Consider the following 72,089-nt stretch of genomic DNA (forward strand, 5'->3'; position numbering starts at 1 on the left):
GGCCCACATGACTTAATTTTTAACTGCGTCACACATACCTAGGCCTTGCCTCAACACTCATACATGCAAATTTTGGATTATGAATCGTGTTCTGTGTAAGCTGTGGGTACGTACCTCTGAGTTGGTTGACTCTGTGCTCGCTGTTGTCCTTCATAGGCACCGTCCGCTGGGACATGTGAGGAGATGGCGGCATCCTCCGGTGTACAGACCGCTGGTGGTCCTGTCGACAATGGAGGAAAGACATGTGATCATCACCTACAGGCTTGACCGTGCCACAATCCAGGAACTGTGTGCCCAGCTGGAGCCAGACCTGATGTCAGCTATCCGCCATCCCACAGGAATCCCCCCTCTAGTGCAGGTGCTGCCAGTACTCCATTTCCTTGCAAGTGGGTCATTTCAAACAACAGTGGCCATAGCATCAGGGATGTCCCAGCCTATGTTTTCCAACGTGTTGTCCAGAGTGTTGTCTGCCCTGCTGAAACACATGCAGAGCTACATCGTTTTCCCTCAGGTGGAGGATTTGCCTACAGTGAAAGGTGATTTCTATGCCCTGGGACATATCCCCAACTTCATAGGTGCCATTGATGGGACACATGTGGCTTTGGTACCCCCCCCCGCTGGAGTGAACAGGTGTACAGAAACCGGAAGAGTTATCATTTGATGAATGTGCAGATGGTGTGTTTGGCAGACAGTACATCTCCCATGTGAATGCCAAATTCCGTGGCTCAGTGCATGATGCTTACATCCTGCAGAATAGCAGCATCCCTTATGTGATTGGTCAACTCCAGAGGCACCGTGTGTGGCTATTAGGTGAGCACCTGGAAGCAAGTCAGTAGGAATGGTTGTCTGGGGATATCCCTACAGGTTAGTGTGTGTCTAACAGTTGTCCCTCGCCATTTGCAGGTGACTCTGGTTAACCCAACCTGTCATGGCTACTGACCCCAGTGAGGAATCCCAGGACAAGGGCAGAGGAACGCTTCAATGAGGCCCATTGGCGAACTAGGAGGATTATGGAGCGGACCTTCGGCCTCCTGAAGGCCAGGTTCAGGTGCCTCCATATGACAGGTAGATCCCTATTCTACTCACCAAAGAAGGTGTGCCAGATCATCGTGGCCTGCTGTATGCTTCACAACTTAGCTTTGCGACGACAGGTGCCTTTTCTGCAGGAGGATGGTCCAGATGGAGGTGTTGTGGCAGCTGTGGAGCCTGTGGACAGTGAAGGCGAGGAAGCAGAAGAAGAGGACATCGACAACAGGAAATCGGTGATCCATCAATACTTCCAGTGAGACACAGGTAAGAATACAAACCTGCCTACTACATGTACTTTAACACTACTACCTCTCTCCTGTCTGTCATTTTCACCCAGTGTATGGTCACTGAGTTGTCACTTTCCCTTACGATTTCACAGATGTGGGTCCCACTGTGTGACATCTGCTTTGTTTCCTCATGGACTAGAGCTGTGTGACATAGGTATGTTGACATTACAATTGAAAGAGCATTTTGACACTGTAATTGCTAATACACTATTTCGAAATCACAGACAGACTCCAGATTGTTTTGTGCTGTAAAGGTGTTTATTTAAGTGCTCAATATTGGAGGGGGTAGTAAAATGGTGAGGGGTGATGGTGGAGGAATGTCCATGGAAGAGTCCAGTCTATTAGTCTCACAGGTGCATTGCCCAAATGGGCATAGGAAGTGGAGCTGGGGCAGTTTGAGGATGGACAGGGTGACAAGGTGGGACAGAAGGATGACAATCAGGGTGGTCTGATTTCTTGGCGGGGGTCTTGGCATCGTTCTCTGTCTTTGTTCTGGATCTCAGGGACCGTTTGCGGGGTGGTTCTCCCTCTACAGGGGGTGGGGTGCTGGTGTGGTGGTCCTGTGGCGGTGCCTCCTGTCCACTAGCACCGGCAGAGGTGGTGGGCAGTTCATCGCCAAGGCTAGTGTCAGGGGCCCCTTGTTGTGCCACAGTGTCCCTCCTGGTGTTGAGGACTTCCTTCAGCACCCATACGATGGTGCCCAGGGTAGAATTGATGGATCTGAGTAACTCCCTGAAGCCCAAATACTGTTCCTCTTGCAGCCGCTGGGTCTCCTGAAACTTGGCCAGTACCGTTGCCATCTTTCTCCTGGGAATGGTGGTAGGCTCCCATGATGTTGGAGAGGGCCTCGTGGAGAGTGGGTTCCCTGGGCCTGTCCTCCCCCTGTCGCACAGCAGCCCTCCCAGTTCCCCTGTGTTCCTGGGCCTCCGTCCCCTGGACCGTGTGCCCACTGCACCTGCCCCCAGGTCCCTGTTGTTGTTGGGGTGGTGGGTTAGCCTGGGTTCCCTGTACTGGTGGACACACTGCTGATTGACGTGTCCTGGGGACAGAAGTATGGGCCCGCTGGGTGTGTGCTGTGCTGGTGTTTCCAGAGGGGGGAAGCTCTGTGGTGGCCTGTGACTGTGTCAGGGGAACCGACTGTTCCAAGGTCCCAGATGGGCCGGGCTGGTCATCCAGATCCAGTTGGACAGAGCTGCTGTCATCACTGTGGGCCTCTTCTGTTGGTGGTGTGGACATGTGTGGACCATCCTGTCCGGTGACGTTGGATAGGGGTCCTGCAGGGGTATAAAAGGTTATTTATTGCATCTGTGTGTGCCATGGTGTGCAATGGGTGGGTGACCGTGTACCCCAGTGCTTGCATTCCTATGTGGGACCTTGTGTGATCGTGGTTTTGGGGGGTGTATGGGTATGTGCAGTGGCCATGCTTTGGGGATGGGTGTCCATGCTTTGTTGTTGCATGCAGGGCTTGGTGTTGGGATGTGTGGTTTGTGATAGAGGGACATTTGTGAGGAGTTGGAGTGATGGGGGTGAGGGCGAGGGTGGGAGTATGTGATAGCATGCAAGTAGGGTGGGGGATGTAATAGTTAGGAGTTGACTTACCAGAGTCCATTCCTCCATCTACTCCTGCGAGGCCCTCAGGATGCAGAATCGCCAAGACTTGCTCCTCCCATGTTGTTAGTTGTGGGGGAGGAGGTGGTGGTCCGCCGCCAGTCCGCTGAACCGCAAGGTGGTGTCTTGAGACCACGGAACGCACCTTCCCCCATAGGTCGTTCCACCTCTTCCTGATGTCATCCGTATTTCTTGGGTGCTGTCCCACTGTGTTGACCCTGTCCACTATTCTTCGCCATAGGTCCATCTTCCTAGCTATGGAGGTGTGCTGCACCTGTGATCCGAATAGCTGTGGTTCTACCCGGACGATTTCCTCCACCACGACCCTGAGCTCCTCCTCAGAGAACCTGGGGTGTCTTTGCCGTGCCATGGGGTGGTGTGGGTGATGTGTGGGGTGGTGTGTGTAGTGATAAATGGGGTGAGATTTAGTGGTGTGTTGTGTGAGGTGCGTGGAAGTTATGTGGGTGATGGTATTGTGTGCCTGTGGATGCTTGGTAGTAGTTTGTATTGTCTCTCTCTGGCCTTCTTCCGGTATTTTGGTCGTAGGGGTTTGTGGGTGATGTGGGTGCATGTTTTATATTGTAATGGGTGTGTGGGAGTGGTGTGTGTATGTGTATCAGGTGTGTGTATATTGATTTGTCCAATGTGGCTGTGTTTTGTAAGAGTGTGTGTTTTGAGCGAGGCGGTGTGTACTGCCAATGGAATACCGCGGTTGAAAGACCGCCACGTGGATTCGTGGGTCATGATAGTGTGGGCATATTTCTGTTGGCGTGACGGTGGAGGTTTTGTTATCGCCAGTTTATCACTGACCTTTGGTGTGGCGGACTTGTGTGGGTGTCTCAATTTTGGCAGATTCCGAGCTGTGGGTCATAATGACCGTGGCGGAATTCCGCTGCCGCGGCGGTGTGTTGGCGGTCTTCTGCACGGCGGTTAGCGGCTTTTACCGCCAATGTTGTAATGAGGGCCTATATCCTGATCCAGAAGAGTGATTTTTAGGACTTTTTGAGACACTTTGTACTCTTTTGTTAGGCTTGGATCCCGCTCATTGCTTACCATTGGTTGGCTTCATTGTCACTCTCTTTTACTTGCATTTTATTGGTCCGATGCCCTAGGCTTCCCACCTGTTTTGTGTGTTTGTCTTTTGCCACGAGCGTTGAAGCATTAGATGTATCCTTCAACTGCTTTTTTAGGTGCTTCTGGAATCTTTCTGTTTAAGCACTCTATCAGGGTGTATCCTTTTCAGCTGGATCCCTTGTGTACTTTACTGTTATTGTGCCTCTTCCTCCCTCTTCAGTGCTACTTTCCTGAGACCACCCACCCTCCCTCTGTTTCTGTCCTGGTGTTTTCCCCCATCTTCTCATTCGTCAACCCTCTTTTCATTGTTGCCTACGTACATCCTCAGTTGTTGCTCGTTGCTGCTTATGTATGTGGGATTGTCTGCATGTGAGTTTGTAAGACATCTGTGTGCATTGCATGGAATTTGCACACGGTCACTTCAATGGCAAATTGCCTTCCCATGGTTCTCCCTCGTGCCTCGTTTATCCACACCACCAAATTGAAACACTCACAACCAATGCAACACAAGTTACAAATGAGGAGCTTTATGCTGCTGCATATTTTTAAAGCTTTGTGCACATAAGCAACTTGTGCTTCTTATGGATGAACTCTTTGCTGTGCTCTGCAAAATCATACCATTTTGTTTTCATCACTAATATTATGGGTTGAAAAATCCCAGCATGTGAAGTGTTGTGGTGTGCAAATTGGGGGCTGGCAAGTGCTGTCTGTGTGACCTTAAGCCCTTTTGGCAGCTGTGCATTCCTCATATCCATCCTGCATTGGGTGTTGCTACCATGCTACCATATCTGTGCCCCCATCCAACCTATCAGCTCCTCAACCACAGCAGGGAAGCCTATTTTCTTTCAAACACTGTGGGGCATATTTATACTACGTTTGCGCCGAATTTGCGTCGTTTTTTTCGACGCAAATTCAACGCAAAACTAACTCCATATTTATACTTTGGCGTTAGACGCGTCTAGCGCCAAAGTTCATGGAGTTAGCGTCATTTTTTTGCGTGAACACCTTCCTTGCGTTAATGATATGCAAGGTAGGCGTTCCCGTCTTAAAAAATGACTGCGATGCATATGCGTCGTATTTATACTCTCGGGCAAAAATGACGCCCGGGAGTGGGCGGGACTAAAAAACCCGCATTTGCGACGGATTTTAGCGCCTGGGTCAGGGCAGGCGTTAAGGACCTGTGGGCTCAGAATGAGCCCAGAGGTGCCCTCCCCTGCCCCCAGGGACACCCCCTGCCACCCTTGCCCACCCCAGGAGAACACCCAAGGATGGAGGGACCCACCCCAGGGACATTAAGGTAAGTCCAGGTAAGTATATATATTTTTTTTGTGTGTGGCATAGGGGGGCCTGATTTGTGCCCCCCTACATGCCACTATGCCCAATGACCATGCCCAGGGGACAGAAGTCCCCTGGGCATGGCCATTGGGCAAGGGGGCATGACTCCTGTCTTTGCTAAGACAGGAGTCATTTCAATGGGGGATGGGTGTCGTAAAAAAATGGCGCAAATCGGATTGTGGCGATTTTTTTGCCTCAGTCTGACTTGCACCATTTCTGGACGCCCATACGCCATTTTCCCCCTACGCCGGCGCTGCCTGGTGTACGTCGTTTTTTTTAGCGCACACCAGACAGCGCCGGCGGCTAACGCCGGCTAACGTCATTCAATAAATACGGCGCCCGCATGGCGCTTCAGAATGGCGTTAGCCGGCGCTAATTTTTTTTACGCAAAACTGCGTTGCCGCAGTTTTGCGTCAAAAAGTATAAATATGGGCCTCAGTTCTTGGAAGTGTTGGGGATGTGAGGTTGAAGAGCAATATTTCGGTATCTTTTATGTTGCTTGTTCATGAGCCTAGCAGTTTTATAAAAAGCCTCATAACAGCTGTCTCAACGCGTCTCATTTTATTGTCATCTGAAAGATGACAGGCTAATATAGTCAATTGAAGTACAAAGCTGCACATTGTACATAGATCTTCATTGCCTCTCTGCCTCTCTTGGAACACTCCTTAAAGTGAGGTGAAGCGGGTGAGCATGCCCTGTCCCTGTTTCTTCTCCACCTCCCATTTGCTCCCTGACCTTGTTTCTTCTTCTTACCCCTGCCTAGGTTTCTCCCAGCTATGGTTCGCCAGTGTTGGACGCATCATAGCGCTTGTTGGACCTCACCCTTTCTGGAGGGTCATCCCCAAACCTTTTACCTTCCTCCTTCCATGTTTGATAAGTTAATTGATGTTGGCATTAGAACTCTGTGCACTTTACCACTGCTAAACAGTGCTAAAGTGCATGTGCTCTCTGCTTATAACATGGTAATGTTAGGTTATCCACAATTGGCATGATTAATTTACTTATAAGTCTCTAGTAAAATGCACTACCTGTGCACAGAGCCTGTAAATTAAATGCTACCAGTGGCCTTGCAGCACTGATTGTGCCACCCACCTAAGCAGCACTTCAACATGCCTCAAGCCTGCCATTCCAAAGCCTGTGTGTGCAATTGTAAACTGCCATGTTGATCTGAAAGTTCACCCTCTTTCAAGGCTCAAACTGTCCATTTTAAATCATATGTCACTCCTAAGTGGCCCTAAACAGCCCCAGAGAAGGGTTCAGGGTATTCAAAAACTAGGATGTGCACTTTTAAGTTTTACACATCTTAGTAGTTAAAAGCTCTTGAATCATTTTTCGCTACTGCAAGTTCCATCTCTCACATAGGATGACATTGGGATTACCTTATATTACATTTTATAAGTGTAATGTCCATTTGGGAAGAGATGGGACGTCCCATGTTTGGTGTCTCTGGAATCACAATTTAAAACGACAACTTATGTGAAGTCGGATTTTAAACTGTAATTCTGAAAATGCTACATTTAGAAAGTTGGCATCTTCTTACTTTAACCATCTGGCACCTTCTGCCTGTCTCTGACTCCGATTTTTCCAGACAGCTGGAAGCACGCCGATATCCAAGCCCTCCTCAAGAAACCCAAGGTTGACCCCAACGACCTCAAAAACTTCCGCCCGATCTCCCTTCTCCCCATCCCAGCGAAGGTTATCGAGAAGATCGTCAACACCCAACTCACCCACTACCTCGAGGACAACTCCATCCTGGACCCCTCCCAGTCCGGCTTCAGACGCAACCACAGCACCGAGACTGCGCTCCTCGCCGCCACTGATGACATCAGACAGCAAATGGACAACGGCGAAACTTCAGCCCTCATCCTCCTGGACCTTTCCGCTGCCTTCGACACGGTCTGCCACCGCACCCTACTAACACGCCTCCACGAAGCCGGAATACAAGACAAAGCCCTCAACTGGATCTCCTCATTCCTCTCCGGCAGAACCCAGAGAGTCCGACTCTCACCCTTCCGCTCCAAAGCCACTAACCTCATCTGCGGCGTCCCCCAAGGCTCCTCGCTAAGCCCGACGCTGTTCAACGTCTACATGGCACCCCTCGCACAACTGGCCCGTCAGCACAATCTCAGCATTCTCTCCTACGCCGACAACACCCAGCTCATCCTCTCCCTCACTAAAGATCCACACACCGCAAAAGCCAACCTCCTTGAGGGATTGAAATCCATCGCCGAGTGGATGAGAAACAGCCGCCTGAAATTGAACTCCGACAAGACGGAGGTCCTCATCCTTGGATGCTCCCCCTTGGCCTGTGACGACTCCTGGTGGCCCACCGCGCTGGGACCCCCCCCAACACCAGCCAACCACGCACGCAACCTCGGCTTCATCCTCGACTCCGCCCTCACCATGTCCAAACAGGTCAACGCAGTTTCCTCCTCCTACTACAACACCCTCTGCATGCTCCGTAGAATCTACAAATGGATCCCGACGGAAACCAGAAAAACGGTGACCCAGGCCCTCGTCAGTAGCAGACTGGACTACGGCAACGCACTCTACACAGGCATCCCAGCAAAAGACATCCAACGACTCCAACGCATCCAAAACGCCTCCGCCCGCTTGGTCCTCGACGTACCCCGCCGATGCCACATCTCCCACCACCTGAAGGACCTCCACTGGCTCCCCGTGGACAAGAGGATCACCTTTAAGCTCCTCACCCACGCGCACAAGGCACTCCACAACGCCGGACCCGCCTACCTGAACAACAGACTCAACTTCTACGTCCCCCCGCCAACTCCGCTCTGCCAGCCTCTCCCTCGCCATTGTTCCCGCTTCCAACGCAAGACTTCCAGCGGCAGATCCTTCTCCTACCTCGCCGCAAAGACCTGGAACTCCATCCCGACCCCCCTGCGCCAGACCCAGGACCTTCTCACCTTCAGGAGACTCCTCAAGACCTGCCTCTTCGACCAATAGCAGCCCCCCCTCCCCTTAGCGCCTTGAAACCCTAACGGGTACGTAGCGCGCTTTATAAATATTGTGATTGATTGATTGATTTATTGATCTGAATACACAGCTGGGTGGGTGACAAATGGGCTTTTGCTCATTCCCTCCAGAACGTCACAAACAAAAGAAGCTTAGGTGTGACTGATGGGCCATCTTGGGCAGGATAGGGGAGTAGCTGGCACACCTAAATGGGCTGTGTCCTGATCCCACACAAATGGTTGCATAACTCCCTGTAGTGAGTCTGGAGAAAGGGCAGAAAGGGCAGGGACTCTGTGCACTACAAAGGCCTCTCTTTGAAGTCTCCCCCACTTTAAAGGCACCACTGGGTATAAGAACTGGTCCTCAGACACCACCAACTCAGTACACTTCTGGACCTGTGGATACTCTGCAAAGAAGAACTACTGTGTTGCTGAAAGGACTGCCACTCTGTTGGACTCTGCTGGACTCCTGTCCCTCTGACCTGCTGCCTAGTGCCCTCCTTGCCTGGTAGTGAGAAAGACTGGACCTGAATTTCTCCAGCACACAACCAAAATGACCCCAAGGGTCTGCTGGCTTGCCTCCTGTTTTCTGAAGTCTCAGGGACACAAAAGACTTCCAACTTACCTGCTTTGGCTCCTCGACCCATCTTCAACCAGCTCCTGACGCCCAAGAGGTACTTTTCTAGTCTTGGGTCTTTAGAAGTGTTTTTTGCTCTTGGAGTCAAGATTTTGGGCTGTACATAACTGTGAACAAGCCCACTCACACCAGAACTTCCTCTCTCACCCAAAGAATCAGTGCAAGTTGCCACAACTTTATCTCCTCACACACCAAACATCACTGCTCCTAACAACAAGGCTCCAGTTTGCCCATCCACGATGTCTTGTCGACTCTTCACACCTGCAGACCACTGACAGCTACACTGTCCTTCCTCCTGGTGAACTTCTTCCCCATAAACGGGAGTCTTGGCTCAATTCTTGACAAGGTAAACTTCAACAAGACTTGCCTGTGACTGTAACTGACGTGTGCTCCATAGTGGTCAGCCTGAACCTTTGGATTTAACCCGGCCTAGTGTAACAACATACCCCCAGTTGGCACTGTATGCTTTTAAGCACTATATTGCATTTTAATATATAGAAATTCATAACTCGATTTCTACTTATTAGATTTCTGTTGTTTTGGTCCTGTTTCATTCATGTCATTAAGCTCTATTTTCCTAAGCTGGTGCGGATCATTTTTGTGTGGTATTTCACTGTTTTACTGGTTGAAGGGTTGCACAAATACTTAACACATTTCCTCTTAGGTTAAACCTGACTGCCCAATGCCAAGCTACCAGGGGATGAGCACAAGTTAGTTTAGGGTGTGTGTGACTTATCCTGACAAGGATTGTGGTCCCTGCTTGGACAGAGTGCAAATGTCTGACAATCAAAAACCCAATTTCTAACTGCACTTCTTTATATCATCCTGTTCTCCACCCCCACCAACCATCCCATTCTCTACCCCACCTACCTCCCATTCTCTACCCCACTCACCTTCCTGTTCTCCAACCCACGCACCTTCCCAATCGCTGAACCCACCCATCCTCCCATTCTTTGCCCCACCTGCAGTCCTCTTTCTAAACACGCACCCACCCTGCCATTCTCCATCCTCAAGAGAGGGTCCAAAGGAACTTCCTGTATAAAATGCTAGTTCCTATTACGGTTGTGGGAGCTTAAGGCCGGAGGACATGGGCCCTTGTCCTCCATTTCAAATGAACCGTGCTGGGTTGCGGCAAAGTCCCACTTTAAAAAAATAAATCTTTTCCAGCATCCAATTGCATTTATGAGACTATTCCTGAAAGAAGACTGCGAAAAAGAATGTTAAAGTTCTCCATTTAAGATTTATTGTTGAGTGCTCAGCAGTTTCAAATGAAAGGCCACAGAACTGTGTCACAAGATAAAGCAAAAGGCTCAGCCAACATGTGTTTCGCCCCTCATGGCGTGTATGCCAGGGCTTTCTCAAGGCTGAAAAGAAAAGTCATAAAAAGGCTAAGTAATGTGCTCATTAGCAAATTAAGGAAGAAGAGAGAATCACCAAAAATGTGAGAACCTCAAAGAAGTGAAAAAAAAACATGCACCAAGTGCAATTAGCTTGGTTACAAACGAGAAGAAGTATATCAAAGAATTGAAAATGTTAGTGATCTCCAATGTACAAAACGAACCCATACAGTTGTAGTGCTAAAAATTAAGATAAAGTATGAGAACATTTTTGGAAGATTGCTCCATGCTTGATAAGGGATAGGCCCTCCAATATAAGGGGTTGTTATTAGGTCTAGAAATAAATATGATTATATTCAAGACGGGAGGAGGGAAGGAAAGGATTTGTGAATAAATTAAGTGAATAATTCAATTAACGGTGCCGGCCCATAGAAGATTAGCTTCGTATGAAGGGAATATATAGATGCATAAGTTAAAAATGTGCTCAAGAATAAATAACTGTGAGGAAGAAAGTCGCTTACGTGACAGATTAATGCAACATACCACGTTATTTCAAGTACATTTCTTCAGGCAGATTGCCATGATATAGGAAGAAAATCTGTATATAGAATAGGCATGAAACATTGTATGTAAAACTAGTTGACACCATTACAAGTAAATAAACAACATGAAATGTGAAAGAAATGCATCTCATACTCAGTTACTGATTTATAACTATAGTATATACTATGCCACTAGTATATGGCATATTATAAAATTGTCTAAAGACAATGGTATAGAGAAAAGATACCCCCTATGGGAAGGTCTGAGCAAAGTAATATTATAAGTCAGCTTGAACATAATAGGGGTGGGCAAAAGGCCCGTGCTAGTGTCATACAAATAGTCAAAAGAATCTCCAAAAGGACTTTTGGATAACCGTAATCCAGGGCTGATTGGAGTCTCACCTGGGATTCTAAAGTCAAGAGGTTTGCGCTGCGTTCGCTTCCATCGCCTGTATTTCAGGGGGCGCGTCGAGTCAAAAAGAGGACCTTTATACTTTTCGGATTTGTCCTACCTCGTTAGTGTAGATGCGGACATTGAAGTAGGACTAAGGTCGCATAGCTCATGTAGGCAGCATTAGGATCGTGGAAGGAAGGCGGCGCTGTACGGGCGGCGCCATCTTTGTGAGGAGAAGGTTTATATGCCTAGAAACGGACAGGCTAGATAAAGCTAAAGAAATGCCTCGCTGTTTATAAGGCTCCATTAGAGTCGTTTGGGGGAAAGCGGCGCCTTTTGGGTATTATGTGCGGGTGGCGCCATCTTAGTAAGGCAATGGTTTATGTACCAGGAAGCGAAACAGGCTAAATTATGCTAATAAGATAATTTGCAAAAGTTGTAGGTACAAAGATGATAAACCGAAAATAAAAATACAAGTAAAGGTGAGAGCAAGTATTGGGAAAATGTAGTGTTGGTACACCACCGTAATTTAAAAGAAATGGTGTAACCAATCGTCCCCACAACAGAAACAGGACTAATGGAACGGGTAGTTTAAGGAAAAGTTACCTTAAGGGACATAGAGTGTGAGACAAGCAATATTATGTGGTTAATAGTAGTATGGCTGTTCATAAAATGGGAAAGTTCATCCTCCAAAACTGCAGATTGCTCAATTTTATTCAGAAATACAAATAAAGTAAACGATGCATACAATGGTGTACAAGACATCAAAAGATTGATCTAGAGAGAAAATAAATCGATATAAATAAGGTCAGAGGAGAGAAAGTCCAACCTGTAATAGCAACCACAGGATAAGAAAAACATTTGCATAAACACACATCTGACAAATATGTCTGACACAATGGAGTGGCTAAAAATAAGACATAAGTACCTCTATTTATAGTAGTGAATACATGAAAGCAGTGGTGGCCGATACTTCACATAAGCCAATAATGCCACTCATGGTCTTTGTTGAGACCCTGATTAACTGTGTCATATTTAATTATCAAGCGACTTTCCTCTTGGCGTAACCGCAATGGTAGATTACCCCCCCAGGAGATAATGTGATGCGTCGAAGTCCACAAAAGGTAAAAGTTTGTTCATGGGGATGGTGTTCATTAAAATGTTCCACTAAAGGTGCCTTGGCATCCGGTTTCTGGATATTGCAAAAATGTTCTTGAATCCTAATTTTGAGTGGACGGATAGTGCTGCCAATATAGGCTTGATGACAGGGGCACCAGACTATATACACCACATTATTGCTTTCACAGTTAATGAAGTCAAAAATATGATGGTGTTGACCATTAATTATTAGTTTTTTGGATTTTGAAAGACCGAGTTGACAAATAGAACATTTTGTACAGGTGTAAAAGCCTTTTGGTTTCGGAGGTAAGAATGTTCTTAATGGTGTAGTTTGAAAAAAGGACGGGCATAGTTTGTCCCTAAGATTGGGGGCTCGTCGAAAACCCATTTGTGGAAAATTGGAAATGTATTTGTTGATAGAAGGGTTATTTTGTAGTAGGTACCAATGTTTGCGCAAATATTTTCGAATTAGATGGTGACCACTGTGGAATTCAGTAATGAAACGAATAGCTGTGTTATGAGTAGACTGTTGCGAAGTGTTGACCATCTTATTACGATCCATCTTACTCATCTTATCTTTTGTGATGTTCAAAAGTTTCGAATTGTAGCCCCTCGCTGTGAGTCTATCCGTCATTTCTCAAGAGATAGTTTCATAGTCCATTAGATTAGTACAGTTCAGTCTGGCACGCCTGTATTCGCCTTGCGGGATATTCCTGATAGTACTTGGTGGATGATAGCTTGTAGCATGCAGAATTGAATTGGCTGCTGTCGTTTTTCTAACGAACCTGGTCTGGAGTTTGTCATCGTCAATAAAAATCAAGAGATCAAGGTATTCCACTGCCGTATTTGAAATGTGATGTGTGATATCAATTCCCCATCTGTTAGGTACCAGAGACTGTAAAAATTGATGGAGGAGGTTCTTTTGACCTTGCCAAATTAAGAGAATGTCATCAATGTAACGTCCCCAGAAGATAATGTGTTGTGAAAGATGTTCATTTTTGTCATTCCAAAGCCAGAGGCTTTCAACTGCACCCATCAGGATGCAGGCATACGGTGGTGCAAATTTCACACCCATCGCTGTCCCTTGAAGTTGCAAGTAGTAATGGCCATTGAAGAGAAAATAGTTGTTTTCTAAGCAAAACTTAAGCATTTCCAAAATCATTGAATTATGTGTTGTATACGTCACTGATTTAGTTGAAAGACATCTTCAGACGGCTTCTAAGCCATCGCTATGTTTGATGGATGTGTAGAGACTAACTACGTCAATGTTGACTAAAAGGTAGTCAGGTTGCCAATCAATGTTTTGTAATTTTTGTAAGATGCCTTTTGTGTCTCTGACAAATGAAGGTAAATTAATCATAAACGGTTGTAGTTCCTGATCAATTAATGCACCCAGTTTGGAGCATATTGAATTTATTCCTGATATAATCGGTCTACCCTTATGTGGGCGACCTTTTTTATGTATTTTAGGTAAGAGGTATAAGGTGGGAGTGGTGGGGAAAGACGGAAATAGAGCAGTTTTTTCTTTGCTAGAGATAGTTTGACGGGAATACCAGTGTTCAAGCAGGTCTGACAAATTGTGTTGGATTTCTTCTGTGGGATTATGAGTGAGTTTCTTATAACAGTTCGTGTCCTGAAGTTGTCGATATGCTTCCTTGAGATAGTCCTCTGTGTTGAGTATAACTATATTCCCTCCTTTGTCAGCTTCTTTGATAATAATGTGACGATTCTCCCTAAATTGTGTCAAAGCTATCTCTTGATATCTATCAATGTTGGAATGCAAGTATTTTCGTCTACCACAATAGCGCCTGTACTCTCTATCTAAATCTCTCAGTGCAGCTGTTGAGAACAGATCAATTGAGTTGCCTGCTGGGAGGGTCGGAGTAAAGGTAGATTTTGGTCATAGTTCGGATGGATGGTACTGATTAATATCCAAATCTAAGTCTTGAGCAACTAGAGACAGAGGGGAATCTGATTCATCAATGTTAGACAAATTGCGTATTAAACAGATATCTTCCAAGTCTTAAACTGAGATATCATTAGGATTGTATGAGAGAGGTGGGAGAGGAAGTGAAGGGGATAAAGAAGTAAATGTAGAAAAAAAGGATTTAAGTTTAAGCTGGCGAGTGAATTTAAATAGATCGATTTTAGTTGGGGTGATATTCCAGTGGTTGGTTGGACAAAGAGAAAGACCTTTGTTCAGGATGTGTTGATCAGTTAGAGAGAGCTCATGGTTGGATAAATTTACTACTAACTGGTCATCCGAATTTATGGTCTTGAGATCTTGCTGCGAGCTCTCGTTTGTATACCTGAGGTACTTGGTGCTTCCGTTGAGGTATCTTGTGGTTTGGCGCGAATATATTTTAAAGTTCCCAGATGATATCGTCTTGCTTCCTCGGAAAAATGTACCTGAGGTCTAGGTAGTGAGTCCCTTTCAGAGTCATCGGAGGAATCAACTTCTGAGGATGGTATGGTGTCGGGGCCACTTTGTGTGTCCAATGCTACATTGGAATCCTTAATATTATCATACTTTTTGCTGAATGTGTAGACTCTCCCTAGTTGGTAGTCACTAAGGTCCCTTCTGAATTTACGATTATTGCGTTGAATAATATCTTCCTCATAGCCGTCAATTATGCTATTGAGGATAGCATAGTTTTTGGCAGTAATATCTCCCCAATTGGCCTCCTCTATACATTTGGTGAGTTTGTCAATCTCTTGTCTATGTTTCTGATATTCTTCTTGGGAAATTTCAATGAGTTGTTGAATCATATTGATGGAAGCCTGTTTGAGATTGGCTTCCCATTTTTGTAAGTGCTCCTGGGAGGTAGTGTCCATTGGTGGGAAGATCAAGATTCGAAAACCCCGAGGGATGCAATCATTTTCCAAATATTTCTTAAGAGAGGCTACTTCCCACCATTTGGAAGTTTCTTTCTTAAGGGATTTTTCCAAGGCCAGGAAAGTACTTTTAGCTGATGATTCTCCATCCCCACCTGCCTCCCCATGCTCCCCCACATTTGATCACCAAAGTCAATAGCTTTCCCATAGGCAAGACCCATTGGCTTTGCCAATGCTTGTTGGGATTTGCTGTAAATCCATTCAGTAGTTTTCATGAAATAAAGGTTCAGAATACTTGTATATCTTGATGGTTGGGTTCATAGAACTCATGCAAAATTCCTGCAATTACATAACTTTAACTACTAGAGTGATCTGATTAGCTGAGAGGGCCTCTTTCCCCTATGGCTTTCTCACTCCCACAGAAGCAAAAACCTCTTGCGAGTCCCACAGGAGCTGGCACTCTTATTGAATGACTGCAACATGAAGAGAAAGTTGCAGCTGCCGTTTCAGGACACATTGCTTAGTACCGATATCCTCAAAAATAAAATAAGGCATACAGCCAAATTTTAAAGGATGTAAATGGTGGGGGATGGCTGTCTGCAAGTGCGAAGGCCATGTGTGGGCAGTTGGAATTATGTATGATAATAAAATATTAATTTATGTTGAAAAAATCCTAGAATTCACTGAAAAAAACAAAGGATTAAGTGATTTTATAGTTACGTGTCAAAATAATATTTTACTTTGTATTAAAACAACCGTAGAAATCCTGTGAAAAACCAAAGATCAAAGCAACGTTACAGTTAGGTAAAAATGTGATTTCGAATATAAGGTTTTAAACTAAAAACAAATCTGACATTCACCAGTTATAGTTATTCCAAATAACTATAATTCACCCCCCACCATGCATGTTCTATGACACCATTCATAACATCACTGATATCAGATGAAATACTATAAAATTGATGACAACACTGTGCATAGTGAAGGCGGGAGTTATAGTTACTTGAAATAACTATGGGGAATTTTAATTTTGTTATTTTCACTTAACTATAACTTCACTTTCTCTACATAGTGATATCAGTTCATGAATTAGGACTCTCAATCCTGCTAAACTCTTAAATTGGCTATCAATTTTCTGAGTAATAATAGGACCATCTATTCACAGTGCTTATAAACAGATGCAATCTTATATATGGTGCTACAGAAAAAGGTATCGTTTTATTATTAAATTGCTTTAGACAATATCATAGCATGTCATACAGGGAACTGCGTTAGGAATCCTGGTCTACGGAGGAAGCTTAAAATGAGGAGTCACAAACTTAAACTAGCCAAGGAGGCAGGATATGTTCTGACTGTTACTATCTGAACTCTTGAAAACGAGGGCCAAACAACTTTCGTTCCGGTGAGCATTTGTAGAGTGTATTGACACTGTGACGTATGCCTTGATTTATAATGACTCAGTGTGTTCCCACAACAGCCCAATTCTAAAATGTGGAAGTCACTGTTCTGATCTTCCCATCCATAAAATAGGGTTAATGAGTATTAAAGTATGATAACAATTCTGCAGTTGGAAAATGATGCATTTCATGAGTTCAGTTATTCATTAACCATCCCTTTCAGCGCGAAAACTCTAGTGATCTTTTCAACTCGGAAATGGCAGGTTATGAAAATAACTCATTCCCTCGTAGTTATGCAGGGCTGGGGGAGAATAATGGCAGAGCTTCTGAGGCAGGCCTCTGTGCCCCAGTGCCTTGACACTTAATGAGGCTGGGGCCTCTTGCACGCAGATCATGGATGACATACTTCAGAAACACTCACCAAAAACACACTAATATTTGGTGTTACATAAACTCCAGCCTCCAAAACTGGAAACCAACGTCCTTGGTTGCGAATGAGATTTTCAGGAAATACGATAAGCCTCACAAGATCAATAACATATCTAACATTCATATATTAAAGTATGTTTTATTTTTTTCTAATCTGCAGGACCTGAAAGGCATGTTTTATTTCTGCTGTGTGCTGCTAGTGCGAGAAGAGTTTTTTCACTTGTATTCGAAAATTGCATAGCTTGTATAATAGCGACGTGGGTCAAATGTGTCTAATACTAGGTCATCATTGATAAAGTGTGGACGACCATGGTCCTCATATTAACATAAAAAACCGGACTGCAGAGTAGGCCCACACTTTTTTTCCTAACAGTCTTAAAGTTGGCGAAGAGCAAAGTGCGTGTTTGCCACATGTGATAGAGGTTGCCAGACCAGGATCCAGTCAACAAACGAGAAATGATCTGTTGTTTGCTAGTGAAAAGAAAAAGAACACATCGCAGGGGCCTATTTCTAAAACAAGGTACATAACCATAATTTAGCAAGGAAGAAGATAAATTGAGAAGGGTAATATGCGGTCATTGCCACTTGATCAGACGGGGACCCTATTCTTGGAGAGTTAGTCCCTAAAAGACCATTGGCTTGCATATAAAAGATCTTGGTCCTTGAGAGATGATTTGGTACGGTCTAGCCCAGAAATGACATCAAGAACAGATCGATTGAATAAAAGCAAAGGCATTATCAAGTCCAGTGAGTGCACAGTTTGCTACTATGGCATCAATAAAACAGAATTTCCCTCCTCACTGCGCAAGACACATATGAATATCTTGGGGACATACCACTGTAAGACTGACATTGCTGTATGTCCTTGTGTTTTGATATATGTGGGAAGCACTATCCACCGAGTGCACACGTGTATTTTACAGCAATTAAGAACAATAACAAGACATATCCAGTGGCGCGCCACTTCAAGGAAGTGAATTGCAGTGACGATAAGTTATTACAGTATTTTGTAATTGATGCTGTTCCCAGACACGATAGAAGTAGTAATAGAGAGAAAGAACTACGCAAACTTGGGTCAAGATACATAATGGACTTGCATAGCAAGAACCCGGGTGGGCTGAATATGGGTGAAGACTTACAAACATATCAGTAAGGCTGTGCTCTTAAAGTTTATGGACTCTTGTGACTTTGCTAGATAGGTACATACATTAAGGCTGCGCTGCAGTGCTTATAAGGTATATTGCCACTTGACAGGGGGTAATTTTGGATCCAACTATCTCCCACTTGTTATTTATTTGATACACACTATATACAAATCCTTCCCAGTGTCTCAATGAATTTTCTACTTTTTTGCTCATTTTGTCCGATCTTGCATTTCATTTCACTGTTGTATGAATTCTTACATGATGTTGTGAGATGTGTATAAATTGGCTTTACTTTTTCTTTAATTTATTTTTAATTGTTGCAACATTATCTGTACATATTTTCTTGATTGTTTGCCGTTTGTAAATGCACTGTGCACTTTAGTGGTTACAGGAATTGGGGCTCCTTGCAGTATGTTTTCTATTTTTACAGTGTTAGACTTTTCATCCTTGGCGTGGTCTCCCTTAACTTTTTGCCTCTGTTCCCCAGGTTGTTGATGTGTGCTGGACTCTGATTTTGCTGTTTTTGTTACTCTGGGCACTTTACCACTGCTAACCAGTGCTAAAGTGCAAGTGCTCCTGTTTAAAATGTGTACGTAATTGGTTCTCCACGATTGGCAAATTTGTTTTACTGTTAAGTCCCTAGTAAAGTGCACTAGAGGTGCCCAGGGCCTGTAAATCAAATGTTACTAGTGGGCCTGCAGCACTGGTTGTGCCACCCACATAAGTAACCCTGTAATCATGTCTCAGACCTGCCACTGCAGTGCCTGTGTGTGTATTTTTACACAGTAAATTCGACTTGGCAAGTGTACCCACTTGTCAGGCCTAAACCTTCCCTTTTCTTACATGTAAGGCACCCCTAAGGTAGGCCCTAGGTAGCCCCAAGGGCAGGGTGCAGTGTATTGATAAGGAAGGACATATAGTAATGTGGTTTATATGTCCTGACAGTGAAATACTGCCAACTTCGTTTTTCACTGTTGCAAGGTCTGTCTCTCTCATAGGATAATATGGGGGCTACCTTTAAATATGATTAAAGTGTAGATTCCCCTAGAGAGTAGATGGACATGTGGAGTTTGGGGTCCCTGAACTCACAATTTAAAAATACATCTTTTAGTAAAGTTGATTTTAAGATTGTGCGTTTGAAAATGCCACTTTTAGAAAGTGAGCATTTTCTTGCTTAAACCATTCTGTGACTATGCCGTGTTTGTGGATTCCCTGTCTGGGTCAGTTTGACAGTTGGGTTGTTTTTCACCTCACACTAGACAGTGAGACAAAGGGAGCTGGGGTGTAACCTGCATTTCCTGATTAGCAATCTCTGCTAGGAGGGGGGGGGGTGGAGTGGTCACTCTCATCTGAAAGGACTGTGCCTGCCTCTGACAATGCCGGCTCCAACCCCCTGGTGTGTGTCTGAGGCCTTGACTGGGCAAGGCAGGATTTCACAAGTAGGTGTGAGTCCCCTTTGAAGAAAGGTGACTTCAAAGACTAAAATGGGTATAAGAAGGGCACCCAAATCTACAGACTGGAGAAACACTTCTGGAACCAAGAGGAACCTCTGCCTGGAGAAGAGCTGATAGCTGAGGAAGAAGTGCTGCTCTGCCTGTGACTGTGCTTTGTGGAGCTTTCCTGCAGTGCTGCTTCTGCCCGAGTAAGAGGGCCAAGACTGGACTTTGTGTGCCTTCCATCTTGTGAAGAAATCTCCAAGGGCTTGAGTTAGAGCTTGCCTCCTGTTGTTTGAAGTCTCAGGGACAGCAAAGACTTCTCTCTGCCAGCACCTGGAGTCTCTGGAGAGGCTCCTGCTCTGACAAGTGGTGCCCTATCCAGTCCCTGGGCCCTTGAAAGGAAAGCTGGTGGAAACCCAAGGAAATCGACTTCGGACGACTCTGGACCGATGCCGCTGCTGAATCCGGTAATGCCGCCTGCACCCGACGCCGGGACCTTCACTGGAACACGACGCTCTTCGCAGGCCTGACGCCGCTGCAGCCCCGCTGAAGTCCGAGACTCCGTAGAAGTCGCTGCACCACGTCGTGACCGACGCCGCTCGATGTGCGTGGATTCAACGTTTCGCACAGACGCCGAGATCCCCGACTTCGCGCATCGGCTTGTTTTCACTCTTCACCAAAGGTACTGTACTTGGGGGTCTACACGACTCCGTGTCCGGCGCCGCTGGTGTCGGCTTGTTGGGAACGACTCCGTCACGACGCCGTAATAACATCTCATCGAAGCATTTTTGTTTCTAAGCGCTATTTTTGAGTTTAATCTCTAAAAATTCATAACTTGACTTGTGTATGTCGGATTTTTGTTGTTTTGGTCTTGTTTTGTTTAGATACATATTTCCTATTTTTCTAAACTGGTATTGTGTCATTTTGTAGTGTTTTCATTAAGTTACTGTGTGTGTTGGTACAAATACTTTACACCTAGCACTCTGAGGTTAAGCCTACTGCTCTGCCAAGCTACCAAGGGGGTAAGCAGGGGTTAGCTGAGGGTGATTCTCTTTTACCCTGACTAGAGTGAGGGTCCTTGCTTGAACAGGGGGTAACCTGACTGTCAACTAAAGACCCCATTTCTAACATACAGTTAATGCACTACATGAGCATGTATGTATTTAAGACCAGTTATGGCATCCTGGGTGTGAATAAGGCCATGTATTTGTCCAAAACATGTTGCAACAGCCTTTTCTTGACAAATGAATGCTTACTGTTGTGCAGCTTTTAGACATTGGCACGTTTGGGATATATCAGGACGGGATTTGTATATTTGATGTACGGAGTAAGCCACCTCTGGTTTGTCGACACTCTCCCGGGGGTCAGGTGCACGCCGAGTTTCTAAACAGTGGTAAAGTGCTTGTGCTCTCCCTCATAAACATGTAAAAGTTGACATACATCCAATTGACACATTTAATTTACTCATTAGGGCCTAGTATACAGTACTAGAGGTACCCAGGGCCTGTAAATGAAATGCTATGTGGGCCACCCAGTAAAGTAGCACTGTAAAACATGTCTTCAGGCCTGCCCCTGCGGATTGTATGTGTAACTTTAAACTGTCATTTATACCTGGCAAAACAAAGCTTTTTCCAAGCATCAAGCTTCCTTTTCAATACTTATAAGTCATCCTTAAGGTGGGCCTTAACTTTCCACAGGGCAGAGGGCATGGTATATAAAAAGTAAGACATGTTTGCTTAAATATTGCTGGTCCTGGCAATGAAAAACCCCCAAAGTCATTTTCCACTGTAGAAAATCTGGCTCTCCCATGGAAAAACACTGAGTTATATTACATCCTTCTTAAAGTGCATAAATTCAGTTTTGGAGTCTCTAGAAAAAATATTCAAGGACTCATTGCAGTGGAAATTTGAAATCTAGCATAATGGTAAAGTCACATTTAAGCTTCCATTTTGATAATGCCACTTTTAGAAAATTGGCATTTACCTGCATAAGCCAAATGTGCCTTTCTGCCAGAATCCATGGTCACCTGACTTCTGATGGCGCATCTGTGGTGTGATATGTATTGCTCCCAGACAGTGGACAAAGGACTTGAGTGTAGAAAGGTTTGGGCCTTCCTAGGGGGAAGTTACGCATCTATCCCGATTACACCTCAGAGAAGGTCTGCCCTGGCACACGTAGACAAACCTGATTCCAGACCTCCCCCTACCCTTATTCCACTTCAAAGGGGGTCTGCCCTAGCACACACAGAAGAACCTGAACCCAGCCCTACTGATGCCTCTGTTTCAATAGCCAGGCTGCAGCCAAACCCAGAGGAGAGGGGGAGAATTAAACAAACTCAGTTTAGAAGGTAGACAAACAATTGTCCTTCACTGACAAGGTGCTACTGGGCAACCTCAGAAACTAAAATCAGAACACTCCTGGACCTGTGAAGGCTCAGAAGAAGGACTGCCCTGCTGTCTGAGACCTGAAGGAAGACTGTCCCAGCTTACCTTGAACCTAGGCCCCAAGGGCCAGTTGCCTAAACTTCTGTGTGAACTGCTGGCATGCAAGAAGATTACAGAGCTCTTTCCTGCTTTCCAGCTGACGACTGTGGCAGTAAATCCTGACCTCCAAGTGTTTTCCTCAAGGTCCTGGACCCATGGCTGGAGTCAGGGTGTACTTCTCCCTGCCTAACTGAAGGTTTCAGCTGATCTGAAGCCGAGCAATTCAAAGCCCTATAGAGCTGCACATCTCTTCACTGAAGGTGTCACTGTACCCAGCGCTGAGCGACGCAGACCCCCACGGAGATGCACCCTACAGCTCCTCACAGATGGCATCCAAGATGCTGAGTGATGCTGAGCCCCAGAGAGCCACGCAGCCCCCAAATTAAAAGCCTCACTGGACCCAACACAAAGTGATGCTGAGTGACACAGTACAAAGCAGACCCCTGCAGTGCTGCGCCACACAGTCCTTGCAACAAAGTCAGAAGGTAACACTTCCAGTGGGGAAAACCTTGTCCTGTATGTGGGCTGTGCTTCAACGTAGTCAGCCTGAACTTGTGACTTTGCCCCGGTCCTGTGCAACCAGATGCCCATAGTTGGTGCTTTGCACATTTGACACTAATTTGAACCATAAGTTTCCAAAATTCATAGCTCCCGTTCTACAGATTGTTTTTTGTTGTTTGGTTTTACTCTATTACCTTCATAAATACTTTGCACATTGCCTATAATTTAATCCTGACTGCTTTGGGCCAAGTTACTAAAATGTTAAGCACAGGCTTTTTTGGTGACTTTTGTGGTTCACCCTGACAAGGATTGTGATTATTATTTGAAGTGGGTTCTCACCTCATCAACTATTACCATCTTTCTACAACATTGAACATTGTGCTTCCAAGAATCAATATTTTAGGCCAACACATCCATGTTAACTCAAACATCCACACAGACATCGCCTTCCACCAAAATGCCAAACCTTATACATAAATACATCCACCATCAGGTGCCAATCCACCTACTTTTGTATGTCCTCACAAGCAACATCATGTGCCATCAAACAGATTATATGTAAACACATGTTTTATTGGACATTAAAATGCTCACTAACATACACCCACTAAATCAGTATCATATGCTAACGGAGACATTGAAGGAAGGAACTCACCTGCAGGCAGTGTCACACATCCTGTGATGCCATGGAGCCGATCATAAACGCCCTGCCACAGCTGCTGCTCATAGATGGAGCACAAAATCTGTGCTGCCGTGGACGCAACCAACAGTAACACAAAACACCTACCTGTGTTACGAAACTCAACAACAGATCGACGCGCCACCATCCACCTGATAAGCGGGTTATTCGCCATGGACCAAGTATGAATTTTTCTGTCCCGGTTAGGAGTTGTTCACAACGAATGAGCCATAGACAGCCATATGACGCCCCCTTTGAGCAGGTTACTGACACAGCACTGCCACACTCCACAAAAACACACATCTGCTCATCCCAGTTTCAGTGACAGTGAAGTGTCCAGAACATTGTGTCACATAGCAGCAACACCACATTAAAATCATACATAATTAAAAAGACACCCTCACATTGCTCAAATGCCATGTCCTGTCATGACATTGATGCATGGATGTGTCATTTAACTCAAACACACCTTCCATGAAATGTCCCTGTGATGGACCCACCCATATCATCCACATTGCAACTCAATGGAAGGTCAATGGGATGCACAATATTTTGTGAGACAAATATCCAAAGCTCACAGTGTAAATAATACATGCTTGTTGGACTTTTTTGCTTATGCAGGGTCACCCCCAATCTTTTTGCCTCCTGCCTCCTATTTTTTCTGACCTGTTGCTGTTGGCTTTTGAACTCTGAGCACTTTACCACTGCTAACCAGTGCTAAAGTGCATATGCTCTCTGTGTAAATTATATGGTTGAATGGTTTATCCATGATTGGCATATTTGATTTACTAGTAAGTCCCTAGTAGAGTGCATTAGAGGTGCCAGGCCCTGTAAATCAAATGCTACTAGTGGGCCTGCAGCACTGGTTGTGCCACCCACATAAGTAGCTCTGTAATCATGTCTCAGCCCTGCCATTGCACTGTCTGTGTACACAGTTTTAACTTTAAATTTGACTTGGCAAGTGTTCCCCCTTGCCAGGCCTAAACCTTCCCTTTTCTTACATGTCAGACACCCCTAAGGTAGGCCCTAGGTAGCCCCAAGGGCAGGGTGCAGTGTATGGTTAAGGTAGGACATGTAGTAATGTGTTGTATATGTCCTGACAGTGAAATATTGCTAAATTCGTTTTTCACTGTTGCAAGGCCTGTCCCTCTCATAGGTTAACATGGGGGCTACCTTTAAATCTGATTAAAGTGTAGATTCCTTTTGGGAGTGGATGGACATGTGGAGTTTGGGGTCTCTGAGCTCACAATTCAAAAATACATCTTTTAGTAAAGTTGATTTTAAGATTGTGTGTTTCAAAATGCCACTTTTAGAAAGTGAGTATTTTTTCTTGCTTATACCATTTCTGTGACTCTGCCTGTTTGTGGATTCCCTGTCTGGGTCAGTTTGACAGTTGGGCTGGTTGCACCTCACACTAGACAGTGACACAAAAGGAGCTGGGGTGTAGTCTGTATTTCCTGATGAGCCATCTGTGCTAGGAAGGAGGGAAGGAGTGGTCACTTACACCTGAAAGGGCTGTGCCTGTCCTCACACAATGCAGTCTCCGACCCCCTGGTGAGTGTCTGGGGCCTGGCCTGGGCAAGGCAGGATTTCAGATTCAAAAGAGACTTTACTTTGAAGTAGGCCTACTTCAAAGGAGAAATTGGGTATAAGAAGGGCACCCAAAACCACAGACTTTAGAACACTTCTGGAAACAAGAGGAACCTCTGCCAGGAGAAGAGCTGAAGAGCTGAGGAAGAAGAGCTGCCCTGCCTGTGACTGTGCTTTGTGGAGCTATCCTGCAGTTGCTGCTTCTGCCAGAGTAAAGACTGGACTTTGTGTGCCTTCCATCTTGTGAAGAAATCTCCAAGGGCTTGATTTAGAGCTTGCCTCCTGTTGTTTGAAGTCTAAGGGACAGCCAAGACTTCTCTCTGCCAGCACCTGGAGTCTCTGGAGATACTCCTGCTCTGACAAGTGGTGCCCTATCCAGTCCCTGGGCCCTTGAAAGGAAAACTGGTGGAAATCCAAGGAAATCGACTTCGGACCAACGCCGCTGCTGAATCCGGTGACGCTGCATGCAACCGACTCCGTGATCTTTGCTGGAACGCGACGACCTTCGCAGACCCGACGCCGCTGTAGCCCCACTGAAGTCCGCAACTCCGTGGAAGTCGCCGTACCACGTCATGACCGACACCGCTCGAAGTGGGCGGATTCAACGTTTCGCACAGACGCCATGATCCCCGACTTCGCTCATCGACTTGTTTTCACTCTTCACCAAAGGTACTCTACTTGTGGGTCTACGCGACCCTGTGTCCAGCACCTCTGGTGTCGGCTTGTTGGGAACGACTCTGTCACAACGCCCTGTTAACACCTCATCGAAGCATTTTGTGTTTCTAAGCGCTATTTTTGAGTTTAATCTTTAAAAATTAATAACTTGACTTGTGTATGTCGGATTATTGTCGTTTTGGTCTTGTTTTGTTTAGATACATATTTCCTATCTTTCTAAACTGGTGTTGTGTCATTTTGTAGTGTTTTCATTAAGTTACTGTGTGTGTTGGTACAAATACTTTACACCTAGCACTCTGATGTTAAGCCTACTGCTCTGCCAAGCTACCAAGGGGGTAAGCAGGGGTTAGCTGAGGGTGATTCTCTTTTGCCCTGACTAGAGTGAGGGTCCTTGCTTGAACAGGGGGTAACCTGACTGTCAACCAAAGACCCCATTTCTAACAATGCTCAATAGGGATAGCGGCATCAGGGGCACTCCAAGAAGGATGCTGTCATGGGACACATGTCACTTTCCACAGGCCCCTAAAATAGTATTTGCACACAAACTGGCCCTTCGTGTATCTCAGGGACAACCAATATTATATCTAAGTGACATGGCAATCTGCGAAATGTGTACGTGCAAGTCACATAAAGCAAATACAACAGCAACATAATGGGTCACACATGTAGATGAAGTAGATGGAAAATACACGCAAGAAAATGAACACTTCGCCAGTCAAATGTATAGGAATGTAGCACAATTGAACACCCTCCATGTGTGGACAAACAAAACTCTAGCTTGCACACATGAGATGAATGTCCAATCTACATAAGGAGGACTCATTTAACACAATACACACAATACATAGTGCACAGAAGTTGGGCAAAATGACACTATAATGAATTAGCTAGCCCCAGGGAAATCACCTCTTTTGATTGGTACTCCTGACAATACCATACTCTGATTGCATCAGTAGAAGCCAATAGTACTTTGAATGTTGTAGAGGGCCAGGGATTCTCAAGTACCTGTTGAAAGCCTTAACATGTTGCTCAATGTGAAGGCAAATCACTGTCTCTTTTTGTCATGCAAACACAGATTTTCTTGGATGAATGGTTGTACATAACTGCATATGTTTCTCCCATTACTGCAAGTTACTCCCTGAGGCATGTCAGCATGTCAACACTTAGGTAGTGAACTTTCACCATTTAATAGGTGCTAAACAAAATTATTCTATATCACTGGCATGGAAATGCACTTTGTAGGTAAAAATTGTATTCCTACCTATCATGTATTTCATTGCTACTGCAGTTGTACATGCCAAATTACATGCAATGATAGATGAGGGTATGTGTGAGCCACCAATCAATGGTGACACACTCCCTTCTGTAGCAACACATGAACTGTAGCCTCATAATATATGGCCAGTTCCAAAAACATGTTGGCATGCGCACATATGTGAGGGAATCAGACATCATCCCATGAAGACAAATAGACCATGCATGAAACAGCAGTGAAAATGATATGACAAATGTGAAAGGTGTATATGCTAACACGTAGGTGCGATGAATGATAGCAACAGTAATTTCACCAAAATCACGTCACTGTACATTCACTACTTACTTTACAAAGGGAAAGAATTGACTGTACCCAAAGAGCAATGTATGCTCTGTCACATGTGTGATGGCCACCTTCACATGACAGACAGTATTGAGACACCAGCACTTGTGGCACACTGAAGACAAGTGGCCTGTGGGGGACGAAGGCCAATATAATCTCTTGAGGAGACACATGGCTGAGCATAGTGATCTATTACTTCATGTTGTTTGGGCTATCACACGGAAGAGAAGTGGACTGTTGTGTGCAAATTACACCCACAACAACAAACAATATGACCTGACTGATCACAGTACTCAGCCCTGTTTTAGCCCTGGAGAGATAATGGCTTGTGGACTGTACGTGGTTGCACCCAAGGTCACTGGGCTAATTGGCAAGGCACATCAGCATACACCAACTTCCATACCTACACAAACAATTATTCATCTTTTGCAGCACACATGGCCCATTTCCAATCTTCAGGGGGAGATGGCAGACAAATATATGTCCTGGGCCCACTTGTAGCTGCTGTGCTCCCCTCAAACACCTGTCAAGCTCAGGATAGGCCACCACCAAAATACAGGCTATTAGGGGGGTCAGGCTCTGACGTGGGTCTTGACCAAATTGGGAGGACAGCCCCAGCTGGACCTCTGCGATCTAAGGGCCCGGAGTCTCAGGTTCTCCCACCTCTTCTGACAGTGGGTGCTCTGCCAGCAACGGACCCCTGGGGTCCGCATCTTCTGGGTGATGGCTCTCCAAATCCCTTTCTTCTGATGGGCGTTGACCTGTGTGGATGCAAGGGAGAAATCAAAAGATTACAAATACAATGTTTTGGCCTAATGTTTGTGCACACACATTTCAGAAACACAAAACATTTATAATTGTCTACACACCACAAGTGTAAAGCACACATGCCAATAAGTACAAGCCATGACTACACTCTTTTGGATTTATCTGCAGACCAGCCCACTAGCCTGCTCATGGATTGCATTGACTAAGCAAGCCTAATGACATCCGGTACCCCAGGCTCAAGCAACAATTGTACTGTGAAGTGAGTCACAATGAAACAAAACACACCATTGTGGCTTTCTGAAGGTTAAACTACTTGAGCCTGACTGGACAGCCACATTTACATTCTGAAACATTGACTCACTGCATACGGTCTCTACAGGCAACTACCAGTGTACAGACTTCACCCTAAGATTTGAGTGATAAAGAAAGGGCGGCCAAGGGGAGACGGAAAGTCTATTCCCTGTGCATGTGGAGACATGTGGCCTACCCAATGTAAACTCATGCCACTTCAGTGTGGGTTTGTGTGGAATGTACTTGTTGCACACACTTATGATCATATGTGGCATACCTACAGAGATGGCATCAAACATACTAAGGTATGTTTGGTCTGATTGTTTGCACGTAACTAAGTTAGTGAGTCACATGTCATGCCCTCCCCGGAATCAACCAACTATCTGCACTGTAGGTTTGTTACTTGTGCAATACGCCTGTACTGGACAAATATGACTTATGTAAAGGTGACAACAGAGCTGTAGGTGTAAGGGACCTGTCAAAGGTCAATGACACACATTGACAATGATGCAATATGAACATATGGATGAGGTCAGGGAGTTACCTCAGGACTCATTCCTAATCTAGCCAATTGACAAAAGCCTTCAGGCCAAGTCTTGCCATTGGAGATTCATTTTGGACACATGCCAGGATTTGTGAGTCTACAGGAAGTATCCATGATGCCACAGTTGCATAGTCACAGTAACGCTACCTCAGCCTGGACTATGTCCCATACTGGGAGATAGATTTGACAGGCCCTGGGCTGTGCAAGCTGAGCATACAGAACCTATATGGCACTCACATTCCCATCACTTCCATGCATGACAGTACATTATGTGACCATCATCAATATGGGTTATGGCTTGTGTGGCACTCTGAAAGGCACAGTGAGTTTTTATATGCTTCTCATACAACAGTTTGGCATGGCCAGATGTGGGCTGAATGATCTGTGCCACTATACACATTGCTTAAAGATCCTCAAATGACTCAAACACTTACATATTTAACTCATGCTGTGATTCACCTATACGTTGTTTGAGATTTACAACCATCGTATCCAAAGATTTGTCATTGAATGGCTGTAACATCTCCTTGCCTAGACATATGAATGCCATGCAAGGATGATCTAAGTCTTAACACATATCACACAACATAGTGTTAATGTGCAATACATGGAGTACTTTTCTCCACTACCTGAGCCCATTTGTGTCACACAAAATGTGACAACGGGCACACAAAAAGTCTAATTGGCACACAGAAGCACTTTGTAGTCTGTGAGGAGGGAAAGGATGATGTTGAAGAGAGTCAAATATGCCTATGATGTTCTAACCTGCTCCTCTGGTGAACCATAGAGCTGATCATACAGGGGAAAGACCTCTTCCATGAGCTTCTCCGGCTCCTCTGGAGAGAAGGCAGGGGGCCTTTCATCTGCTTGGTATGGAATGATTGCTCCCAGAGGCGGCACACAGTAGCTGAAGTGGTGGAGGTGTTGATGGCAGCAGTGTTGGGAGTCAAGTGCGTGAATACGCAGCGTACACGTTTGCCACGTATTTGGTCATCACCGCCAACGGGCACAGCCATTGGCCCCCGACCATCACAGGCAACAACGTTAGCCTATGGCTGTGTCTGCCGCAATAGAAACTGCGCAGTCATCTTCCACCGGTGGCTGCGGGCGGCTCCTAATGTCAAGTGAAGTAGGCCAGGCATCTCCTATTTTGGTAGTTAGAAATACAGTATTGGGCCATGATAAATGCATCACAACACCAATATATGTGTTGGATCATCACAAACCTTCTAATGCAGCCTTGTTGTGTAGGTTCTACTACACAATCACCAGTGTAGTGTCTTGCTAGGCACAGATGGCATATTACAGCAGTGCACTGTCCACCATCACTGCATGTAAATTTGGTGGTTGGAACAGACTGTTAAATTTCGAGGGGCATTTGAGGAGCAGATAGCTGGGTGCTGGCCAAATCCATGTTGTGGATATGTGTAGACAACCGTGGAGGGTCACATTTGACCCTTGTGTAGTTGATAGCTGAGATGTGTAATAGGTGTATATGTACTTCCAGTCAGAAATGCTTTGTCACATGATTTTGTTGCTATGCATCATGTATGTTGGTGTGGACACAGTGACTAATGTTCCAACTCATGTAATTCCACAGATAGGTACCCTGGGAGAGGGAGGAGGCAACAACCCCCAGTGTACCATCCATTGCCAGACCTTCAAACCATGGAAGAAGATCACATCATCAAACAGTGCTGTCTGAACTGGGAAACAATTGTGGATTTATATTGAGTTAGAGACAGAGGTGATGCCTGAAAACACTAATCCAACATACATAGCACCCACTGTTCAACTCATGGGAGTATTACACTTCCTGGGCACATGGTCATTCCAACATACAGTGCCCATATCTGGTAGTATGTCCTAACCTATGTTCAATGATGTGTTAAGAGACGTCTTATCAGCAGTGAGGAAACACATTCACAGCTATCTAAGGTTCCCCAGATGTGAGAATTTAGCCAATTTGAAGGCTGACTTTTATAATTTTGCTAACCTCTGACGTGGTGGGACACATGTTGCATTGGTGCAACTGCAGACAAGTGAACACGTCTATTGCAACAGGAAGCACTTCAATTCTATCAACGTGAAGTTGTCTGTTTGTCAGATTACTGCATCTCAAATATCTGTACCCAGTTCCCAGGTTCAGCCAATGATTCTTTTGTAATGCAAAACAGCACCATACCCCAGCTGATGTCACAACGGCAACCAGAGAGGGCCTTGCTGGTTGATAAGTCACATCTGTCCTGATTCTGTATGTGCAAAGCCAGGTGCTACAATCAGAAAGCGAGTGACTCATTGTGCAACTTATGTCTCATTCCTAAACAGGAGACTCAACATATCCAAACCGTCCTTAGTTATTGACGTGGCTGAGGAATCCGACTACACCAGGGGAAGTCCGCTTCAATGAGGCCCATGGAAGAATATGGCGGGGAGTGGAGTGGGTTTTTGGGCTCCTGAAAGCAGGATTTTGCTGTCTGGACAGTACTAGGGGAGCCCTCCTCTACTCACCCGGGAAAGCGTGTCATTTCACTGCGGCATGCTCCATAACATTGCCCGGTGGAGGAATATCCCTTATATCCTGGAGAAGGGGGAGACTGAGGTGCCACGGGGTGAGATTCGTGAAATGCCAAATGAGATGATAATGGTGATGAGGAAGGAGCTGACTTGCGACAAGATCTCATCGACAGTTTCTTCCCATGAGTGTAAGTATGTTATGACTTTGACTGTACAATGAACTGTAGTTGTGATAATGTGTGGAGTTTATTATTGGAAATAGTCAGGGTGCTGATGCTCAGGTAAAATATGCCAAAGGGTGTTTGATGAGGTAGCTATTGACACACCCACATATTGATGATGTTGCTTTGTTTGTGCCAGATTTGTTATACTGTACTTTGCTCTCCAGGTGCTTGAAATATGACTTGTCACACGTATGGTTTCATAACTATACTCCTTGTTTTGTTCTTTTTCAGGTACCTTCACCATGACATCTTCATGTGGACATTTCAGAGTTGTGACATTGGCAGATCTATGATGCTGTTGGAACATACGAAGTGGACATGGATTGTGCCTGGGAATGTAGGCCACACTCTTTGAGTGTACAAGACCTGTGCCAAGACAGCTTGCACAGTGATAGGATGGAAGTTCAGAAGACTCCACTGGACTTGTTCCTTGTTGTGTGGTGGCCCTGATGCATCATGTGTGTCATCATGTGGTCAGAAAATATGTAATGCTCAGCCAAATTCATGTTAGTTTATCTTCACATTGGTTAAACACACTTTTTGTATGACCTATGTAGCTGTTGATGTGTTTCATCATTGTAGGCCACAATGTATGTGACACATCACTGACATTTGTTTGTGTCATTCTACCAGATGCCAAAGCACTGGATTGTAATGACGTGGTGATCAAAAAGAGTTGCACTTCCATTTGCCTGAGTTTTGCATTATATGATGCTGGATTATTTTGTGTAGTAGGCAATATGGCTCCAGCAGATGACATCAACCACTTTAATTCTGCCTACTCTACAGGACAATGTCTGATAAATCCATTCCTTTCATGGTCTGGAGGACTATACCTGTAAATGTGATCATTTACCCAGTATGATTCAACCTAGAATGATTTGCTTTGATTCAGATATATTGACAGCCTATGCCCTGGACAATGTAACAAAATTTCATATTTGACAATACATTTGTATGTAGGTGAGTGTGTGGAATGGTTGTAATCCTGAGCTGGACTCTCTGTACATGCAACATATCCCTGCTTGCACAAATACCTTGGATCTTCGTCATATGGTTCACATGGTCTGACATATCTATATGGCTAAGGGTGAAATTTAAGACAGCAGACAATGAGTTTGTGATGGGTGAATTTCTTGCAATGCTACTACACACACAAAATTGTGACATAAACAAAAATTGTAAAGTGAAGGGGTCTGTCATGGTGAATTAAATCACTGGAGTAAATGCCACACCATCGGAAGTCCAAAGTCCAGAGTACTCCTCCCATTGGAAATCGAATGTGGTTCAAGATCAGTCCACGGAGTTTATGTATGACACACAAATGAGGACATTAAGGAAGAGGTTTCTTGCTGGCAGTGGTGGGTGTCTTGCCATCTGCATCTTGCATGGATGTCCTCTCTTGCGAGAGGGGATCAGCTGCTACAGAGGCCGTGACCTCTGTAGGTGGTTGTGTCTCTGGCAAGGCCTCTCTTCACTGGCTGGCACAGATGTACTTTTGCCTGATCGCCAAAGGAAGGGGAGGATTGGGTTGGAAAAGCCCTGCTCAGGGTTGTATGACGTTCCTCAACACCCCTGTTATGGAGGCCATGTTGGAATGTGCGCCTCCATTTGTTTGCACATGTCCATATGCATATCCCTCTGTAACTGCTTCTTTCTCAAAGTTCAGTCAGTACCTTGCCCATCATGCCTTGGGACAACTGATAGACCTCAAGGACTTGACTGATGGCCTCCCAGTTGTGAGTGGCCCCAGGGGCCTCACTCTGCTGGCCCACAGCAGCCCTCCCACAGACCTTACCCCACAAGCCTGTGACCTTGGCACAGGGTCCCCTCTCCCACTGGGTCCTGTAACCTGTGTCAGGAGTAACTGGAACGAATTGGCCAAAGCACACAGAATTTAGTGTCCTATCTATGATGTTACTATGGCTGTCTATATATGATGCTGTTATGTTCTACAACACCCACAAATAAAGGCATCGTCTACTAATGAGATCCAGGACTTTTCTTCAAACCTCATACTTACTCTAAGTTTCATCACACTATCAGGGATCCTTATCCTTGCAGCGCTATTGGACACTACATTCTGTGTGCTTTGGCCAATTCGTTCCAGTTTTTCCCGTGGGTACTTTGTTACCTGTTTGGTGCCTTTTGGGTAGTAGGGCACTCGGCCAGTTTGCACCAGACTTTGCTCTCTCTTAGATATTTGTTAAAAATAACTGTATTACTACCTTTAAGTGCGGCTTTCTGTACCCTTACCACCCTTGTGTTTCTTTTTTCTAATATTCTGTGTCAGGAGTGTTGAGATGGACCTCAGGATCTATGACTGGGGGGCACACGATGGAATTGTGTGCTAGGTACACAGGTTGAGTGGAGCATTGTTGCCTGTGATGTTGATGCAACAGGGCTGGGAGGTGTAGTTGTGGGCACAGTGAGACTCACTGTTGCCATCTGACCAGGTTTCCCAGATGTGCCTGGACCGTCCTCCATGTTCACAAGACCAGGAGTGCTGTCATCATTGAGGGCTTCATCTTGAGGTAGAGTAGTAGTCTGGTCGGTGAAAGAGGTCAGCCGAGGGGCTATGCCAGCTCGACCTGTTGAGTAAGAGAGTACATTGTTATTGGTTAACTTGTGCCATCTACCTCCAAAGGTTTTGTGTCACAGTAAGTGGAGACATTGGGAATTCTTAAGTTCTAGGTTAGACCACTGTGCCATGTTATCATGGTATTGGAGTACTTGACATGACATATGTGAAGCTTCCCTTACACTTGACAAATTGCATACTTCCAGGGGAGTAAACCTCTTTTGAGAGTTCACTAACAATTGTATTTGGGCCAGTGAACACTGGACTGGTGGCTGGAGTTACAGAAAAAGGGGATATTGGGCTTTGCAGTCAGGTTACTCCCTCTACTCCACACACTACACAAATGGCATACTTCCAGATGAGTAAACCTCATGTGAGACTTCATTAACAGATGTATTTGGGCATGTGAACAGTGGGCTAGTGTTTAGAGTTAGAGAAACATGGCCTATTGGGCATTGCCGTCAAGTCATTTCCTCTAACTTCCCAAAACTAGACAACTGGCATACTACTGGGTGAGTTAACTTCATTTGAGAGTTCACTAACAGCTGTATTTGGGCAAGTGAACACTGGGCAGGTCACTCCCTCCCCTTCCCAACACTTGACAAATGTTGGGTATTACATATCTGTTGCCAAACTGCATTTAGGTTGGAGCATAAATTTACATGTTGAGACACAATGACTTCTGGGATGATTTTTTGTTGTTGAAACACTTAAAGATAGATATCCTTCCAACTTATGGCATGTGATGGGCCTTGGTAGCTGTGATGTTAGATCTAACAATATACATTGACAGTCTTACATCTCAAATACTCTGGGGATTGAATGTGAGAGTCAATGAACAAAACCGTGGCCAAATCTGAGCTGTGAGTATGCATGACATTGCAGTTTAGTGACAGTTTCTGTGTTGTAACTTGCCAGACTCCTCTCCCCGAGGTATTCCTGTCAAGCCCTCAGGATGCAGGATGACCAAGACCTTCTCCTCCGAGGGAAAGAGTTGTAATTAGTGTTGTAATAAATTCACCCATCACAAACTCATTGGGCCTCCTTACAAGTTTTGTGGCCTGACGCCAAGACCGCCTTGGTGGCAGCTGCCAAAAGACCACCATGTTGGTGGTCATACACACTGCCGTATTACGAGTTACACAGCCAAGCATACCAAAAAACAGCCAAAATCCCGACACTGCCAGGACTCTGGAGTGCAGTAAAGAGGCGGTTCTACCACCAGCAGCGACAGGCCGTCAAAAATCCATCGAACTTATTATGACCTACAAATCACAATAGCAGTTCTTCCATGGTGGAAAACCAATGGCAGTGCAGAACGCATCATCAGTGGTCACCGCAGTAATACACTACACCACATTGGATAGTTTAAATTCCAGACAGGTGACACACATCCACACCGACACACCTACAAACTGCATTATAAAACACACCCCTTCAGACCCCCACGATCCTTTGCAACCAGAACACCACACATAGCAGGATAGAGGTCGCAAATATAAATTTAGAACCATAGAATCGGCACCCCTCCACACTTCAAAAACACTAATCTCCCACTTGTACAACATACACAAAACACTAATTAGTACCCTACACATCAGACACCAACCTACACCCACTCACAACACATCACCCACACCCAATCATCCATTTTCATTACCTTTTCGTGTCGTCCACAACCACCATGTCCCCACAAAAACATCCCTGTTTCACTGACGATTAGTTGTCAACTAAACTCGCCTGGGGCAATAGTATCTCTGTATGGCGTGGGTAGTACAGGGACTAACAGCACTACAACTCCCAGCAGGCACCGTACCATCTATAAGAAAACCAGAACAGTGTACTGCAATGACAATTGCCTTGCATTTCAACTAAACAATCGACTAAACCCACCTGTATGCCCCATAATTGTACAGTTAATGGCAATGATAGCAATGCTATGGGCACCTGGTGTGACGCTGCACTCTACCGCGGCGTCCCTTTTTCAGGATCCGGTCAGGCCGCCGCTCCTAGTATTGGAGCGCCAGCATTGCTGCAGCCCGCGTTTTTGTGTTCCTATTTTTGCAGTGCGGCCCAGAAAGCACACTTCGTGCTCTAGGTCACTCTGCTGCCCCGGCCTGCCTCCCTGATATTTACTTCTTCTTTTCTCCCAACTTCGTTTCTTTCCTTGTTCTGGTGTCCATGTTGTATTTCTTCTTGGTGTTCTTTTTCCCAGCATGCCTTTTCCTTTTTCCTTTTCTACTGGTACATTTTTCCTATTCTTTTCTATTCGGCCTTTCCCAATCCAAGATAGTGTCACTCTTTCTTCCTGTTTGTCACTTCCTGTTACTTGGTATGTAAGCCCTTCAGTTCTTGTCTTCCTTGCATTGCAAACACTTCCGCTTGATGGTGATCCTCACTCATGTTTCTCTGTGTTTTCTCCAGTTCCTGTTGCTCTTTGCAAGAGGTTATTCCATTTTTTCCTTTTTTCATCATTTCTTTTTCCTCTTTTTTCAGGAGTTCCTGTTTAGAGTTTTTTCCCCACATTTTGGGGGTTTTCCTCTGGGACTCCTTCTGGAGGGTACGGTCTACTAGAAAGGGTCGCTCCTTTCTTGGTCATTCCAGAACCAGTAGAAGACTGGGTGCTCCTTCAAGTTCTTCAGCCAACGGTGGTAAGCGACGTGCAGACCGTGACACCTGGCAGTACAATACCACCAACACACAGCTACAGCTGTATCCTTAGCTAAACTGGCCCTGCTTCTTCCCATTACCTATTGAAGTATACTCACCTAGGGGGAACATACATATATGCAGTGTGCTGTACTTGGTGTAACCTCACACATATGGACAGGCGGAATGTTTACTCCTAAATTGATAGACACGTCAGTATCCACTTTACATTGTGCAGCTGTCTTGTGACTCAATGCTGAACTACTGCTAACTGGGAGGTAACATTAAAAATAGACAGTTACACAGCAGACAAGATATAATTCTATGAACAGACATCCAACTGCCAAGACTCTGTAACATCCTGTAGCAAGGTGTATGAGATAGGAATTTCCTGTATCCTAAATAGCTGTTCCCCAGAAATGAAAGCAGGTGCCACTGCCATATCAGGGGATCAGGCAAAGTCTTTCTGTACATGGTTCAATGCATATCTACCTGTCAAAGTTTGTAATCACACATTGCATTACAATCTGTAACTGCCTGTTCCACTTCTTCAACAGGTCTACTTGTCATTGGGACCACGGCGCGGAGACCCGAGACAGACACTTCCCCCTGGATGAAGCCCTGAGTTAGGAGAGCACTCCTGGATGTGTGGACAATGGGGACGACTCTGGCCCATGCTGGATACTTCTAGTGCCTACAACTGTCAGCCTAACTCTGCCTACATCAGTTCCTCCCAGCCCTGTTGCATCTACATCCCAAACAACCTATCACCCCCAAACCTGTGCCCCAAGGACAGTTTCAAACATCATGTGCCCCCCAGTACAGGTGCTGGAGTCACAACTAGAAAACCATGACAATGAAAGACCTGGCACCAGTGGCAGTGGGCAAACTGTGCCAAGGACACAGGCACATCGAGGTAGTGTGTGTGGGAGGGATGGTGTGGGCCAGAAGACTGAGGCTGCTGGGGATACAACTGGCCAGGATACCATCTCTCAAGTCTTGGGAGCTTAACAACAGTCCCAAGGCGTGATGGGCCAGGTACTTGCCATGATGGGGGACATCAAGCAGCTGCAGAGAGACAACCACCAGAAGTCATGCATCAGTGGGAGGCCCTCAGTGCCAACATGGCCTCCTAACAGGGATACTGAGAGACATTAACACCACCCTGAGCAGGGTATGTCCACATCACCAGGTCCCTTCTATTGGCCATGTAACATCAGCCCCTTCTACATCTGTGGCAGCCAGTGGGATGGAGGTTCTGCCAGGGGAAGGACATGTCTCAGACGCCCATGCCTCTGTAACTAAAGAACCCCTCCCCCCCCCACAAACGTGGATGCCCACCCAAACAACCAGGAGGAGCAGATACTAAGGCTACAACCACTGCCAGGAAGTGATCCTCTACTGATTTGTTCCCCTTGTGTGCCACTGATACACCCTATCAACTCTTCTATGACAACTGTCCATTTTTCAAGGATAGTAAGACACTGGACTCAAGACTTCAAATGTTGTAGCAGCTACCCTGATGACTACATCCACCATGACTGAACCCTTCACTGTTTTCACTTATTGCTTTGATCCCATTCATAATATTTTCCAGTGCACTTGTAAAAAAACACAACTAAACCACAACATATGTTTGAGAGTCATATGTCATCTATTTTGAAAAGTTAACTGTGAAATTTCTTGCTTACACATGATATACACAAATTTAGCAAATGTGGGAAGGGACAGGTCACATGCTCTGTTGAATCTGGGTTCAATGCATCCACAATGATACAAGGGGACAATCCCCATTTATAACACAGTGCTGTACATAGGCTGACCATTTGCTAATGATCACACACTGAAGTACATCTTCACAATTTTCTGCTTCAGCATAGGTGTTGTTAGCTAACATCACACAGAGCACTGAAGTAAAGGACATGTCAAACGTTGTATATCCAAATAGGCAAACAGATTGATGAAATGTATCATCAGCTAAACCCTTATCACACAGCCATACCAGACCTACCAAATGAAAATACCCCATAGCACAGACAGAGGTCAGTACAACCTTCCATGGGCCTCACTGAAGCAGACTTTCCCTGCTGTGGTTGGGTACCTCACTGGTGTCAACAACCATGAACTGCTTGGGTAGCCAGAATCCCCTGTAAGGAATCATTACATGTGGACAACATTAAATCTTGGACATCCTTGCATTTGGCAGCAGACAAAGGACACTGACACACATGACATATATAACTTACCAACGAGTCAGGCCCTGTGTACTCTTGTGTCATCAGCTGTGGGATAGTGCTGTCCCACATGATGAAGGCATCATGGACTGAACCCGGGTACCGTGCACATACTTGGGAACTGTAGAGGTCCGCCAAACAGACTACTTGGACATTTATGGAGTGGAAGCTTTTTTCTGTTCCAGTACACCTGTTCATTGCCATGTGGGAAAACCAAGGCAACAGGGGTACCATCTATGGCTCCCACTGCATGTGGGATGTGTGCCAATCCATAAAACTCTGCCATCACATGGGCAAAATCCTCACTTTTTGGAAATCTGATATAACTGTCCAGGTGTTTCATCAATGCAGACAGTACATCCTCCAAAATCACACTGAACATAGTCTAGGACATCCCTGCAGTTAGGGCTTCTGTATTTTGGAAGAAGCCTGTGGCCCGGAAGTGTAGCACTGACATGACTTTTACAATGGGTGGTATGCTATTTGGATGACGAATGGCAAGCATCAGATCTAGCTCCAACTGACAACAGAGAGCCATGATTGTCTGCCTATCCAGGCAGTAGATCTGAATGACATGTCGATACTCCATGGTCTGCAGGTCTGCTAGAGGACTGTACACTGGAGGTTGTCTGCCCATTCTCATTCCAGGATAACTATTTAGAGGAAATAAAAAGGTATGTCTTTAAGTCATTGTGTCCCTTGTAAGCCTCAAAATGCATATTCCTCAAATAATGTTCGGATGTGCCGTATTATATAGTAAAAACATGGTACACAGCACTTACCTATAGAAATAACGGCTTATTAATTAAATCTCATCCGCTTCCCTCAATTTTAACATGGAAATAAACTCATGCCTCAGCGAGTCACTGTGATATTGACATCTGACTATTCTTGTCATTAAAAACGCACAAAAACTATCCATCCAATTGCCAAGACGGTGCTGACTGTGCCACTAAATATACCTTACTTTTATTTTATCAACATGACAACATGTCTCTTCATTCTGACAATTCATACATGGTTGGTTAATTCCAGCATTAAAGACTATGGCCCTCTTTATGATATTGGCGGTAAATGCCACTTACCGCCACGCCGACGGCTTCAAACTTACAGCAGCAGCAGCGGTTATCCGTTCACCATATTATGACACACACACACCAATCCAGCAGAATTCAACCACATACACAAATCCGCCAGCCCAAACGTCAGTGCTAAAGTGGCGGTATTAAAACCCACACCGTTACGCCAACAGAACAATGTCCACCACATTATGACCCACGAATCACCATGGCGGACATTCAACTGGGCTAAACCATTGGCATACCGCCGCGCTTACAATGGACACCCACAGACCAAACAACATCACATTGGACAATTCAAACAACACACACCTGACACCCATAAACACACCACACCCACACACCCACACCACTATAAAAGACACACACACAGTACCCACAACCCTTTACGAATATAAATCATTGGCACAAGACTGACACCAAAACCACTGAGACAACTAGAGCCACATACCGCTCACACCCATACACCACTCACACACTCCCCATCACACACCTCAAAACATCACCCAACCTACCCTCACCAACACACCTCACATAACACCCATGGCACCAAAAAAACACCTCTGTTTCACAGAGGAGGAGCTAAGAGTCATGGTGGAGGAAATTGCCAGGGTAGAGCCACAGCTATTTGGAACACACGTGCAGCAGATATCTATAGCTAGAAAGATGGAGCTATGTCGGAGGATCGTGGACAGGGTGAATGCCATGGGACAGCACCTCAGAACAAGGGACGACATCAGGAAGAGGTGGAATGATCTACGGGGAAGGTACGTTCCATAGCAGGAAGACACCAGCTCGCTTTACAGAGGACTGGTGGTGGACCCCCACCACCTCCCCCACAACTCACAGCATGGGAGGAGAAAGTCTTGACAATACTGCATCCTGAGGGCCTGGCCGGAGTCAGAGGAGGACTGGGCTCTGGTAAGTCAACTCTCTACTATTATCACCTCATACCTGCATGCCATCACATACCCTCACCCTCACTCCCATCACACCACTCCATCCCACACACTCCACCATCACATCACACTAATCCCAATGCCAAGCCCTGCATGCTGTACCAATCCATGGACACCCCTCACAGCCCTGCATGGACACTCATCACTAAAGCATGCACAGCATAGAGAACCAACAATCCCACCATACACTAACATACAAAAGTGAAAGCTGGCAGGACAAAACCAACCATGAGGGGAAGCCAGGGATGTACAATATGCCATACACATCAACCATAACACATCATTTACATACCCACAGGTACCCCAGCCAATGTCACCGGAGAGGAGGTGCTAGCACTATCCAGTCCCCCAACTAAAGAGGCCCACAGTGATGACAGTAACTCTGGACTTCAGGATCTGGACGATCTACCTGGCCCATCAGGGACCACTGGACAGCGGGTTACCCAAGCCCAGTCACAGACCACAACAGAGCCTCCCCCTTCAGGAAACACCACCACAGCACCCACCCAGCGTACCCATAACTCTGTCCCCAGGGAACGTCAATCAGCAGTGTGTCCACCTGTACAGGGACCCTAGGTCACACCTCATACCCAAGAAAATCAGTGACCTGGGGTCAGTGGCAGTGGGCACACGTTTCATGGCACAGAGGCACAGGCCAACAGGGAAACTGGGAGGAGTGCTGTGTGCCAGGGGGAGGACAGGCCCAGGGAACCGCCTCTCCAGGAGGCACTCTCTCTGAGATCCTGCGAGCCTACCAACTTTCCCAGGACACGATAGGCCAGATCCTGGACAGCGTGCAGGAGAACAGGCAGCTGCAGGAGGAACAGTACCAGGGGATCAGGGAGAACTTACAGGCCATCAACAACACCCTGATCTCCATAGAAGGGGTGCTGGCAGACATGGCCAACATTATGAGGGAGGCAGTCTCACACCAGCGGGCCCCTGCCACTAGCCAGTCATCTGAACAGCCATCCACTTCCGCTGCCGCTAGTGGCCAGGAGGCCCTGCCACAGGACTCACAGGCCACCAGCACGCCTCCCCCTGCAGAAGGTACACCACCCCGCAAACGTTCCCTACGATCCAGGCAGAAACCAGAGGCACTTTCCAAGACCCCCTCCAGGAAATGAGACTCTACTGATTGTCCCCCTTGTGTCCCACTCAGTCACCCTTTCCACCTTGAACTGCCATTGCTCCCTTCCTATGTCACCTTGGACAATGCACTTGTGTTACAAACAGACTGGAACAATACCCTGGACTTTCCTCCATCATCACCCCATCCCATTGCACTTCCCCCTATATGTTAGCACTTCAATAAACACCCTTTGATAAAAATTGATTTAGAGTATGTCATGAAGATTAACTGTACATAGAATGAGCATAGATTAATGACCTGTAGCTGGCTGTAGTGATCACACCAGGAGTATTTGTCATATCACCAACATCTGCAAAATGAATATCCAGAGGGAATAGTAAGTGGGCATTGAATTGGGAATTACCAACATGCCAATGCCACACAGAATACAACCAAAGTCATTGAAATGTAAAGTTACACTGTCCTACCTGCGTGTCATTGGAAGTACTGACGGATCACAGATGGTCTCATGTCCTCATCTTCATCTGCTGCCCCCTCATCCTCACTGTCCACACGGTCCACTGCTGCCACAGGGGCATCTCCAGTGTCCACCTCCAGAAGAAAAGGTACATGGCGTCTGAGGGCCAGGTTGTGCAACATGCAGCATGCCACTACTATCTGGCAGACCTTCTTGGGTGAGTAGCACAGGGATCCACCTGTTAGATGGAGGCACCGGAACCTGGCCTTCAGGAGGGCAAAGGTTCTCTCAATTATCCTTCTGGTTCGCCCATGTGCCTCATTATAAAGTTTTTCTGACCTTGTCCTGGTATTCCTCACAGGGGTCAGCAGCCATGATAGGTTTGGGTAACCAGAGTCAGCTGCAATTATTGAGGGACAACATTTAGCCACACACTATCCTATATGGCCCACACCATACCCATACACCAACATTTACTGGGTGGGAACCAGGCCTCACCTATAAGCCACACCTTGTGCCTCTGTAGTTGGTCCATCACATTTGGGATGCTGCTATTCCTTAGGACAAAGGCATCATGCACCAACCCAGGATACTTAGCATTGATGTCGGAGATGTATTTGTCCGCCAAGCACACCATGTGCACATTCATGGAGTGGAAACTCTTGATTCCTGAACACCTGTTCATTCTGGTGGGGGGCGAGGGGGGGCGGCAAATGCAATATGTGTTCCTTCAATCGCCCCTGTTATGTTGGTGATATGTCCCATTGCATAAAACTTGGCCTTCACAGTGGCCAAATCCTCAACCGGGGGAATGCAATGTAGCTGCACAAGTGTCTTATCAGGGCAGACAATACTCTTGTCAGCACTATTGAGAACATTGGCTGTGACATTCCTGCTGCCAAGGCCACTGTTACTTGGAAAGAACCAGTTGCCAGGAAATGGAGTACTGATTGAACTTGCACAAGAGGGGGGATCCCAGTGGGGTGAGGGATAGCAGATATCAGGTCAGGCTCCAATTGGGCACACAGCTCTGTGATTGTGGCCCTGTCCAGTCTGTAGGTGAGTATTATGTGCCTGTCCTCCAGTGTAGCCAAGTCTTCCAGGGGTCTGTACACGGGGGGTCATCCGCAGTGCTTGGAATCTATGGGACAAAAGAGTGAGGAGCCTGTCACAATTTGAACAATGGAGCCACAACAGTAGTTTGCATTCTGTAAACATGTAATGGGTCAGTGTGATTTGTCCAGTATGTGGCTATTTTTCCTGTGATGCAGCATTCCCCCCCTTAAATGGCATCCGCCTGTCCTGTGTGGAGGGTCAGGTGGAGGGTGAGGTGATTCTGCTGACGTTGTTCACCTTGGTGGGAGGCGGTTTTGATGTGCAGTGCAACCCCTCTTTGGTTAATATTGGGCCCTATGGGTTACAGTGGCCAATGGTGATCTACGCCAGTGGTGACGGTATGCACTGCCGCGGACGTGACCGCCATTTTCTATCATATTCCTCACTTGTTACCTGACCTTTCATAGGTGAGGACCTACACTGCATATGCTGCTGTGACCTGTGTCTGGAACCTACCATGGCCCGTGTGACCGGGGAAAGGGCCCCAGACTTCACTTCGGAGGAGTTGAGGCAACTGGTGGATGGGGTCCTACCCCAGTACAGACTGCTGTATGGGCCTCCAGACCAACAGGTGAGTACACTGTGGGCATGATGCATGTGACATGGATGCATGGAGATGTGTGTGAAGGCATTGTGTAGGGGGGGTTCTCTTTTGGCGGTGTACATGTTGGGAGCTGGGCTATGTATGTGTCAGTGGTGATGGAAAGGGGTATGGTGGGCCATGTGTGTCACAGGCTGGACTGATTGTCTAATGGCATTCTCCTGTATGTTTTACCTCTGCGGGTCAGCGCCCATCAAAAGAAGGGTATATGGCGTGCCATCACCAAGGAGGTGCATACCTTTGGGGTCTATGGCAGGTGGAGCACCCACTGTGGCAAATGGTGGGAGGACCTGAGACGCTGGGCACAGAAGACCGCGGAGGCCCAGCTGTAGATGGCCTCCCAATGAGGAAGGGGTGCCAGTCGAACCCTGACCCCCTTGATGGCCTGCATACTGGCGGTGGCCTATCCAGAGCTGGATGGGCACTTAAGGGCATCACAGCAGCCACAAGGGGGTGAGTACAGTGGCTATCATTACAGCTCACGTCTGGTGGGGTGGCATCCGGGTGGTGGTTGTATGTCAGTGGGTGCCCCTGGGCCAGGCCAGACATAGCAATGTAGGTCCTCTGGTGGCTAGTGGTCTGAAGGGAAAATAATGGCTACCTAGCTTGTTAGCATCCACTCCTGGCCAGGGCTGTGTGGGTCCTAGATGTGCTGCAGTTGGCAGTGTGTGCCCCTCCTCATGCCTCGGTGCCTAGCAATATCACTGGTAGTGCAATGCATAGTGCGTAGGCCTGCTCCCTGTGTGTGAGGGTGCTGTGTATGCCAACGGTGGTGTTGGTGCAGTCATTGACTCAGTGTATCCTTTGTCTCTCCCCCCTTTCTTGTTTTGTCATTCTGTCCTTATGTGCATTAGTAGAGCAGAGGCACCAGCGATGGAGAGAGCTGCACCCCACAGGACCCAGAAGGCAGAATCCACTGATAATGAGGGCACCAGTGGGACGGAGGGTGAGGGGAGCACCAAGGTGGAGACTGGAGGGGACAATACAGACTCAGATACCTCCTCCGATGGGAGTTCCCTGGTGGTGGCAGACACCTCTGTGACCACCCCAGCTACAGGTACAGCCTCCATCCCCGTACCAGCACCGCCCTCCCAGCAGCCCCTCAGTGACTTGCCCGTGCCCTCTCACCTAGGAGGGTGGGCATCTCCTTCGTCCCAGGCACCTCAGGCCCTGCCCTAGTCAGCCCTGCTGCCCTGGGCGAGGAGGGTATTGACCTCCTGAGATTCATCTCTGAAGGGCAATCAACCATTGTGAATGCCATCCGGGGACTGGCAGCCTAGATGCAACAATCTAATGCATTCCTGGAGGGCATTCACGGTGGATTGGCTGCCCAATAGAGATCGATACAGGCTCTGGCCTCCTCTCTGATGGCAGCCATTGTCCCTTTTTCTACCACCCCCCTTCAACTTCCACTTCCCAGTCCCATTCTCCTCAATCCCCAACTCATCCCAAGCACACAGCCTGACGAGCATGCACACAAGACAACACCCAAGAGTGTCACAGGCAAACACAAGCACCACATTTCATCCAACAGGCACTCACACAAACACCATCCAGTTGCAGACACAACAACATCCACTATTTCCACTGTCTCCCCTCTTCCTCCTCCTCCACCTCCCACCCATTTACGTTCACACTCACACCTGCATGCATTACATCATCATCCACTACCTGCATCATCACCACACCAAGCAGAACACACACCTCACTGGCAGACACCTCCACAACAGCCATGCACATGTCCCCTGTGTCCTCTCCCTCCGTGTCTGTTCCCCCCTCCTAAGGTACACAAATGCAAGCACTCAGACACCCAACAGCCATCCACCTCACAACAGCATACAGCCCAGGCACCTGCACCCAAATCCAACAGAGAAACACCTCCAACAACTACTCCCTCATCCTCCACTCCCATTACTTCTCCCTCTTCCCGCCCCAATTTCCCTAAAAAGCTTTACCTTTCCGCCATTGACCTCTTCCTTCCCCTTCCCCCATCCTGCACATATGGCAAGGGTATCAAGAACCCAGCCAAGCACCTCAGCCACGCAGTCCACGGGGCCACTTCCATCCGCACCTACTTGTGGTGGAAAGTATTCCAGGCCACAAATACTGAAGGGGAAGGAGCCTGTGCCAGCCAGCAGAAAGGGGAAGGAGCCTGCACCAGCCAGCGGAAAGAGGAAGGAGCCTGCAGCAGCCAGCAGAAAGGGGAAGGAGCCTGCACCAGCCAGCAGAAAGGGGAAGAAGCCTACACCAACCAGCAGAAAGGGGAAGGAGCCAGCACCAGCAAGCAAGACGGGAAAGGAGCCTGCACAAGCAGCAGTCACAGAGCCCCTACCACCAGCCGTGATTGTGCAGCCATCGCAGGGTGCAGGGGCTGAGCAGGACCCTCCTACTACCTCCACCACTAACACAGTGCAGCCATCGCAGGGTGCAGGGGCTGAGCAGTAGCCTCCTACTACCTCCACCACTACCACAGTGCAGCCATCGCAGGGTGCAGGGGCTGAGCAGGAGCCTCCCACTACTAACACCACAGTGCAGCCGTCACTGCCGGCGGACACAATGTGATCCATCCTCCACAGGCTGCTGTGCGGCTTGTCCCCTACAGAACCAGTGGGGAAGAAACCCACTTGTGAGACTGTGGGTGCACTCCCAAGGACAAAGCAATGGGCATGTTGCCCCCTCCAGAACCAGTGGGCAAGTCACCCACTCCAGAGACTGTGGCCTTGCACTCCTCAGGACCAAGCACAGGGCATGTTGCCCCCTCCTGAACCAGTGGGGAAGACACCCACTTATGAGTCTGTGGCCTTGCACTCCCCAGGACTACCACAGGGCATGTTGCCCCCTCAAGAACCAGTGGCCTTGTTTCCGCATCCAGCTGAGGTGTTGTCCCATTCTCCTCAATCCCCAACTCATCCCCAGCACACAGCCTGACGAGCAGGCACACAAGACAACACCCAAGAGTGTCACAGGCAAACACAAGCACCACATTTCATCCAACAGGCACTCACACAAACACCATTCAGTTGCAGACACAACAACGTCCACTATTTCCACTGTCTCCCCTCTTCCTCCTCCTCCACCTCCCACCCATTTACGTTCACACTCACACCTGCATGCATTACATCATCATCCACTACCTGCATCATCACCACACCAAGCAGAACACACACCTCACTGGCAGACACCTCCACAACAGCCATGCACATGTCCCCTGTGTCCTCTCCCTCCGTGTCTGTTCCCCCCTCCTAAGGTACACAAATGCAAGCACTCAGACACCCAACAGCCATCTACCTCACAACAGAATACAGCCCATGCACCTGCACCCAAATCCAACAGAGAAACACCTCCAACAACTACTCCCTCATCCTCCACTCCCATTACTTCTCCCTCTTCCCGCCCCGATTTCCCTAAAAAGCTTTACCTTTCAGCCATTGACCTCTTCCTTCCCCTCCCCCCATCCTGCACATATGGCAAGGGTATCAAGAACCCAGCCAAGCACCTCAGCCACGCAGTCCATGGGGCCACTTCCATCCGCACCTACTTGTGGTGGAAAGTATTCCAGGCCACAAATACTGAAGGGGAAGGAGCCTGTGCCAGCCAGCTGAAAAGAGAAGGAGCATGCGCCAGCCAGCGGAAAGGGGAAGGAGCCTGCAGGAGCCTAGAGCAGCCAGCAGAAAGGGGAAGGAGCCTGCACCAGCCAGCAGAAAGAGGAAGGAGCCTGCAGCAGCCAGCAGAAAGGGGAAGGAGCCTGCACAAGCCAGCAGAAAGGGGAAGAAGCCTACACCAACCAGCAGAAAGGGGAAGGAGCCAGCACCAGCAAGCAAGAAGGGAAAGTAGCCTGCACCAGCAGCAGTCAAAGAGCCTCTACCACCAACCGTGATTGTGCAGCCATCGCAGGGTGCAGGGGCTGAGCAGGACCCTCCTACAACCTCCACCACAACCACTGTGCAGCCATCGCAGGGTACAGGGGCTGAGCAGTAGCCTCCCACTACCTCCACCACTACCACAGTGCAGCCATCGCAGGGTGCAGGGGCTGAGCAGGAGCCTCCCTCTACCACCACCACCACCACAGTGCAGCCGTCACCTCCGGCGGACACAATGTGATCCAGCCTCCACAGGCTGCTGTGCGGCCTGTCCCCTACAGAACCAGTGGGGAAGAAACCCACTTGTGAGACTGTGGGTGCACTTCCAAGGACAAAGCAAAGCAATGGACATGTTGCCCCCTCCAGAACCAGTGGGCAAGTCACCCACTCCAGAGGCTGTGGCCTTGCACTCCTCAGGACCAAGCACAGGGCATGTTGCCCCCTCCAGAACCAGTGGGGAAGACACCCACTTATGAGTCTGTGGCCTTGCACTCCCCAGGACTACCACAGGGCATGTTGCCCCCTCAAGAACCAGTGGCCTTGTTTCCGCATCCAGCTGAGGTGTTCTCCTCCCTCCCCCTGAGGAGCCTGCCTATTTGCCAACTGATGCCCCTGCAGTGTTCTCTCCATATTGATGCAGGTAACGAGTGGGGCCTTGTACTTTGCCCTGTGGCCATGTGGCCCACGGGAACTGAGGACTGGGCAGTGTCCCTTTTTTGTACATATCTGTTGCATTGGCAAAATTATTATTAATATTGTGTTGATCTTATTACAATCACTTTATTCAATTCCTGTTGTCCTTGCATTATTCAGCCGATTTACGGGGATTAACTTGTTTTCTTGGGCAGCTGGTTGTGTGTATGGTGTGTGTGTCTGGGGTGTATATGGTGCATGTGTGTGTCACTGTTGTTTTCCTCCCCCCTCCCTCGTGTGCCAGGCAGCTGTACTCACCGTCGTCGTCTTCGCTGTCGTTGATGTTCGTGGTGGAGCATGACCTAGAATATCATTGGGAAACTTGCAGTTCTGGTTCCATGGCAGCGTTGTTCTTCCCTGTGTCTCCAAGGGTGAGTCCTTTCACCTCTCTGCCAGGCTTTTGATAGCGTTTGTACAGCCACGGAAAAAATGGTGGTTTGCAGGGTCTTAATGTGGTGGGCGGAACTTTGACTTCCGCCTGGCTGTAGGCGGCAACCACTGTGGTGGCTGTTGTTTCCACCCTGGCGGTCAGTGTAGTACATTGGCTGTCTTTCGGAGATCTTTCCGCAACGGTCATAATTTGATGGTAGTTACTGCCATCCTGTTGGCAGTATTACTGGCATTTTATCACTATCCGCCAGGGTCGGAATGAGGGCCAATGTGGTAGATATATTTCTCACCTTGCGCTGCATCATTAAATAAACTTTTCCAAGCACCTAAGGGACTTAAAAGGGCAACTGCCTGACCTACTGTACTGGACAATAGGAAAGGACCTGTGACTGCCGGCGGAAGTTGTCATGGCGATAGGCGAATACTACCGCAGTGGACATTGCCATTGGAACACATTGCTGCCTTGGTGGTCTAGGGCCAATGGCGATGGCCGCCGGTGGTGACGGTCTCTTACATGGTGAACGTGACTGCCATCTCATACTTCATCTCTCACTTGAATACTGAAACTGCTGCCAGCAAGACCTCCACAACCTGAGTTGCTATGCACTGCCTCTGGGAGCAATCATGCCACGTCCTATAGGTGATAGGACCTCTGATTTATCACCCGAGGAGCTGGAGAAGCTGGTGGAGGAGATCCCACCCCTGTATGGAAAGCTCTATGGTGCACCAGAGGAGCAGGTAAGTGCACAATGTGCACATATGTCTCATTAGCTCGACTATTCTTTGAGATGCTAAACAAAGGCTGATGGGCAATGCTCCTGATTGTGTCCTTACAGACTTTTGGGTGCTAAAGTTGTGCTAGAATGGGTGACTTCCTTGGCATGTACTTATTTTTAGTGAGAGATTTAGGCCCAGATTTAAGAAAAGCAGCACGGCACCCAGTGCTCATTAGTGCCCCCCATATGCCACCATGTGTGCACCATATCTATGATACGGAGCAACATGGTGGTAGTTAGGGGGACTAGAGTCACAATTGTTGACACTAATTCGGAGCTTTGCATAATTAGCATAAAAAATGTTGACGCTAATCCTGCAAAGCCCATTGTAAAGAATGGTGTGCCTTCTTTTAATGCCTGCTCAGAGTAGGCGTTAAAAGTGCAACAAAAAAAAAAGACACAAGAAAATCTCTTGGATTTCTTTGCGCCATTCCACCCCCCCTCCAATGGGGGAAATGCTCCTGTCGTGTAGCCATTTTAGCTATAGTTTTCTACACGTTACTTTAGCAAACTAGGCCTGCCGCTGTGCACTTTAACCTAGATATGTTTTATTCCAGCTCTGTTATATTATTTTAACAATAGCCACATTTGTGGTCTTGTTTTATTTCTCTCTATCTAGCTGTTCTTTGCCTAGGTCAGCACTGCATTATTATACAAGACATTTATTTCGCTCTGTGCTTTTCTCAAGGCTATAGTAAGACAGGTTGCCAGCAAAAGTGGTATGCTTTGTCTCCAATGTTCACAGACACATACATACTCTTACATGGGGATCCTTTCTGGGAGCATCAGCTGTTTTATTATAAAAACACTACTTTGACCCATGTACGTTGGAGGGAGATTCTAGCCATATGACCACGACTGTATGCTGATTTCTGAGTGCTTCACTTCAGCTGCTTATGTAGACTACAGGCCTTTTGCTCAGGTATGAAGGATGATGTCACCCCAGGGGAACCTGAAGGGCAGAAGTAGAGCTTAACATGCTGTGCTCTAACATAGTCTAGGTAGGAACTATTCTTAAAAACTGTAGAGGCAACATGGTAGCATTATTTTTGTGTTTTACTCTCCTTGTCACAATTTTAATCCTGTCATGCTTCATCGTCCTAGTTATTGCAATACATGCTTTATTATCTAAGATGCAGTTGTTTCAATAATACCTTACTGAACTATACTCTCCCTCTGATTGTCCTTGCATACGTGAGACTAATGTAACTAAGAGAAACGGATGAGATCTGAGTGACCACGATTTCCCTCAGGAGTCATTTGTGTCATGGGCCAGGTTGCCCAATCATGCCTGCTCTTGAGTGGAGATGAGGTACTGCTAGTTAGCCGGAACAAAACCTGGATTAGGCCTACAGGTGTAAGCCTGGTGTAGGTTCAGACGCAGTCCCCTGCAATACAAGTGATTCTGCTGCCCGAATCCAGTAGTCTCATTAGGATAATGAGAACCTACATGGCATGGAGCCACCAATGTTTGGTCAGGCTCTAATTTTCAGGTCCTCCTGAGTATCTCTGTCTCACTACAATAAAAGACACCTCAGTACTATATATATATACTTTATTCGACCATGGGTCATAAAAGTTACACATTAAATTATACAAAGAAGGTGCATGGTATTGAGGAAGTAGGAAGTACCTAACTAACGCTGTAGGTTGTTCAAGCTTGAACTCTAAAAGGATAATCCCCCTTTGGTGTGCTAATCTCTGAGCAATATTTTCCATTCATCATGGCGAACCCGCAACGGGTAGCAATTGCAGTCAATACGCAACCACCCCTTATTGCACATTTATTGGTACATGGCCTAACGGCCCAGGGGAATCCTGGTACATTTGTTGTTGAGGCTCATCCAGCCTATAGAACAGAAATGTTCAATTTGTGGGTCACATTTCCAGCATCTGATGGGAACACAAATACATTTTATCACTTTACACCTGCAAACATACCTACACAATATAGAACATATACATATCTAGAAATACCTCTGTCTTATCAAGAATATAATAATTGGCTTGATGGCGCCCTACCAAATACAAGTCGACATGTTAGGTTAGGTCCTCTAAGTAATGATGGCCCTACCTGGCCTTTATTGGCTACACATACACCGCACCCTGATGCAGAAACCTTGATGGTAGCTGAAGTCGGCCACTTATATGCTGAGCTTATACAAACATACAGAAGGTTAGTACAGTTTGTAATGCCAACATTAAATACAACCCCAGCACATGTTGCCCCAGCACAACCACATGCAGTGACGCCAGGTATTAATCCTGTGACTGTACATTCAATTATGGGTACCGTTCCGTTTCTGGTTAGCTCAAAAAATAAATGCACTGGAAGCAGTATTTCCCCATACAGGACCTCAGGAGAAGCATTGAATATTAACTATGTGCTTGTCATTTGGGATGGTTTACACAGTATATAACTGCAATACTTGGGGCACGGTATTTGCCACGCTCCACACTACCGCACACGGTACACCAACACTTGCCAATCTACCTGAAGTGTTAAAACAAATTCAAGATGAATACGGGGCTGTCCCAGCCCTAGATTTGAGGATGCAACTTATGGGCAATTTTGCAACTGTATCTTCCATCATATTAAGTAAACTTAAAAGGAAAGTAGTTGCACTAGCAGTGCACATGCGGCTCCGGGACGTTCCTCCACAGGATCAAGAACGTGAGCTGCCAAAGATTATTGCGGAGACCTATTCTAGCATTGGTCAAGATAGTCTGGGGGTCAGACCTACAAAACCACAGTTTCAAGGTAAATATAATAAAGGTTCTACCAAGCAAGCACCTGAGGGTTCTAAAAAATTCTGGGATAAAAAACAACAAACACCCAAAAAATAAAAGGGGAGAATCTCCACATACGGAGACCCCACATAAAAGATATAATCTCAGAAATAGAGATAGTATTAAGACACCTGATAGATATCAATATATTGTTACACGCCAATCTTGTTCCTTTCAGGACTCACCAGTTGAACTGATACCTGTTTAAATGATATTTTAAATGAAACTGTACAACAGACAAGCTGTCTAGGCTTAGCAAAAATTAAGGATTAGAATGTGCCTAGTACTCCTGCCCCTGCAAAACTTTACAGATGGCAAAAGTATGTAAATGCAACTGAAGATCAGCTCGATGAATGGGTCCAAAATGGCATGTTTAATGCTTCACTTTCACGTCCTTTTGGGTCATTAGTGTGGCCGATAGATACCAATGGGGGTCATAAACATTTTATAAACTCCACGGGGTTTAGAACAAGTAGAACTGACCCTCGCTATGTGTCATCTGAACATGCGGGTATAGTAACAACATACAGTGTAGGAAAACTATGCCAGCAATGGTTGAAGAGTTCCTCACTAGATACTGTTAGAGAACACCTCAGTCTCCTGTCTCATAATACTGATTTACAGGATTTTCTGTTAGGCCCCAGAAAACAACGCAGAAAATGCTTTTTATATGCAGTCTATAATGAAATTTGGAAGCATTCTCAACAAGAAGCCGTAGCTCGGTTAAGGCAAATAGATCAGAAAAACTTACAGACGACATTAGCTGTTGGAGATAATGGGATTAATATCCTGTCCGACCAAATATACACTTTAAACAACATCGTCTCTTCTGCAGTAGACATAATACAAAGTGACATGTCTTCTTTACACCATGGACAGAATCAACTAAGATCCATTATGCAGTTAAGTTGGACACTACGAACACTGAAGGCAGGTCGCGTTCCCTGCCAACACGTTAGCACAAGGGACATATTTTCCACATTTAATTTAACACAACAACAACAACGAATGGCTACGAAAGAAGCAACATGTCATGTTAAGTATTGAGAAATTAGAAAAGTTGCCTTTTACTATGGCTGAAATACCATCTGCTAAGTGGTTAATACACAGGGTCATTAATCTGCCTATTTCAACACTTCAATTCACTTCCTGCTTAAAACACATTCCAGTGGGCAGATATAAAAGGCTAGGAGAAAGTTGCATTCATGAGGTGTGGGAGTTACCCTTCTCATACAAATGTCTCAGTGGCATGAAACAGGTCTTTCTTAGCGGTAGCCAGTGCAAGACTTCTGTTGGCCATTTGATGGTTTGTAAACAGCTGTCCTTGCATGGGGCATTTAATGCTTTGGCAGCAAATTTGGCTTGTTATCTGAAGGGAGTCCCAGTCCCCTTGATTAGACCTGCGTTCCAGGTGCTCTCGAATGGCAGCTATGTTCTCCTCAATAGTGAGAGCTGTTGTGGGATGCGAGCAGGAATAGTTTATGCCATTTCAGTCTCTAAGATTGTTACATGCTGCGGGAACATACTTTTTCCTCCTACACGACAGAGGGAAGTAGCTGAGATTTGGCCCCATACCGCTACTTCAAATTTGAATATTGATAAGTTGAGCAGACTCAAGGCTTTATTGTTTCAAAAACATGTGGCACTCACATCGGCACGTGAGACCTATGCACTTCAGGTTCCGAGGTCATCAGCAGAGATACAGTCCCTTTTAAGTACTAACTTTCCGAGACACTTTGGTGAACTTGTGGGATGGATATTTAATGCGTCCAGTACTACTGGAATCACAAATTTCTTTATGGCTGTTGGTTCTGGTTTTGTTCACACTTTCTCCTCTACATTTGGCTTAATACCTTCAGCCATGCACTCAATATTCTCCTTTATTTTCAGGTGATTTCCAATAACTTTGGCTATAATAGGTGGCATCTTGCTATTGCTACTTTTTATGCGCAATGGCTGTCCCGTTGCAACAAGGAGGACTGAAAGCGCTTCCACCGGTGCAGCTGTGTCGTGCACGCATGATGCAGTACTTTGGAGCATTACTCCTGGAGCAATTGGAGTTTGACTGGTCTCTGTCATTCAGATCAATTTTGCATTTTGTGCAGCCCGTGTTTCTGTGCCTTTGGTGTTCGTTTGAACATGCACTGAAAGGTTGTCTATCTATGCAGTGCTTCCTTTCATTAGACGCTGATCTGTTGATGTTCACGCTGAGTGCTCAATACCAGACATGGGCGTTGAGGGTGAGTTTGCTATGGGAAGCTGTTTATGAGTTGCCCTTTGTGGATCATGCAGTTCTAGACTCATTGTTGGGCACACCACGGAATGCTGCTGCCTTGGCTGGAGCTCAGGCTTTGGAACACAAATGCTCCTTGATTTTCCTTGAAGATTAACTTTCTAATTTACCACCTGCTGAAGTAGAAGATTTCCTATCCTCAATTACCCTGAATTAATTGGCAACTTCCAAAATAACTCAGCTTTTTCTTGATGCCAGAATTAACATTTTAAATTTTATACATGCTCAAGTGTCCTTTTAACTTGTCATTATTGACATTCCCACATATATGCCTTAGGATGAGTAGCTTTTACGGATATAAATAGGCTTTGAACCACCTTTGAGCCAGCAAGGGGAGGGTGTTGTGTAGCCATTTTAGCTATAGTTTTATACACGTTATTTTAGCAAACTAGGCCTGCCGCTGTGCACTTTAACCTAGATATGTTTTATTCCCACTCTGTTATATTATTTTAACAACAGCCACATTTGTGGGCTTTCTTTATTTTCTCTGCCTAGCTGTTCTTCGCCTAGGTCAGCAATGAGTTCTTAAATAAGGCATTTCTTTCACTCTGTGCTTTTCTCAAGGCTGTAGTAAGATAGGTTGCGGGCAAAAGTGGTACGCTTTGTCTCCAATATTCACAGAAACATACACAGTCTAACGTGGGGATCCTTTCTTGGAACATTAGCTGTTTTATTATAAAAACACTACTTTGACCCATGTACGTTAGAGGGAGATTCCAGCCAGATGACCACAACTGTATGCTGATTGCTGAATGCTTTGCTGCAGCTGCTTATGTAGACTACAGGCCTCTTGGTCAGGTATGAGGGATGATGTCTTCCCAGGGGAACCTGAAGGGCAGAATTAGAGCTTAACATGGTGTGCTCTAACATAGTCTAGATAGGACCTATTGTTAAAAACTGTAGTGACAACATGGTAGCATTATTTTTGTGTATTACCCTCCTTGTCACAATTTTAATCCAGTCATTCTTCATCGTCCTGTACTCTGCCTCCGATTGTCCTTGCATACGTGAGAATAATGTAACTGAGAGAAATGGATGAGATCTGAGTGACCACGTTTTCCCTGAGGAGTCATTTGTGTCATGCACACTGTTGCCCAATCATCGCTGCTCTTGGGTGGAGGTGAGGCACTGCTAGTTAGCCGGAACTAAACCCGGATTAGACTGACAGTTGTCACCTGGTGTGGGTTCAGACTCAGTCCCCTGCAATACAAGTGATTCTGCCTCCCGAATCCAGAAGTCTCATTAGGATAATGAGAACCTACAGGACACCCCCTTTTACATACATTATGATTGGAGTAGGCATAATGTGGCGCAAGGGTTACAAAGTGGCATAATGCATGCATTGCGTCACTTTGTAAATTTGGCGCTGTGATTTTGGCCTCGTAGGGCCACATTAGTGTACAAAAAAAAGTGACACTAATCTAGTGCACAGTGGTGCTAGGGGCTCTTAAATCTGCCCCTTAGAGTCCTGAGCCATTGTAGAGAGTGTGTAGTGTATGTTCCTTGACACAACTTGTGACTGTTGGTTACTGGAGCTTGTTTGCCATACTCCGCCATACAAATCCCATCTCATTATGTGTTTGGTGTATCTTCATATATGATAACATGACTGCGGGTGTTTTAGATGCATGTTGTCTGCCTGTGTCAAGCTCACATATGTCCTAGCTGTTTATGCTCTTTTATCTGTGGAGAGAATGTACAAGACAGTCTGTGTTTGGCTTGCTCTACTAAGTTGTAGATAAATCTTCCTGTTTTTGTGTGCTACATGGAACATGACATTCTTTATTGTTTATCTCATTTCTGCAGGTCATCGCCTATCAGAAGAAGGGGATTTATCATGCCATTGCCAAGAAAGTGGGGACCTTAGGGGTCCACAGCCAGAGAAGGGCCCACTGTCAGAAGAGGTGGGACGCTGGGCCAGGAAGACCACAGAGGCACAGCTGGGGATATCCTCCCAAAGAGGACGGGGTGCCCGTAGGACCCTGACCACCCTTATGGCCCACATTTTGGCAGAGGCCTACCCTAAGTTGGATGGGCATTTGAAGGCAGCAGAGCAGCCACAAGTGGGTAAGTACATAAATAACACGTTTGCCCCTTTAGCAGGTGTTTGGGTGATGTAATAGAATGCTAGCTCTGTCAACATGGTAAGTGCAAAGTCTCACAATCTCCAGTGAAGACATTGATGTACACATACAAATGTATTTCGAGACATGATACTCTACTATGCTGTCCCTGCAATACAAGTGATTCTGCCTCCCGAATCCAGAAGTCTCATTAGGATAATGAGAACCTACGGGACACCCCCTTTTACATACATTATGATTGGAGTAGGCATAATGTGGCGCAAGGGTTACAAAGTGGCATAATGCATGCATTGCGTCACTTTGTAAATTTGGCGCTGTGATTTTGGCCTCGTAGGGCCACATTAGTGTACAAAAAAAAGTGACACCAATCTAGTGCACAGTGGTGCTAGGGGCTCTTAAATCTGCCCCTTAGAGTCCTGAGCCATTGTAGAGAGTGTGTAGTGTATGTTCCTTGACACAACTTGTGACTGTTGGTTACTGGAGCTTGTTTGCCATATTCCGCCATACAAATCCCATCTCATTATGTGTTTGGTGTATCTTCATATATGATAACATGACTGCGGGTGTTTTAGATGCATGTTGTCTGCCTGTGTCAAGCTCACATATGTCCTAGCTGTTTATGCTTTTTTATCTGTGGAGAGAATGTACAAGACAGTCTGTGTTTGGCTTGCTCTACTAAGTTGTAGATAAATCTTCCTGTTTTTGTGTGCTACATGGAACATGACATTCTTTATTGTTTATCTCATTTCTGCAGGTCATCGCCTATCAGAAGAAGGGGATTTATCATGCCATTGCCAAGAAAGTGGGGACCTTAGGGGTCCACAGCCAGAGAAGGGCCCACTGTCGGAAGAGGTGGGACGCTGGGCCAGGAAGACCACAGAGGCACAGCTGGGGATATCCTCCCAAAGAGGACGGGGTGCCCGTAGGACCCTGACCACCCTTATGGCCCACATTTTGGCAGAGGCCTACCCTAAGTTGGATGGGCATTTGAAGGCAGCAGAGCAGCCACAAGTGGGTAAGTACATAAATAACACGTTTGCCCCTTTAGCAGGTGTTTGGGTGATGTAATAGAATGCTAGCTCTGTCAACATGGTAAGTGCAAAGTCTCACAATCTCCAGTGAAGACATTGATGTACACATACAAATGTATTTCGAGACATGATACTCTACTATGCTGTCCCATCAGTACAATGGTACATAATGGTGGACATACAACTCTGTCATATGTGTACCAATATACAGCTTCTTCTACCCTGGTGATTGTTACTTCCCACCAACAGGTCAATCCTCCCAATGTCATAATGGTAAGTGTGTAGGTTCTTGCTCTCCGTCCTCTGCAATGTCTCAAGGTTCTTATTTATATGCAACATAGAGACATATTGAAGCCATCTCTTGTTTTCTAAGGGCTTCTGAGAAGTGACTGCATCATGTGGGGCTGTGATGTCCATCTGACATGTCACATGACATAGACGGTTGCCATCTTCACACCTATAGCAAGGTAATCCCCCTTGGTAAGTGTGGGGTGTGTATAGGCATTTGTGATGTCTCATCAGAGTAGACAATGGATACCACTGAGGTGTTGCAACATTTCTATAGGCACACATATGTTGGTATCAGAGGTAGGAATGTAACTACCATGCTAATGTTCTGATGGTAGAAAGTTGCCACACAGCTTTGTCCATAGACATACTTTTGTAGGTATGATACATGTGCAATGGTAGCTTATTCACAATTATGGCCCAGACACGTATTTGTCAACATCATGTGTCAATGGAAAGGTTCAGTCATGATTCAACATTTGTTATGTGTACCTGCTGTTGCTATGAAGCTTATGTCAAATGAGGCCAGGCTGTTTTGGAACCTCATGTTAGCTATGACACCTATTTGGTGCAGTTGTGGTAGTTCATATACACCTGTGAGTAGGTTGGTAAATGTGCCAAGGGTGTTAGCTTGCATCATGGTTGGTGTAGCAGTCATGTTAGCATCACATATGCTTTGGCTCTAGGATTCCTCCTCAGGCAGATGTCAGGCTTACCATGTCTGATATGTGGGTAGTGATGTTGTCACTCAGTCAGTTTTCTCCTGATGGACTAATTGCTTAGTTACCAAGGTCTGGTTCTCACTATCCTGCAGAGTCGCTTTGTTATATACACTTTATTGCCAACTTGTGATTGTGTGTGGGACATTGGTCTGAGCTTACTTGGTCCTTACATGGCTGATAATGTTTGATTTATGGAGACCAAAGTCCTAGATGCCTTGGTCCATGTTGTATTTTCACTCCTTGTGACATCACAATTGGTGCATGTGTGTGACATGTGTTCTTACTCCTTGACCTAAATTTGACATGTGTGACAATTCAAGGTGTTACATGTTGGCATGTGGCCATAGTGTATGGTAGTAGCAATGTGACATGAAGGAGGCATGGCTTGACTTTACAACATGTGTCATTGCCTGGTACATAACATCAGGGTAATGTTTGTGTCTGTTAAATATGTTTTGGATTTGTGGAAAGTTATTTCAGATTTTTGAACTATCAGTTGTTTGGTGCTTGACTATGTTGTTCTGGATAGAGAACCTGTATCAAGTGGTATAGTCTCCTTGTTATGGTATGGTCAGTCTGATAGGCCATTGTGAATGCCATCCAGGGACTGCAAGCCAGATCCAATAGAGCAATGCGTTCCTGGGGGGCATTCACGGTGCAATCTCTGGCCTTCAGAGATCATTTCAGGATCTGGCCTCCATATTGACGGCAGCCAGTCACCCCTTGTCTACCGTCCTCTCTCCACCTTCCTCTTCCCAGTCCAAGTCCCCCCTTCCCTGACCCAGCCATAGCACACAGACAAGCATGCATCCACCTCAACATCCAAGGGTAGTGCAGACAAACATAAGCACCACAAGACACACCAATGGCACACACACAGATACCATCCACGTGCAGACACAGCAACAGTCACAACCTGCCTTGACACCCCAGCATCACAGACACAACACCTGACACACCTTCAGACACCACACCAACATTCAGTAACCACCACCACACCTATCCTACCCTCAAACAGCACCCCAGCAGACCCTCAGACATCCACCCAAGTCACCACACCTGCAGACACCACAACCACTGACACACCTACATGAAGCACATCCACCATACCTGCAGTCTCCACCCCAACAGACAGGCACCCACCCACCACGACATCCCACAGCACCTCCACCACCTCAGCCCAGGACACATAAACGCCATCACTCACCAACCCAGCAGACACCAACCACACACAAACACACCTCCCAAAAACACACACCTAAGACACCCACACATAAATGTCAGACAACCACTCCATCACCCTCCACACCCAAACCCCTTTGTTCCCATGTATCAAAAAATGTTTCCTTTCTGAGTTTGACCTTTTCTCTACTCTTCCCCTGTGACACCCCTAAAAGAACTGATACCCTCCCCAATGCCATACCTTCCACCTCCAAGGCCTCCCCTACCCCTTCTACCAGCATCTATGCCCCTCCCTCACCAGATAAAAATTCCGTCCCTCCTAAAAAGATCCAGCTCCCTCCCAAACCAAAGCCTAAAGACCCCCTCCCAAGTGCAAGCCCAAACCCCTCTTCCCCATTTATTTCAAGTCTGAACAAATTAAAGGTAACCAGTTGTGGTCTTTTAGTTAGATATGTGTCCCGCATATACTGTCCTAGGTTTGAGTTGTTCCTGGCTGTCATTGGTAGTGTGCCTGTATTTGTGTGTGTGTGCTACTTGTACTTCATGTATTGTTAGAGCAGTATGTGAGACTGTGGGTAGTGCTTTTGTCCCCCAGGGACATGGTGTGTGTTGTGTGAAGTGTTATGTATATGTAGAAATATATGTTGTTGTCATGCTATTGTGTTGTGTTTCTGTTGATATGTATTTGTTGTTGTGCTGTGTGGCTTTGTGTGTTTTGACTGAGTCTGCGTGTATTGTGTATGGCACAATGGGCTCGATTTGCTCTGTGTGTGATGTGTGTGTTGAATGCTAGGTTTTAATATGGTGTAATTGTGTGTGTTCCATCACAGATGGTTGTCCATTGTGTTGTATGTGTGTCCAGTCCCTGGCCAGTGTTGGTTGTGACTGTGTGATATGTGTTCTTTTTTGTGCAGTGTTGTGTAGTGTTGCTATGTTGTATGGGAATGTATGAGGCTGGGCCTGTTCTGTGTTGCCATGTGTAACTGTATGTTATTGATGTGTGGTGTGTGTGTGCTGGCTGCAGTGTGTGTGCTGTGTATGTGTGGGTGTCTTTGATGCAGTATGTGAGTGTGTGTGTCACTGTACTGTAGCGTGTGTGTGCAGCCCTCGCACCCCCCTCCCTATGGTATGTTAAGAGACTGTACAGATTTTGACAATTTACAAATGTAACAGGTGAGTGTGTGAACTTACGGTTGTTGTCGTCCTCATCCATGATGATTCCTTTGTCTTTCGGGGAGCAGGAGCAGCGGGATGAATGTCTTCTTTTAAACTGTTCATTTCCACCAGGTGTTCCATGGTGGTTTGACCGCTGCGGTTATGTTGGCGGTATGCAATCTCGCAATGAGTCCAGCGGAAACATGATCTCCGCTGGACTGTTTGTGCTTTCATTTGACTGCAGTGGTCTGTCCTGCCTGGTGGTGCCGGCGGTGCTTTGGCAGTCTTCTGTATGCAGTACCATGTCATTATTTGGCAGTCTTCTTCGCCAGCCTGTTGGCGGTCGGACAGCCACCACCAGCATGGCAGTCACAGGGCTGCCAAAGTCGTAATGAGGCCCATTGACTGCTTGCTTCATTTTCAACTTTTTGCTCTGTTAAGATGTCAGACCATGTGAACCTTATGATGAAGACACAAGCTACTTTTGCCAGGAGGGATATTTTACAGGTACACAGTGTCCAGCTCATGATTACAACCATTACACACAAACACATTAGTACAAGTGTCTGGGCAAACCAGAAATTTAATTCAAGTGTACAGCACATGGGCTGTCAATATTTTGGGACTTTTAGAAACAAATAAATTTAACTCATATTAAGCCAAAGTACATATTTCAAGGTACAGAACCACAGACCATAGAAGGAAGGGATTTGTCAGACATTGTCCTGTAGAATAGGCAAACATTAAAGTGGTTGATGTCACCAGCTTGAACCTTATCACATACCTCACCAAAGTAATCCAACATCACATAATCCAAGATACAGACAGATGGCAGTACACAGTCCTTGATCACAGGCCCATCATAATCCAATGACCATGCATCTGGTGGTATCACACAAACATATGTCATTGTTGTGGCACAGGTACTATGGCCTACAATGATGAAACACATTTAAAGCTATTTACAGGTCAGAGAAAAAGAGAACGTTTAGCCAATGTGAAGGAAAAATGACTTTGTCAAAAGCTAGCACTACATATCTTATGAAACATGATGACACAAATGATGCATCAGGCCCACCACAAGACACAAAACAAGCCCAATTTACACTTCTGTACCTCCATTCAAACACTGAGCAAACTCTCTTGGTACAGGTCTCATACATTCAAAGTATAAAACCTACAGTTACTGGAGCAATCCATGCCCACTTTGTTTGTCATAACAGCACCAGATACCTGCCAATGTCACAACTCTGACATACCCACATGAAGATGCCATGGTGAAGGTACATGTGCAAAGAACAAAAGAATGAGTATGGGCTTGAAACCATACCTATGACATTAGTCACATAGTATGCAACTGGAAAACAAAGTACATTGCAAGGAAACTGACACAAACAGAGCAACATCATTAAGGTGGGAATGTGTCAAAATCTATCTTATCAAGCACCCTTTGGCTGAATATTGCACAGTATCAGCTCCCTACCTGTTTCCAAAACACTCAATTTCCCACATTCTCACAACTACAAATCTTCGTACAGTCACAGTCATGATATTGCAATACATACTTACACACGTGAAAAGTAGCTGTTGGTGAGAGCTTCCCTCAAGTGAGCTCCTTCCCTTTACCTCTGTACCATCCTTTACCTCCTCACAGGCTACGGTATGCCCCTGTATGTCAGTTGGACTTCTTCTGTGCCTGTTGTTGCAGTCTGTGTGGCATCAATGGGATGTACAATGTACGGGTATTGGTGGCCAGTACCATATGTTCAGTTCAGTCACATTGTGTTGTGTGAGGTTTTTAGGGTCCTAGACCTCCTTGTGTTGGATTCACTTAACTAGGTAAGGAGATTTTACAGCCATCCAATGACATCTCTTTCTTCATGATTGTTGTAAATGTTGGACAAAATGTATGAGCATGACAGCATGAGCTGTGCAGGCATTTTGTATAAGTCATTTGAGAATCTTATAAGCAAAGCAATTTGCATAGCACCACTGGTCTTTCAACCCACATCTGGCCTCATCATGTACTGTCATGCATGGAAGTGATGGAAATGGAGTGTCATGTTGGTAATGTATGCCCAGCCTGCAGAGACGAGGACCTATCAAATGTATCTCACAGTGTAGGACTTAGTCTGGGCTATGGTAGAGTCACTGTGACTATGCAAATGTAGCACTGTGACCACTCCCTGTACACCAGCAGATCCTAGCATGTGGACACAATGATGCTCTAGTGGTAAAACATGCCCTGAATGCTTCAGTCCATTGACTAGATTAGGAATGGGTGCTGAAGTAAATCATTGAACTAGTCAATACGTGCATTATGCATCATTGTCAATGTGTGTCTTTGACTCATGACAGGTCCTATACTCCCACAGTTCTGTTGTCACCTTCTAGCAGGTCATATTTGTCCTGTACTGGCTTATTGCACAAATGACAGTCCCACAGAGCAAACAGTGTGTTGGCTCCTGGGAGGTCATGATATGTGAGCAGAAACTGTACAACACATGCTGTTGTATCTTGGATAACATCTCTCTAGGTGGGACAGATATGTACAAAGGAGTGTTGTGTAGTACAGGTGCATACCTTAGAATTTGGGCTCCTTCAATGATCATCATCAGCAGCAAGACATGTTACTGGCTCCATGCAAGCACTGGACATGTAAGGCTGCCTGCAGTTGAGTTGCTCTCATTATACTCTCCATTTCCCCCCGCTGAGAAGTGGTGGTTGGACCACCACGGTCACATTGGTGATGTACAACCTCATAATGTATCCGGTGGAAACACAGGCTCCATCGTCCTGTTTCTGCTGCCTCATGACTGTGGCAGTCTGTGTTACCTGATGGTACATGCGGAACCGGAGCGGTCTTTGCTCCAAAAACCTGCATGACTCGTAATACAGTGGTCCGACCGCCAAGACAATGGTGGTTGGACCGCCACCCCAGCCATGGTGGTGCATGGACCAGCAAACTCCTAATGAGGCCCTTAAATTTTTTTTAAATAAAATACATTTTCAAATTCAAAAACAATTAACTTGTATTTCTTCAAAATTATTAACTTAAAATAAAAGTTACAATATACCTTTTCAAAAATCTCCCCACCCTTTCCCCTAAATACCCATGATCCCATTAATTAAAAAATAAATAATTAATACAAAAAAATTAATTCAATTAAAAGACAAATGTAAACAATTTAGTTTAAAAAAACAATTATCTAACAAAAAAATGTATGGCACATAGAAAGAAATACATAAATTACACACCAACTAATACTAAAAAACGATATTATATGCAACGATATTTATTACGTCGATATTTTTGACAATGATATTAAAAACAACGCTAAAAACAATATTTGTAACCTTCGGTATTCTTGCCCACAATTCATTTGAAGTCCCGATATTCTTTACACATTATTTCTGTAGCACGATATTTTATTTTAAACATTTTGGCCAAACACCCTCAAGGAGTACAGCAATGAAATAAGGAAGATCACTAAAGAAGGGCAAGAAAGAAGTAGATCATGAAATTCCTGCACACTAAGAATACCAATAGTAAAATATATGAGATGACATGAAAAACAACAGTGGAAAATGCGTCAGCTTGCCTAAATACTCAATCCTAATGAAGAAAAAAAACGAAACACAAGTTATAACTGAAACTCATAATTCAGTCATAAACATAAATGTAGAGAGAATCAGTTAAAACTGCTTCAAATTAGATTAGCTAGAGGAAGGTCAGCATTCAATCATGTCATATCGTGTCATATCATGAAAAGAGGCAGGAAGCAAAGGAAAATATCAAAGGGGTATTACAATAGAGAGATTGCTTTCTTAGGTGATTGGTCAACAGGTGCACGAGGATGTGTATAATGCTTGGTAATTACTGGCATGGGCAAATAATACTATCCATGCAAAGAATGAAAATCCGTCCACCCAGCAGAAACCCAGAGACTTGTAACCACATTACAGAGCAGAAGAGATAGGCGAGACCGTTCATCATTACTGATAAAGCTTTTATCTGGGCAACTATAATATATCTAGAAATGTCAGGCAAACGTACTTGGCCCAATTGAGATTTAGACTGCGCGAAATTTAAATAGCACCGTTGCGTCATCGCGTGATGTAATTTTGAGCTATTTACTATAAAGCTGTTGCTCGTGCGATTAGTGGTATTCGCGCTCTTTTTTGTCATAAAATGCTTCCTTGTGTCAATAACTGACACGAGAGCGCAATTCACGCTAAAATGAAGGGCTAAATGATGGATTTCCATTTTGTGTGAGTACGCATAATTTTATTTAATTTTCCTGAAATTTTGCGTAATTACACATAAGCAAATTATGTGAATTTTGCACATTCTATTGAAAATCCCCAGAGTTTGCCGCAAGGATGCTGTTTCTATAGTTCCCCCATTTTCAGGGGATGAAATAAAGAATGTATTAAACAAGTTAACTAATTGCGAAGGCTCTGGAGAAGATAACGTTCCATGAAAATGGTACAAGACTTTTTCAGTGGAACGAAAATCCCCCTGAGCCAGACTATGAAGTAGTAGGTTAACTGGGGGTAGAATTTTACTTTCTTTTTATAAGAGTACCTTAGAGAGTATCCCAAAGCCCACAAGACCCAAGCTCGCAATGCCAGATTACCCTGCTCAATTCACTTTATAAACTATTCCCCAGGCTCTTAGCAAAACGGCCAGTTTCTAGAGCAATTGATTTCTGCCACTCAGATAAAACTGGATTCCTTCCCTCCTGGCAGCTTTTCGCCAACACATCCAGTTGTTAAGGAAACCATTGATCCTTGCCGCCATACATTTTTAGATGCACACGAAACATTTATCCTCGTGTGCTGGGAGTTTCCTTTTTCATCTGCAGAGGAAAATAATTTCCTGCCCCAGATCACAATACTGGTTGCAGCCCTTTAAATTCAATGACGCCGATAATGACCAATCAAAGATCTTATAATCACATGGATGTTAGACAAAGATGTCCCATTAAACCAGTAAGGCCATACACTGCAAGGCTGAAACTTTATGCGGACTGTCTTTATTTCTCTCTGCAAAGGAGTTGAAAATAAAGCAAATACTCACTGTACTCGAGGACCAGACAGCACTGCGAGGGCATAAAATGAATGTAGCAAAAAATGTTTTACTTTTTAATGAAGGCACACATTCAGGGCCAGATGTAGAAAGCTTTTTGCACGTCTCAAACAGCGAATTTCGCTGTTTGTGACGTGCAAAAAGCACACATCGCATTGCACAAACCCCATTTTGCGAAACGCAAAATGGGTTTACGAGTTGCAATTAGGAAGGGGTGTTCCCTTCCTAATTGCGAGTCTTAGTGCAATGCAGGATTGGTTTGTGACCGCGAACGCGGTCGCAAACCAATCGCATTTTTCACCCTTTTCAAATGGGTGGTAACCCATTAGCAAAAGTGAAGGGGTCCCTATGGGACCCCTTCCCCGTTGCGAATGGCAATGCAAACTTTTTTTCAGAGCAGACAGTGGTCCTATGGACCACTGCCTGCTCTGAAAAAATGAAACAAAAACGTTTCATTTTTCATTTTTGTAATGCATCTTGTTTTCCTTTAAGGAAAACAGGCTGCATTACAAAAAAAAAAACTGCTTTATTAAAAAGCAGTCACAGACATGGTGGTCTGCTGTCCGCAGCAGTCCACCATCCCTGTGGGGGCCGCCATTCGCAAGGGGGTCGCAAATTGCGACCCACCTCATGATTATTCATGAGGTGGGCATTTGCGACCCCCTTGCGAATCGCAGATGGTGTCAGGGACACCATCCAACATTCAGAATTGTGATTCGCAAATTGCGAGTCGCTCTGACTCGCAATTTGCAGGTTGCAATTCTCAATGTTGCAACATCTGGGGCCAGATGTAGCAAGAAAGGATTTTGCAAATCGGAAATTGCGAGTCGGTGCGACTCGCAATTTCCGATTAGCAAAATCAAATGCAGAATAGTGTCTCAGACACCTTCTGCGAATCGCAAAGACCCACCTCATTAATATTAATGAGGTGGGTCGCAATTTGCGACCCCCTTGCGACTCCCTGCACTCACAGGGATGGTGGCCTGCTGGAGACAGCAGACCTCCATGTCTGTGACTGCTTTTTCAATAAAGCAGTTTTTTTTAAAGTATTGCAGCCCGTTTTCCTCAAAGGAAAACGAGTTGCAATACAAAATAAAAAATGAAACCGTTTGGTTTCGTTTTTTCAGAGTAGGCAGTAGTCCATTGGACCACTGCCTGCTCTGAAAACATTTTTTTTGCGACATTCACAAAGGGGAAGGGGTCCCATGGGGACCCCTTCCCTTTTTTCTAATGAGTTAGCACCCACTTCACGTGGGTGCTAACTGCGATTGCTTTGCAACCGCTTTCGCGGTCACAAAGCAATTCTGCATTGCGGTGCGAGTCGCAAATGGGAAGGGAACACCCCAAATTAAGGGTTTGGTGGTCAGACTGCCAAACGACCACCATCACCGCCGGGAACAATGTTCCCAACGGGCTAACAGCGATCCAGGACAGAATCTGCTGATTACAACCTTGTTCTCTGCCAACCTTTTCTTGGCGGTTTCACCGCCATGAAAAGGCTGGTGGAGAATAGGTGCAAGGGGCCACAGCGAAGGGCAGTGTAGGGATCCCCTGCCCAGCACCCCCTGCTCTGCTGTGCAGAGAGAACATTGTAAGGGTGCTGGTGCACCCTGTGGGCAGCAGCATTGCCACCAGCTCTATTACAAGCTGGCAACAATGCGGCTGCCACCTTCTAGCTGGGCTGTTTCCGCCCATCAGCTCAGTGGGAAAGTCATTATGGGCCCAGCGGGGAGCTAGCCAGTATGGCGACAACCTCCCCGTCGGAAGTTTGCAGACAGGTCATCCCTTCCACCGAACTCATAATCAGGCCCTATGTCTCAGAGAGACAGACAAGTGGGAAATATCACTCCAGGCAAATTTTTGAATTATTTATAGCAAGACATTATAACATGAGAAACAGTTATACTAAATACATATGAACAAGTGGGATGATGGTTTCAGTGATCACTTCGGCAGATTATTAGCACCCTCCAAGACCTCAGTTTGGCAGAAATACAAAACCCTAGGCCATTGGTCTGTAAACTCTTCATTGCAGATCCCTCCTTAAAGTGTATTAGTTAAGGCACAATTTACATTAGAAATATCCAAATGACACCAGTTTCGCTTGTAAATAAAATCATAGAAAAATGGAAGTGCTATAAATGGGCTGGATGTTGATTCAGAGATAAGAGGAGACATTTGCAATTTTAACACAGGAATCTTAAGAGGGGCTAATTTCGGGAGCATGCTGCTTCTCATTTCATGGATGGTATATTATATCCCAGCATACATTCACAACTGTCATCTGGAAATTTCTATCCAACACATTTGATCCCTTGGGTTAATTATTTCACACATGGCCAAATGTGTAGCTGCTGCAGCAACCCCAGAACCCCGTCAGTACTGTTGGTTGGTTTTAAATACCAAAGAATAGCCCTGTAAATTTCAAAATCAGCTAAAACTGGTTTATCGGAAGCCAAAAAAACACTAATGCCTCAGTTATGACAAAAAATTTGAAGAAAGTTTATGGGCCTGATTAAGAGTTTGGAGGTTGGAGTGCCAGACTGCCATGTTTGTGGTCCCAAAAAGACCACTGTGCTGGCAGCCCCCAGCCAACTGTATTACAATGCAAAGAGGCAGTACCATTACCTACCAATCAAAAAGGCAGACTGCCAGTGGCACAGAGGTCTTGTATCTTGGAGGTCAGACCTCCAGCACCATCAGCGCTGTGGCCAACCAGTGAGCCTATAACAAATACACAATCAACGTGACGGTCTCTTCACGGCAATTGACCACCACGGTATGAGTCCATCAAAGTAACAGACAAGTGCACATTGGATGAATTAAAAACAACATAGCTGACACACATCAGTCCAGTGAACACATGTACAAATCACACTAAAAGCCTCACCCCTTCACAGACTACAATACTTTGCATTTCCTCTAGACTACGAAGAGATCAAACCACCATTTTCTCAATTTCTCATAGATCAGGCACCCGTTTTTTCACCATCCCATATAACAACTTGCACTTACTTTTGTCTGTTCTCTCCCTATTGCACTTCCGCTGTTAAGTAAGTCCCTATGACCCACATTAGTTGTCCACCATTTCACATGGCAAAAATCCCAATTTTTCAGCTCATAAGAGTAGAGCCACAAGGGTTTGGAGCCTAAGTTCAGGATACACTTCTCAGTAGCAAAATGGAACTGTGGCAAAGGATAGTTGACAGAGTGAATGCTGTAGGTACCACCTTGTGCACAAAAGAGGATATTAGGAAGAGGTGGAATGACCTGAGGGGAAAAGTCCGTTCCATGGCCTCCAGACAACAGCTAGAGGACCACAAGACTGGTGGTGGCCCTCCAAGTGCCCTTTGAAGACTCTTTCCACGGGAGGAGACTGTCTTGGCCCTCCTGCATTCTGAGAGCTTGACAGGAATACCTAGGGAGTGGAGTCTGGTAAGTTACCACACAAAAACTGTCACAAAAATGCAATGTCCTGCACGCCCACAGCTCAGATTTTGCCACTGTGTTGTTCATGTACTTCACCAACATCCAATATTCAGAGTATCTTAGATATAACACTGTCAATGTGTATTGTTGAACAAGCCCAGCTACCAAGGCCCATCACATGCCATAAATTAAAATGGTGCCTATAAGTCTTTCAATATCAAAACAATCTCAGGAATCATGGTATGTCTCAACATGAAATTGTATGCTCAAACAATGCAGTCTACCTACGGATATGTAATACCCAACATTTGTCAAGTGGTGGGAAGTACAGAGAGTGACCTGACTACAAATACCAGGAGGCTCTGTTCCTCAAACTCTAACCACCAGCTCAGTGTGCATTTGCCCATATACCATTGTTTGTTAACTCTCAAATGTAGTTCACTCACCTGGGAGGATAGCATTTGACAAGTGGTGGGAAGTAGGGGGAGTGGCATGACTGGAAAGCCCAATAGGCCCTATTTTTCACACTCCACCCACTAGCCCAGTGTGCACTTGCCCATATACCCCTGTTTGTTAACTCTCAAATGAAGATTACTCAACTGGGAAGATACCATTTGTCAAGTGGTGGGAAGTACAGGGAGTGACCTGACTACCAGGAGGCCCTATTTGTCAAACTCCAACCACCAGCCCAGTGTGCACTAGCCCCTATAATCCTTTTTGCTATCTCTCAAATGACGTTTACTCACCTGGAAGGATACCACTTGTCAGGTGGTCGACAATATCAAGAGTGACCTGACTACAACTACCAGAAGGCCCTGTTTCTCAAACTCCAACCACCAGCACAGTGTGCATTTGCCTATATACTGCTGTTCTTTAACCCTCAAGTTTACTCACATGGAAGGATACCATTTGTCCAGTGGTGGGAATTAGAGGGAGTGACATGACTACAACGCCCAATAGGCCCTGTTTCTCTAACTACAGCCACCAGCCCAGTGACCACTTGCCCACATACTCTTAAATGAAGTTTACTCACCTGTGAGTGAGCAATATAGAGATCATGCTCAACTCAAGGACATGTCTATCTACCTAGCTCCATCTAGACCTGCTACCCCAAGATGAAACGATTGAGGACAGGAATGATACCTTACCAAGTGTGTATAACAAGTATTCTCAAGATCTCAAGCTGCATCACCAGATTGGTATCGGCAGCAAACACATTGACACATCACGGCACACATGATGACTCCAGTCACATATACAACTATGGGCCAGATGTATCATCACGGCCCTTTGCAATTCGGTAATAGCGATTTTTAAGAAATCGCTATTACCGACTCGCAAAGTGCCATGTATCTCATTTGCGATTCGGTAATAGCGATTTCTTAAAAATCGCAAATGCTATTACCGAATCACACATTTTGATACTGGCCCCATTCGCAGCTATTGGCTTGTTGGCCCATAGCTGCGAATTTTTTTGCATTTCCAAAATTGCGATTTCTGAACCAGAAATCACAATTTTGGAAATGCAAAAGGCTAGGGTGCTGGGGGCCTAAGGCCCCCTCTGCTGCACCCCAAAATAATTTTTAGCAACATGTAAGGTACACACTTTACATGTTCAATTTAAAAATGGAGTTTAACTGCATTTTTAAATTTTGCACCAGGTTACCACCTGGCTGCAGATCATGGTATTTTGCATGTGCAAAATGCCATTCTGCGAAAAATCGCAATTTGCGATTTTTCGCAGCATTGCCTTGCGACCTGGATTTTGCGAATCGCAAATTGCGATTCACAAAATCCAGGTCACAACGCTAGAAATCGCAATTTTATCGATTTCTACTTTGTTTTCTGCGAATGCCTTTCATGCATTGCAGACCACTATTTTGCACTCTCAAACGGCCGAATTTACCGATTCGCACCGTTTGCGAGTGCAAAATATTTTCATACAACCGGCCCAAAGTCCTGTGTTTGCCTGAATCTCATTCCACTAGGCCTCCAATTTGGTCAAAGGCATACGTTGACTTTACACTGTGTTGGCTTCACTGTTGGTAAGTTGTCATTTTCATTCCATCATCCAATGTGCAATTGAT

The sequence above is a fragment of the Pleurodeles waltl genome, chromosome 1_1 (assembly GCF_031143425.1).
Source record: "Pleurodeles waltl isolate 20211129_DDA chromosome 1_1, aPleWal1.hap1.20221129, whole genome shotgun sequence".
Lineage (NCBI taxonomy): Eukaryota > Metazoa > Chordata > Amphibia > Caudata > Salamandridae > Pleurodeles > Pleurodeles waltl.